This window comes from Paroedura picta, chromosome 16 (genome assembly GCF_049243985.1).
Source record: "Paroedura picta isolate Pp20150507F chromosome 16, Ppicta_v3.0, whole genome shotgun sequence".
Lineage (NCBI taxonomy): Eukaryota > Metazoa > Chordata > Lepidosauria > Squamata > Gekkonidae > Paroedura > Paroedura picta.
This window is the reverse complement of record NC_135384.1, coordinates 25862603-25932977: the sequence shown is the minus strand read 5'-3', so window position 1 is coordinate 25932977 and position 70375 is coordinate 25862603. Positions and strand designations below refer to the sequence as shown.

The 70375-nt window shown below is 49.0% G+C and overlaps 1 protein-coding gene across 2 annotated transcripts; it reads left to right on the top strand.

The window, feature by feature from the left end:
* Positions 1–43653: 43653 nt before the first annotated feature.
* Positions 43654–69971, top strand: LOC143825653 (trafficking kinesin-binding protein 1-like). Of its 2 annotated transcripts, XM_077313848.1 has the most exons (16): positions 43664–43913; positions 52471–52547; positions 53393–53509; positions 53951–54051; positions 54681–54789; positions 56018–56096; positions 57201–57331; positions 57841–57915; positions 58006–58143; positions 59710–59780; positions 60203–60433; positions 61696–61997; positions 62135–62353; positions 63824–63926; positions 64106–64175; positions 67293–67436. In XM_077313848.1, exons 1-16 carry the CDS (start codon positions 43757–43759, stop codon positions 67299–67301), a joined length of 1989 nt encoding a protein of 662 aa, XP_077169963.1. In that variant the 5' UTR covers positions 43664–43756; the 3' UTR covers positions 67302–67436. The 2 variants fall into 2 exon arrangements, with proteins under 2 accessions (XP_077169962.1, XP_077169963.1); XM_077313847.1 differs by lacking the exon at positions 64106–64175 and having other exon boundaries at positions 43654–43913; positions 67293–69971.
* Positions 69972–70375: the final 404 nt, after the last annotated feature.

Sequence of the window (70375 nt, the reverse complement as noted above, 5' to 3'; positions counted from 1 at the left end):
TCCTCCCCTTCTCATGGCAGACATTTTGTAGCTGACTCATACCCTAATCATGGCAGCCATTTTGTAGCTGACTCCTCCCCTTCTCAAGGCAGCCATTTTGTAGCTGACTCATACCCTAATCATGGCAGCCATTTTGTAGGTAACTCCTCCCCTTCTCATGGCAGACATTTTGTAGCTGACTCCTCCCCTTCTCAAGGCAGCCATTTTGTAGCTGACTCCTCCCCTTCTCATGTCAGCCATTTTGAAGCTGACTCCTCCCATTCCTATGGGAGCCATTTTGTAGCTGACTCCTCCCCTTCTCAAGTCAGCCATTTTGAAGCTGACTCCTCCCATTCCTATGGGAGCCATTTTGTAGCTGACTCCTCCCCTTCTCAAGGCAGCCATTTTGTAGCTGACTCATACCCTAATAATGGCAGCCATTTTGTAGCTGACTCCTCCCCTTTTCAAGGCAGCCATTTTGTAGCTGACTCCTAACCTAATCATGGCAGCCATATTGTAGGTAACTCCTCCCCTTCTCATGGCAGCCATTTTGTAGCTGACTCCTACCCTAATCATGGCAGCCATTTTGTAGATAACTCCTCCCCTTCTCATGGCAGCCATTTTGTAGCTGACTCCTCCCCTTATCAAGGCAGCCATTTTGTGGCTGACTCCTCCCCTTCTCAAGTCAGCCATTTTGAAGCTGACTCCTCCCATTCCTATGGGAGCCATTTTGTAGCTGACTCCTCCCCTTCTCAAGTCAGCCATTTTGAAGCTGATTCCACCCATTCCTATGGGAGCCATTTTGTAGCTGACTCGTCCCCTTCTCAAGGCAGCCATTTTGTAGCTGACTCATACCCTAATCATGGCAGCCATTTTGTAGATGACTCCTCCCCTTCTCAAGGCAGCCATTTTGTAGCTGACTCATACCCTAATCATGGCAGCCATTTTGTAGGTAACTCCTCCCCTTCTCATGGCAGACATTTTGTAGCTGACTCCTCACCTTCTCAAGGCAGCCATTTTGTAGCTGACTCCTCCCCTTCTCAAGGCAGCCATTTTGTAGCTGACTCCTCCCCTTCTCAAGTAAGCCATTTTGAAGCTGACACCTCCCATTCCTATGGGAGCCATTTTGTAGCTGACTCCTCCCCTTCTCAAGTCAGCCATTTTGAAGCTGACTCCTCCCATTCCTATGGGAGCCATTTTGTAGCTGACTCCTCCCCTTCTCAAGGCAGCCATTTTGTAGCTGACTCATACCCTAATCATGGCAGCCATTTTGTAGGTAACTCCTCCCCTTCTCATGGCAGCCATTTTGTAGCTGACTCATACCCTAATCATGGCAGCCATTTTGTAGGTAACTCCTCCCCTTCTCATGGCAGCCATTTTGTAGCTGACTCCTCCCCTTCTCATGGCAGCCATTTTGTAGCTGACTCCTCCCCTTCTCAAGGCAGCCATTTTGAAGCTGACTCCTCCCATTCCTATGGGAGCCATTTTGTAGCTGACTCCTCCCCTTCTCAAGGCAGCCATTTTGTAGCTGACTCATACCCTAATCATGGCAGCCATTTTGTAGGTAACTCCTCCCCTTCTCATGGCAGCCATTTTGTAGCTGACTCATATCCTAATTATGGCAGCCATTTTGTAGGTAACTCCTCCCCTTCTCATGGCAGCCATTTTGTAGCTGACTCCTCCCCTTCTCAAGGCAGCCATTTTGTAGCTGACTCCTCCCCTTCTCAAGGCAGCCATTTTGTAGCTGACTCATCCCCTTCTCAAGGCAGCCATTTTGTAGCTGACTCCTCCCCTTCTCATGGCAGCCATTTTGTAGCTGACTCATACCCTAATCATGGCAGCCATTTTGTAGATAACTCCTCCCCTTCTCATGGCAGCCATTTTGTAGGTGACTCCTCCCCTTATCAAGGCAGCCATTTTGTGGCTGACTCCTCCCCTTCCCAAGTCAGCCATTTTGAAGCTGACTCCTCCCATTCCTATGGGAGCCATTTTGTAGCTGACTCCTCCCCTTCTCAAGTCAGCCATTTTGAAGCTGACTCCTCCCATTCCTATGGGAGCCATTTTGTAGCTGACTCCTCCCCTTCTCAAGGCAGCCATTTTGTAGCTGACTCATACCCTAATCATGGCAGCCATTTTGTAGGTAACTCCTCCCCTTCTCATGGCAGCCATTTTGTAGCTGACTCATACCCTAATCATGGCAGCCATTTTGTAGGTAACTCCTCCCCTTCTCATGGCAGCCATTTTGTAGCTGACTCCTCCCCTTCTCAAGGCAGCCATTTTGTAGCTGACTCCTCCCCTTCTCAAGGCAGCCATTTTGAAGCTGACTCCTCCCATTTTCAAGGCAGCCATTTTGTAGCTGACTCCTACCCTAATCATGGCAGCCATTTTGTAGGTATCTCCTCCCCTTCTCATGGCAGCCATTTTGTAGCTGACTCCTCCCCTTCTCAAGGCAGCCATTTTGTAGCTGACTCATACCCTAATCATGGCAGCCATTTTGTAGGTAACTCCTCCCCTTCTCATGGCAGCCATTTTGTAGCTGACTCATACCCTAATCATGGCAGCCATTTTGTAGGTAACTCCTCCCCTTCTCATGGCAGCCATTTTGTAGCTGACTCCTCCCCTTCTCAAGGCAGCCATTTTGTAGCTGACTTCTCCCCTTCTCAAGGCAGCCATTTTGAAGCTGACTCCTCCCATTTTCAAGACAGCCATTTTGTAGCTGAATCCTCCCCTTCTCAAGGCAGCCATTTTGTAGCTGACTCATTCCCTAATCATGGCAGCCATTTTGTAGGTATCTCCTCCCCTTCTCATGGCAGCCATATTGTTGCTGACTCCTCCCCTTCTCAAGGCAGCCATTTTGCAGCTGACTCCTACCCTAATCATGGCAGCCATGTTGTGGCTGACTACTCCCCTTCTCAAGTCAGCCATTTTGAAGCTGATTCCTCCCATTCCTATGGGAGCCATTTTGTAGCTGACTCCTCCCCTTCTCAAGGCAGCCATTTTGTAGCTGACTCATACCCTAACCATGGCAGCCATTTTGTAGCTGACTCCTCCCCTTCTCAAGGCAGCCATTTTGTAGCTGACTCATACCCTAATCATGGCAGCCATTTTGTAGGTAACTCCTCCCCTTCTCATGGCAGACATTTTGTAGCTGACTCCTCCCCTTCTCAAGGCAGCCATTTTGTAGCTGACTCCTCCCCTTCTCTTGTCAGCCATTTTGAAGCTGACTCCTCCCATTCCTATGGGAGCCATTTTGTAGCTGACTCCTCCCCTTCTCAAGTCAGCCATTTTGAAGCTGACTCCTCCCATTCCTATGGGAGCCATTTTGTAGCTGACTCCTCCCCTACTCAAGGCAGCCATTTTGTAGCTGACTCATACCCTAATAATGGCAGCCATTTTGTAGCTGACTCCTCCCCTTTTCAAGGCAGCCATTTTGTAGCTGACTCCTAACCTAATCATGGCAGCCATATTGTAGGTAACTCCTCCCCTTCTCAAGGCAGCCATTTTGTAGCTGACTCCTACCCTAACATGGCAGCCATTTTGTAGGTGACTCCTCCCCTTCTCATGGCAGCCATTTTGTAGCTGACTCCTCCCCTTCTCAAGGCAGCCATTTTGTAGCTGACTCCTCCCCTACTCAAGGCAGCCATTTTGTAGCTGACTCATACCCTAATAATGGCAGCCATTTTGTAGCTGACTCCTCCCCTTTTCAAGGCAGCCATTTTGTAGCTGACTCCTAACCTAATCATGGCAGCCATATTGTAGGTAACTCCTCCCCTTCTCAAGGCAGCCATTTTGTAGCTGACTCCTACCCTAACATGGCAGCCATTTTGTAGGTGACTCCTCCCCTTCTCATGGCAGCCATTTTGTAGCTGACTCCTCCCCTTCTCAAGGCAGCCATTTTGTAGCTGACTCCTACCCTAATCATGGCAGCCATTTTGTAGATAACTCCTCCCCTTCTCATGGCAGCCATTTTGTAGCTGACTCCTCCCCTTATCAAGTCAGCCATTTTGTGGCTGACTCCTCCCCTTCTCAAGTCAGCCATTTTGAAGCTGACTCCTCCCATTCCTATGGGAGCCATTTTGTAGCTGACTCCTCCCCTTCTCAAGTCAGCCATTTTGAAGCTGATTCCTCCCATTCCTATGGGAGCCATTTTGTAGCTGACTCCTCCCCTTCTCAAGGCAGCCATTTTGTAGCTGACTCATACCCTAATCATGGCAGCCATTTTGTAGCTGACTCCTCCCCTTCTCAAGGCAGCCATTTTGTAGCTGACTCATACCCTAATCATGGCAGCCATTTTGTAGGTAACTCCTCCCCTTCTCATGGCAGACATTTTGTAGCTGACTCCTCACCTTCTCAAGGCAGCCATTTTGTAGCTGACTCCTACCCTAATCATGGCAGCTATTTTGTAGATAACTCCTCCCCTTCTCATGGCAGCCATTTTGTAGCTGAGTCCTACCCTAATCATGGCAGCCATTTTGTAGCTGACTCCTCCCCTTCTCAAGGCAGCCATTTTGTAGCTGACTCCTCCCCTTATCAAGGCAGCCATTTTGTAGCTGACTCCTACCCTAATCATGGCAGCCATTTTGTAGCTGACTCCTCCCTTTCTCAAGGCAGCCATTTTGTATCTGACTCCTCCCCTTTTTAAGGCAGCCATTTTGTAGCTGACTCCTAACCTAATCATGGCAGCCATATTGTAGGTAACTCCTCCCCTTCTCAAGGCAGCCATTTTGTAGCTGACTCCTACCCTAACACGGCAGCCATTTTGTAGATAACTCCTCCCCTTCTCATGGCAGCCATTTTGTAGCTGACTCCTCCCCTTATCAAGGCAGCCATTTTGTGGCTGACTCCTTCCCTTCTCAAGTCAGCCATTTTGAAGCTGACTCCTCCCATTCCTATGGGAGCCATTTTGTAGCTGACTACTCCCCTTCTCAAGTCAGCCATTTTGAAGCTGATTCCTCCCATTCCTATGGGAGCCATTTTGTAGCTGACTCCTCCCCTTCTCAAGGCAGCCATTTTGTAGCTGACTCATACCCTAATCATGGCAGCCATTTTGTAGCTGACTCCTCCCCTTCTCAAGGCAGCCATTTTGTAGCTGACTCATACCCTAATCATGGCAGCCATTTTGTAGGTAACTCCTCCCCTTCTCATGGCAGACATTTTGTAGCTGACTCCTCCCCTTCTCAAGGCAGCCATTTTGTAGCTGACTCCTCCCCTTCTCATGTCAGCCATTTTGAAGCTGACTCCTCCCATTCCTATGGGAGCCATTTTGTAGCTGACTCCTCCCCTTCTCAAGTCAGCCATTTTGAAGCTGACTCCTCCCATTCCTATGGGAGCCATTTTGTAGCTGACTCCTCCCCTACTCAAGGCAGCCATTTTGTAGCTGACTCATACCCTAATAATGGCAGCCATTTTGTAGCTGACTCCTCCCCTTTTCAAGGCAGCCATTTTGTAGCTGACTCCTAACCTAATCATGGCAGCCATATTGTAGGTAACTCCTCCCCTTCTCAAGGCAGCCATTTTGTAGCTGACTCCTACCCTAACATGGCAGCCATTTTGTAGGTGACTCCTCCCCTTCTCATGGCAGCCATTTTGTAGCTGACTCCTCCCCTTCTCAAGGCAGCCATTTTTTAGCTGACTCCTCCCCTACTCAAGGCAGCCATTTTGTAGCTGACTCATACCCTAATAATGGCAGCCATTTTGTAGCTGACTCCTCCCCTTTTCAAGGCAGCCATTTTGTAGCTGACTCCTAACCTAATCATGGCAGCCATATTGTAGGTAACTCCTCCCCTTCTCAAGGCAGCCATTTTGTAGCTGACTCCTACCCTAACATGGCAGCCATTTTGTAGGTGACTCTTCCCCTTCTCATGGCAGCCATTTTGTAGCTGACTCCTCCCCTTCTCAAGGCAGCCATTTTGTAGCTGACTCCTACCCTAATCATGGCAGCCATTTTGTAGATAACTCCTCCCCTTCTCATGGCAGCCATTTTGTAGCTGACTCCTCCCCTTATCAAGTCAGCCATTTTGTGGCTGACTCCTCCCCTTCTCAAGTCAGCCATTTTGAAGCTGACTCCTCCCATTCCTATGGGAGCCATTTTGTAGCTGACTCCTCCCCTTCTCAAGTCAGCCATTTTGAAGCTGATTCCTCCCATTCCTATGGGAGCCATTTTGTAGCTGACTCCTCCCCTTCTCAAGGCAGCCATTTTGTAGCTGACTCATACCCTAATCATGGCAGCCATTTTGTAGCTGACTCCTCCCCTTCTCAAGGCAGCCATTTTGTAGCTGACTCATACCCTAATCATGGCAGCCATTTTGTAGGTAACTCCTCCCCTTCTCATGGCAGACATTTTGTAGCTGACTCCTCACCTTCTCAAGGCAGCCATTTTGTAGCTGACTCCTCCCCTTCTCAAGTCAGCCATTTTGAAGCTGACTCCTCCCATTCCTATGGGAGCCATTTTGTAGCTGACTCCTCCCCTTCTCAAGTCAGCCATTTTGAAGCTGACTCCTCCCATTCCTATGGGAGCCATTTTGTAGCTGACTCCTCCCCTTCTCAAGGCAGCCATTTTGTAGCTGACACATACCCTAATCATGGCAGCCATTTTGTAGGTAACTCCTCCCCTTCTCATGGCAGCCATTTTGTAGCTGACTCATACCCTAATCATGGCAGCCATTTTGTAGGTAACTCCTCCCCTTCTCATGGCAGCCATATTGTTGCTGACTCCTCCCCTTCTCAAGGCAGCCATTTTGTAGCTGACTCCTCCCCTTATCAAGGCAGCCATTTTGCAGCTGACTCCTACCCTAATCATGGCAGCCATGTTGTGGCTGACTACTCCCCCTCCCATGTCAGCCATTTTGTAGCCGAGTCCTCCCCTTATCAAGGCAGCCATTTTGTAGCTGACTCCTACCCTAATCATGGCAGCCATTTTGTAGCTGACTCCTCCCCTTCTAAAGGCAGCCATTTTGTAGCTGACTCCTCCCCTTTTTAAGGCAGCCATTTTGTAGCTGACTCCTAACCTAATCATGGCAGCCATTTTGTAGCTGACTCCTCCCCTTTTTAAGGCAGCCATTTTGTAGCTGACTCCTACCCTAACATGGCAGCCATTTTGTAGGTGACTCCTCCCCTTCTCATGGCAGCCATTTTGTAGGTGACTCCTCCCCTTCTCAAGGCAGCCATTTTGTAGCTGACTCCTACCCTAATCATGGCAGCCATTTTGTAGATAACTCCTCCCCTTCTCATGGCAGCCATTTTGTAGCTGACTCCTCCCCTTATCAAGGCAGCCATTTTGTGGCTGACTCCTCCCATTCCTATGGGAGCCATTTTGTAGCTGACTCCTCCCCTTATCAAGGCAGCCATTTTGCAGCTGACTCCTACCCTAATCATGGCAGCCATGTTGTGGCTGACTACTCCCCCTCCCATGTCAGCCATTTTGTAGCTGACTCCTCCCCTTCTCAAGGCAGCCATTTTGTGGCTGACTCCTCCCCTTCTCAAGTCAGCCATTTTGAAGCTGACTCCTCCCATTCCTATGGGAGCCATTTTGTAGCTGACTCCTCCCCTTCTCAAGTCAGCCATTTTGAAGCTGATTCCACCCATTCCTATTGGAGCCATTTTGTAGCTGACTCCTCCCCTTCTCAAGGCAAACATTTTGTAGCTGACTCATACCCTAATCATGGCAGCCATTTTGTAGCTGACTCCTCCCCTTCTCAAGGCAGTCATTTTGTAGCTGACTCATACCCTAATCATGGCAGCCATTTTGTAGGTAACTCCTCCCCTTCTCATGGCAGACATTTTGTAGCTGACTCCTCACCTTCTCAAGGCAGCCATTTTGTAGCTGACTCCTCCCCTTCTCAAGTCAGCCATTTTGAAGCTGACTCCTCCCATTCCTATGGGAGCCATTTTGTAGCTGACTCCTCCCCTTCTCAAGGCAGCCATTTTGTAGCTGACTCATACCCTAATCATGGCAGCCATTTTGTAGGTAACTCCTCCACTTCTCATGGCAGCCATTTTGTAGCTGACTCATACCCTAATTATGGCAGCCATTTTGTAGGTAACTCCTCCCCTTCTCATGGCAGCCATTTTGTAGCTGACTCCTCCCCTTCTCAAGGCAGCCATTTTGTAGCTGACTCCTCCCCTTCTCAAGGCAGCCATTTTGAAGCTGACTCCTCCCATTCCTATGGGAGCCATTTTGTAGCTGACTCCTCCCCTTCTCAAGGCAGCCATTTTGTAGCTGACTCATACCCTAATCATGGCAGCCATTTTGTAGGTAACTCCTCCCCTTCTCATGGCAGCCATTTTGTAGCTGACTCATACCCTAATTATGGCAGCCATTTTGTAGGTAACTCCTCCCCTTCTCATGGCAGCCATTTTGTAGCTGACTCCTCCCCTTCTCAAGGCAGCCATTTTGTAGCTGACTCCTCCCCTTCTCAAGGCAGCCATTTTGTAGCTGACTCATCCCCTTCTCAAGGCAGCCATTTTGTAGCTGACTCCTCCCCTTCTCATGGCAGCCATTTTGTAGCTGACTCATACCCTAATCATGGCAGCCATTTTGTAGATAACTCCTCCCCTTCTCATGGCAGCCATTTTGTAGCTGACTCCTCCCCTTATCAAGGCAGCCATTTTGTGGCTGACTCCTCCCCTTCTCAAGTCAGCCATTTTGAAGCTGACTCCTCCCATTCCTATGGGAGCCATTTTGTAGCTGACTCCTCCCCTTCTCAAGTCAGCCATTTTGAAGCTGATTCCACCCATTCCTATGGGAGCCATTTTGTAGCTGACTCCTCCCCTTCTCAAGGCAAACATTTTGTAGCTGACTCATACCCTAATCATGGCAGCCATTTTGTAGCTGACTCCTCCCCTTCTCAAGGCAGCCATTTTGTAGCTGACTCATACCCTAATCATGGCAGCCATTTTGTAGGTAACTCCTCCCCTTCTCATGGCAGACATTTTGTAGCTGACTCCTCACCTTCTCAAGGCAGCCATTTTGTAGCTGACTCCTCCCCTTCTCAAGTCAGCCATTTTGAAGCTGACTCCTCCCATTCCTATGGGAGCCATTTTGTAGCTGACTCCTCCCCTTCTCAAGGCAGCCATTTTGTAGCTGACTCATACCCTAATCATGGCAGCCATTTTGTAGGTAACTCCTCCACTTCTCATGGCAGCCATTTTGTAGCTGACTCATACCCTAATTATGGCAGCCATTTTGTAGGTAACTCCTCCCCTTCTCATGGCAGCCATTTTGTAGCTGACTCCTCCCCTTCTCAAGGCAGCCATTTTGTAGCTGACTCCTCCCCTTCTCAAGGCAGCCATTTTGAAGCTGACTCCTCCCATTCCTATGGGAGCCATTTTGTAGCTGACTCCTCCCCTTCTCAAGGCAGCCATTTTGTAGCTGACTCATACCCTAATCATGGCAGCCATTTTGTAGGTAACTCCTCCCCTTCTCATGGCAGCCATTTTGTAGCTGACTCATACCCTAATTATGGCAGCCATTTTGTAGGTAACTCCTCCCCTTCTCATGGCAGCCATTTTGTAGCTGACTCCTCCCCTTCTCAAGGCAGCCATTTTGTAGCTGACTCCTCCCCTTCTCAAGGCAGCCATTTTGTAGCTGACTCATCCCCTTCTCAAGGCAGCCATTTTGTAGCTGACTCCTCCCCTTCTCATGGCAGCCATTTTGTAGCTGACTCATACCCTAATCATGGCAGCCATTTTGTAGATAACTCCTCCCCTTCTCATGTCAGCCATTTTGTAGCTGACTCCTCCCCTTATCAAGGCAGCCATTTTGTGGCTGACTCCTCCCCTTCCCAAGTCAGCCATTTTGTAGCTGACTCCTCCCCTTCTCAAGTCAGCCATTTTGAAGCTGACTCCTCCCATTCCTATGGGAGCCATTTTGTAGCTGACTCATACCCTAATCATGGCAGCCATTTTGTAGGTAACTCCTCCCCTTCTCATGGCAGCCATTTTGTAGCTGACTCATACCCTAATCATGGCAGCCATTTTGTAGGTAACTCCTCCCCTTCTCATGGCAGCCATTTTGTAGCTGACTCCTCCCCTTCTCAAGGCAGCCATTTTGTAGCTGACTCCTCCCCTTCTCAAGGCAGCCATTTTGAAGCTGACTCCTCCCATTTTCAAGGCAGCCATTTTGTAGCTGACTCCTACCCTAATCATGGCAGCCATTTTGTAGGTAACTCCTCCCCTTCTCATGGCAGCCATTTTGTAGCTGACTCCTCCCCTTCTCAAGGCAGCCATTTTGTAGCTGACTCCTCCCATTTTCAAGGCAGCCATTTTGTAGCTGACTCCTACCCTAATCATGGCAGCCATTTTGTAGCTGACTCCTCCATTTCTCAAGGCAGCCATTTTGTAGCTGACTCCTCCCCTTTTTAAGGCAGCCATTTTGTAGCTGACTCCTAACCTAATCATGGCAGCCATATTGTAGGTAACTCCTCCCCTTCTCAAGGCAGCCATTTTGTAGCTGACTCCTACCCTAACACGGCAGCCATTTTGTAGGTGACTCCTCCCCTTCTCATGGCAGCCATTTTGTAGCTGACTCCTCCCCTTTTCAAGGCAGCCATTTTGTAGCTGACTCCTACCCTAATCATGGCAGCCATTTTGTAGATAACTCCTCCCCTTCTCATGGCAGCCATTTTGTAGCTGACTCCTCCCCTTATCAAGGCAGCCATTTTGTGGCTGACTCCTCCCCTTCTCAAGTCAGCCATTTTGAAGCTGACTCCTCCCATTCCTATGGGAGCCATTTTGTAGCTGACTACTCCCCTTCTCAAGTCAGCCATTTTGAAGCTGATTCCTCCCATTCCTATGGGAGCCATTTTGTAGCTGACTCCTCCCCTTCTCAAGGCAGCCATTTTGTAGCTGACTCATACCCTAATCATGGCAGCCATTTTGTAGCTGACTCCTCCCCTTCTCAAGGCAGCCATTTTGTAGCTGACTCATACCCTAATCATGGCAGCCATTTTGTAGGTAACTCCTCCCCTTCTCATGGCAGACATTTTGTAGCTGACTCCTCCCCTTCTCAAGGCAGCCATTTTGTAGCTGACTCCTCCCCTTCTCATGTCAGCCATTTTGAAGCTGATTCCTCCCATTCCTATGGGAGCCATTTTGTAGCTGACTCCTCCCCTTCTCAAGTCAGCCATTTTGAAGCTGACTCCTCCCATTCCTATGGGAGCCATTTTGTAGCTGACTCCTCCCCTTCTCAAGGCAGCCATTTTGTAGCTGACTCATACCCTAATAATGGCAGCCATTTTGTAGGTAACTCCTCCCCTTCTCATGGCAGCCATTTTGTAGCTGACTCATACCCTAATCATGGCAGCCATTTTGTAGGTAACTCCTCCCCTTCTCATGGCAGCCATTTTGTAGCTGACTCATACCCTAATTATGGCAGCCATTTTGTAGGTAACTCCTCCCCTTCTCATGGCAGCCATTTTGTAGCTGACTCCTCCCCTTCTCAAGGCAGCCATTTTGTAGCTGACTCCTCCCCTTCTCAAGGCAGCCATTTTGTAGCTGACTCATACCCTAATCATGGCAGCCATTTTGTAGGTAACTCCTCCACTTCTCATGGCAGCCATTTTGTAGCTGACTCATACCCTAATTATGGCAGCCATTTTGTAGGTAACTCCTCCCCTTCTCATGGCAGCCATTTTGTAGCTGACTCCTCCCCTTCTCAAGGCAGCCATTTTGTAGCTGACTCCTCCCCTTCTCAAGGCAGCCATTTTGAAGCTGACTCCTCCCATTCCTATGGGAGCCATTTTGTAGCTGACTCCTCCCCTTCTCAAGGCAGCCATTTTGTAGCTGACTCATACCCTAATCATGGCAGCCATTTTGTAGGTAACTCCTCCCCTTCTCATGGCAGCCATTTTGTAGCTGACTCATACCCTAATTATGGCAGCCATTTTGTAGGTAACTCCTCCCCTTCTCATGGCAGCCATTTTGTAGCTGACTCCTCCCCTTCTCAAGGCAGCCATTTTGTAGCTGACTCCTCCCCTTCTCAAGGCAGCCATTTTGTAGCTGACTCATCCCCTTCTCAAGGCAGCCATTTTGTAGCTGACTCCTCCCCTTCTCATGGCAGCCATTTTGTAGCTGACTCATACCCTAATCATGGCAGCCATTTTGTAGATAACTCCTCCCCTTCTCATGGCAGCCATTTTGTAGCTGACTCCTCCCCTTATCAAGGCAGCCATTTTGTGGCTGACTCCTCCCCTTCCCAAGTCAGCCATTTTGTAGCTGACTCCTCCCCTTCTCAAGTCAGCCATTTTGAAGCTGACTCCTCCCATTCCTATGGGAGCCATTTTGTAGCTGACTCATACCCTAATCATGGCAGCCATTTTGTAGGTAACTCCTCCCCTTCTCATGGCAGCCATTTTGTAGCTGACTCATACCCTAATCATGGCAGCCATTTTGTAGGTAACTCCTCCCCTTCTCATGGCAGCCATTTTGTAGCTGACTCCTCCCCTTCTCAAGGCAGCCATTTTGTAGCTGACTCCTCCCCTTCTCAAGGCAGCCATTTTGAAGCTGACTCCTCCCATTTTCAAGGCAGCCATTTTGTAGCTGACTCCTACCCTAATCATGGCAGCCATTTTGTAGGTAACTCCTCCCCTTCTCATGGCAGCCATTTTGTAGCTGACTCCTCCCCTTCTCAAGGCAGCCATTTTGTAGCTGACTCCTCCCATTTTCAAGGCAGCCATTTTGTAGCTGACTCCTACCCTAATCATGGCAGCCATTTTGTAGCTGACTCCTCCATTTCTCAAGGCAGCCAATTTGTAGCTGACTCCTCCCCTTTTTAAGGCAGCCATTTTGTAGCTGACTCCTAACCTAATCATGGCAGCCATATTGTAGGTAACTCCTCCCCTTCTCAAGGCAGCCATTTTGTAGCTGACTCCTACCCTAACACGGCAGCCATTTTGTAGGTGACTCCTCCCCTTCTCATGGCAGCCATTTTGTAGCTGACTCCTCCCCTTTTCAAGGCAGCCATTTTGTAGCTGACTCCTACCCTAATCATGGCAGCCATTTTGTAGATAACTCCTCCCCTTCTCATGGCAGCCATTTTGTAGCTGACTCCTCCCCTTATCAAGGCAGCCATTTTGTGGCTGACTCCTCCCCTTCTCAAGTCAGCCATTTTGAAGCTGACTCCTCCCATTCCTATGGGAGCCATTTTGTAGCTGACTACTCCCCTTCTCAAGTCAGCCATTTTGAAGCTGATTCCTCCCATTCCTATGTGAGCCATTTTGTAGCTGACTCCTCCCCTTCTCAAGGCAGCCATTTTGTAGCTGACTCATACCCTAATCATGGCAGCCATTTTGTAGCTGACTCCTCCCCTTCTCAAGGCAGCCATTTTGTAGCTGACTCATACCCTAATCATGGCAGCCATTTTGTAGGTAACTCCTCCCCTTCTCATGGCAGACATTTTGTAGCTGACTCCTCCCCTTCTCAAGGCAGCCATTTTGTAGCTGACTCCTCCCCTTCTCATGTCAGCCATTTTGAAGCTGACTCCTCCCATTCCTATGGGAGCCATTTTGTAGCTGACTCCTCCCCTTCTCAAGTCAGCCATTTTGAAGCTGACTCCTCCCATTCCTATGGGAGCCATTTTGTAGCTGACTCCTCCCCTTCTCAAGGCAGCCATTTTGTAGCTGACTCATACCCTAATAATGGCAGCCATTTTGTAGGTAACTCCTCCCCTTCTCATGGCAGCCATTTTGTAGCTGACTCATACCCTAATCATGGCAGCCATTTTGTAGGTAACTCCTCCCCTTCTCATGGCAGCCATTTTGTAGCTGACTCATACCCTAATTATGGCAGCCATTTTGTAGGTAACTCCTCCCCTTCTCATGGCAGCCATTTTGTAGCTGACTCCTCCCCTTCTCAAGGCAGCCATTTTGTAGCTGACTCCTCCCCTTCTCAAGGCAGCCATTTTGTAGCTGACTCCTCCACTTCTCAAGGCAGCCATTTTGTAGCTGACTCCTCCCCTTCTCAAGGCAGCCATTTTGTAGCTGACTCCTCCCCTTTTCAAGGCAGCCATTTTGTAGCTGAATCCTCCCCTTCTCAAGGCAGCCATTTTGTAGCTGACTCATACCCTAATCATGGCAGCCATTTTGTAGGTAACTCCTCCCCTTCTCATGGCAGCCATATTGTTGCTGACTCCTCCCCTTCTCAAGGCAGCCATTTTGTAGCTGACTCCTCCCCATATCAAGGCAGCCATTTTGCAGCTGACTCCTACCCTAATCATGGCAGCCATTTTGTGGCTGACTACTCCCCCTCCCATGGCAGCCATTTTGTAGCTGACTCCTCCCCTTCTCAAGGCAGCCATTTTGTAGCTGACTCCTACCCTAATCATGGCAGCCATTTTGTAGATAACTCCTCCCCTTCTCATGGCAGCCATTTTGTAGCTGACTCCTACTCTAATCATGGCAGCCATTTTGTAGCTGACTCCTCCCCTTCTCAAGGCAGCCATTTTGTAGCTGACTCCTCCCCTTATCAAGGCAGCCATTTTGTAGCTGACTCCTACCCTAATCATGGCAGCCATTTTGTAGCTGACTCCTCCCTTTCTCAAGGCAGCCATTTTGTAGCTGACTCCTCCCCTTCTTAAGGCAGCCATTTTGTAGCTGACTCCTAACCTAATCATGGCAGCCATATTGTAGGTAACTCCTCCCCTTCTCAAGGCAGCCATTTTGTAGCTGACTCCTACCCTAATCATGGCAGCCATATTGTAGGTAACTCCTCCCCTTCTCAAGGCAGCCATTTTGTAGCTGACTCCTCCCTTTCTCAAGGCAGCCATTTTGTAGCTGACTCCTCCCCTTCTCAAGGCAGCCATTTTGTAGCTGACTCCTCCCCTTCTCAAGTCAGCCATTTACAGTTTAGGTTGTTATACTGTGAACTTCACCGTCTGTCCTTTAACCATTAAGACACCTAATCAACCGGCAACGTTTTAAAGCTTGTGCATAGCAGTAAAATTTATTGTCATTGGTCAAAGGCCCTCCAGATTTACACGCGATCGTAAAACAAAAAAAACCCTCATATAAGAAGCAAATATGTCAAAACTTTACCCCTATTTCCCAAGTGCAGACAAGCAAGTATCCAACTTGTCAGAGTGACCATTTTCTGAAGGTGAACTGATCTCTGTTGATAAGCTGTAATCCCAGGTGATCTCCAGGCACCACCTGAAGACTGGCAAAACGAACTGCAGGGACAGGAGGGTGGACCTTCCCCTTTTCTGTTTGCTGCGTGCAAATCCACACGCAGCCGAGCCAACTGCTCTCTGCCTTGCGGTGAAAATGCACACCTGACCTTTGGTCTTGCGTAAATAATCGCTTCTGAGGTTGAGATGACGTGCGCAAGTCCCGTCTTCTGCCGTTTGATTCAGTGAGGCTTACTCTGCTTCTGATTTCACATGTGCCGAATTGTGATAATAGTGCCAGGCTCTCTCATTTCCATCTTTCCAACGTGCCCTGCACTTTTGACCATCCTCTCAGCCCTTGCTCTTGCTGTCTGATGTCTTCAACTCACTTGAAAGCACATTACTATTACTATTACTATTACTATTACTATTACTATTACTATTACTATTACTATTACTATTACTATTACTATTACTATTCTATACTGGCTCAGGGTGGCGTACATCAGTAAAATTACAAGCAACATTCAAACATTTAAAAACCATTTAAAATTACGTCTCAGAAGTAAATTTCCATTCAGCAGTGGAATTGTTGTAGTCACACTTCTTTATAACGTAGAAATATATTTGGTGTTCTCCATGGAGGTTTTCTATGGGGGGTGGGATTTGATTTAGACAAGAAATTCATCTGTGGCCTCTCCAGAGAGCTTGTTCAAGGTGGCTTCCTAAGAATAAAACGAAAATCATAATAAGATAGCATAAAAGCATCAACGTGAAAACCCAGCCAGAGCACAAAAACAACACAAAGCTGCATTTAATAATCTGAAAAGTTTCCCGTACAACAGTCATCAAATTAAAAGCATTCTGTAAAAAAATAATTTGAAAAGATCATCCTACCCCCTTTTGATTCCTGTATTAAAAATGTAAATGTCAATGTTTATTGTATACTTTTAAGGGGTTTTAGGGGATTGGACTGCCTTTTATTGTTTTATTGTAAACCGCCCTGAGTCTGAATGGAGTGCAGCAGTATATAAATACGAAAATAAATTAAATAAGTTTCGGCGTGGCAGGAGGGAAGCCTGGGTGCTGGGTGAGGGGAAAGTGGCAGAATGGCCCACTGATAAGGTCCCACCACTGAAAAGACCCCTGCGGCGGGCAGAAGATTGACCATTTGAGCCTTAAATTGAAGGAATTGCGATTTGAGCCTTCAATTTGAGGGTTTAAACAATATATTTCTATTGAAAGGCATTAGTATAAAATGATGCAGGTACACCTGTGGTGGCAGGTGTGCAGTCATCCAATTCATGTACCCACATTCTCCCTTGATGTTGCTGTGCCCTCGAAGACCATGAATATATGAACCAGCGCAAGTATTTACACACTAATGCCTTCTCCCATGCCCTCTTGCAGAATTAGATTTTTGGGGTGGGGGTGGGAGATGCACTTTAACCTTTCCGTGATCCTGCAACTGTGCAAGGCAACAGCTGTGCACCTCCGCACGCACACCCGTGGCCAGGCCGTCCCTCCACCGCTTGTGTTCCTCTCCGATCTGCCCCTTTGTACTTCCTTTTCCCCACCTGGCTGACAGGCCCCGTCACTATCTGTTCCTCACGCTCTAGCAGCGGCAGGCTGAACTATAGAACTGTTCCCGGAAGGCTGAACGATACGTCTCTCGCCGGAGTCAAGGTGGTAACGGGCCTGAGGCAGAGAGATTAAAATGGCATGCGTGCACGCATGTACAGTGACCTACTCTGTAAGCAGGGAGTCCCTGCGGCCAGATTCTTCTTGGCATCCCTCTTCACAGCCACCTGGGAATGGGCTCGGTGGGAGATGGGTCAGGGCTCCAAGACGCCTCTTCTCCAGTAGGAGAGACGCTGGCACCACCTTTAAAGAAATAATTAGTTAACCTTCATTCTTGTACCCCGTCCTTCCCGTGAGGCTCAGAGCAGGTAACGTAGTCGGTAAAATACAGTCAAGTAGCATTAAGAACGCTATTTCATGGAAACGTTTTAGGATTTCCCCATGATATACGCTAGTTCAGCCTTTCTCAAATATTTCCCCGTTAAGAAACCCCTGGAACATTCTTCTGGTTTCGAGAAACCGCAGAGGTGGCGCGATCGTGCAGAATCGGGTTGGGAAGCAAGCTGTGAGCAGCACCATGATGCATTATTTTGTTTATGAAATTGATTTAGAGACTGCCCCTTTCTAGTCACCATCTCATATAAGAACCTGTACAATATCATTGATACATAGTCAATTTAAAACAAATTCAGTTTAAGTTGGCTTAAAATTGCTCCGGTTCATCCCCGATAGGGGTGTAAACAGCTCAGATCTCCACTGGCATCTTGTTCCGCCAGGCAGGGGCAAGGGTCAAAAAGGCCCTGGCCCAGGTTGAGGCCAAATGTATTTCTTTGGGGCCAGGGGCCACCAATAATTTGGAAGAATGTAGAGCTCTTTGGGGGACATACTCGGAGAAGCAGTCCCCCAGATGTGCAGGGCCCAGAGCGTGCATGGCCTTGAAGGTTAGAACCAACACCGTGTACCTGATCCGGGACTCACCTGGTAACCAATGCAGCTGCTGGAGAGCAGGTCTAATGAGGCATCTGAGCATCCCTATATGAGATTTCCATCCATTCTGAACTTTAAGAATCGTAACGTGGTGAATGTAGAGAGACTTCTTTATTTAGACACCTCAAATTCCTTCCTGGAGCTACAGGTTCCCTCCTTGGGACCTATGAAAGCAGAAACAGATAGAGAATCGGTGGTTGAAAAGTTGTGGTATAAACCACTCAGTTAACACTGGATGAGAGAAGCAACTCTTGCCTTTCTGATGTGATTATATAACAGCCTTTTGGAGTAAAACAAGAGAAATGTTGGGATGGGATTTTCATCCTAGTGTTATGGTAGATTTTCTAGCTTTCTCTCGCCACACGGTGGCGGATGGGGAGCACTGCAGTTAAAATTCTGTATCGAGCCACCAATTTTCCGTTTGAGATTTAGGGGAAATGACAACAGGTTCACTTCCTCTTCTCCTTCCTCCTAGGGTTGCCAGTCTCCAGGTGGGACTTGGAGATCTCTAGGAATCACAACTGGTCTGTAGACTACAGAGATCATGCCTTGGAGGGTGGCATTTCTCTCTCGCTGCTTCTGTCCTTTTTCTCCCCAATGGAGACTCAAAGCTGCTTATAAAACAATATCAAATGCATAAAACGCAACGTAGGCAAGGAGAACAAAAAACACACCACACCAGTGTACGGGCTAGAAACAGATCCAACTGCAAATCAAAGAGGGGAGGTACCTAACCCAAACTCAACTGAATTAAGCACCTGAAGGTTAAGAAGGTCCTGGTGGGTGACAATGAATCAAACACCTGGTTGTCAAGGGGGTTTCATTAGATTAGAGGGAGGGTGAGCAGGGGGTGCCTCAGGGCTCGGTCCTGGGTCAGGTGCTTTTCAAAATTTTTAGCAATGATCTGGACGACCGGGTGGAGGGGCTCCTCGTCCGATTTGCAGATGACACCAAATTTGTGGATGACAAAGGCTTAGACCTTCCGTAAATCTCTGTTGGTCTTAAAAGTGCCACCGGCCTCAATTTTGGTTTCGTTGATCCAAAACGTTCGCTCCGTTCCTCCTGGTGGTATTATACCTCTACCCAGTCCCCTCCCCTCCCCTCCCTAAACCCCATTTTTCTAGGCTTCCCCCTCAAATCTCCAGGTCTTTTGAAACCCAGAGCTGGCAACCTTACTATACCCTGTGAGATCCCTCCCCAAAGCCCATCCTCCCAAATTTCCACCTTCCAAATTTCTTTGCAGTAGTCGAGAGCTCTTGGGGCTGTGTACAGGCCTAAATTTCTGTAAGGAGGGAAGAAGCATAAGGTCGGCCCATATCTTGCTCTATTGGCAGAGGTAGTCCTAAGATTCTCCTCTGCAAATCTGTTTTCTGATCCTGTGCTGTGATCGCATCATGTCACGCTCTGTGATCTGTTTCGCATGTCCTGTTTTGCTTGATGCTTCAGCTAAACCTGTGCTTTGTCTTTAACCCGGGTGTAATTAAGCATCTGCAAGGGAGTCATAAATATATGCTTGAAGTTTGATGTTTCGAATCTGGCAAGGAATCTATGAACTTTCCTTTGGTTTAGGGAAAAGACAGCTAAAAAGGGGACATGTTTTTTGTTAGAACTAGATCAAAGCCTGTCCCTAAGGACAGGCTTTGAAGGACCCCCCGCACCCTCACCCCCCCCACACCCTCGTCCGATTTGCAGGGACCCCTGCCGCCCCCTTCCGTCACCTGACTGGCCAGAACTGCTGTCCATCCGGGTGAGGGACGGACCACCGGCCCCCCTCACCCAGACTGGCCCCGCCCACTCTCCGCCCACTTACCCCTTAGCAAATTATGAAGAGGAACAGATATGCAAGCTCTGTAGTGGGCATAGAAGAAGATCTCTTACAGGGACTACTTGGCTAAAGAATGAACAGAACGTCATCTCCCCGTTCCATACACACCAGAACAGAATGGGATAATAGAAAGGAAGAATCGTGCCCTGAGAGAGGCAGATGCATGCTCCTAGAAGCACAGTTACTTAGTAGCACAGTTACTAGAGAAAAGCGATTATTCAGAACGGGTTACCCACCAAAGGGGCCAGACCCTATGGACTATGGCAGGGGTAGTCAAACTGCGGCCCTCCAGATGTCCATGGACTACAATTCCCAGGAGCCCCCTGCCAGCGAATGCTGGCAGGGGGCTCCTGGGAATTGTAGTCCATGGACATCTGGAGGGCCGCAGTTTGACTACCCCTGGACTATGGCATGGGCACAAACTTAGCATGAAGCATCTGAAGGTGTTGGGGTCAAAAGTCTATGCCTACATTCCCACAGAGAAACGAAGCCTGAGAAATGAGTCAGGCATTTTGCTTGTAGATGTAAAGGATACACTATCCTCAATCCAAGAACTGAAGCTATACAGATCTGTAGCATAATTTACATGGACGAGAAGGACAATCCTGCAAGTACAGAAAAGATAAACCGCAAAGAATCCACATGGGTGAAAGAGCAGCCAGAAGCACTAAGCACCTGGACCTTTGCAGAAACGTTTACAGAAGGCAACGAAACTAAATGCCTATGCACACTGGAGCTTGCGAAGAGTTGTTGGAGTATGCAAGATCTGCAGCGCGCATGATTCAACTGCATAGGAATGTCCTGCAGGGGGCAACAGAGGACATGTGTATTTTGCATAGTTAGCGTAGTATCTTCCTGAAGGAACTTCCTGATGGGCTCTTTGGAGACTTTCTGCTCCTCCGAGCACGCTGCCTCCCTGCTTGCCTCCAGAACAGACCAAGGAACAGTTAGTTAGTCCTCTCTCCTCTCTCTTTCTATACGCAGTTGTTTCTCTTCTTAAAAAAACAACAACGATGTTTATTCTTTTAAGCAGTCTGGTGCTCAGCTCCTTTGCGTAGTCAAACTCTGCCAACATGTTATGCAACGATGCAAGGGTGAGCAGAAAGCGAATAAAAGGAGATTTTCCCTCCCTGTTCAGGAGCACCCAGTAGTTGACGGGCAATAGGTACAAGACTGATAACAGGAAATACTTCTTTCCTCAGTCAGATTTTGGAATTCACTGCCAGTGGATGCAGCGATGACGTAGACGGCTTTGAAAGGCGGTTTGAAAGATTCCTGGGGCTGTCTGTGGCCACTAGCCATGGTGAATTAGGAGAACCTCCACATTCAGCAGCACTGAACCTCTGAAACCCAGTGGGGAAAGCAATACCAGAGGAGAGCTTTGGTCTCTGTGCCCTCTTTGCTGGTGTTCCAGAGGTACTGGTTGGCCACTGCATGAAACAGGATGCTGAACTGGATGGACTCTTGGTCTGATCCAGCAGGGCTCTTCTGATGTTTTTAATGAACGCACCCTGGTGATAGTTCCACAGATCCCAGAGTCAGCAAATCTTGGTTGCTTTCTTCTGGACTTTCTTCCAGCTCTGTGAGTTAGGAAAGTTAAACTGAGTTGTACAAAACATACCCAGATCACAAAAAACAACAACAACAAAGGTCAGAAATTAACAGGGTTTTTTGAGCATAAACTTTGAAATATTTCTGGGGGGAACGGGGTAGGGACACACGCAGATAACTTAGGGAAAAGATTTCAGGGACACATTTCAGCTAAGGGGGATGAGAAGGATCTTGGCTCCAGCTTGGACTACAACTCCCAGCAAGCCGTGTGGCCAGCCCTCTTTGCCTTTGCACCTGCTGGAGGGAGAGGCATTGTTCTTCTGTGTGGGAAAACCAGAAATGCGTAAGGAAAGTTTTCAGCAGTTCATTCTATGCGGTAGCTGCCTGTCGGTGCTGGAAGGAGGCGGAGACCAGTGTGCTAAGGAAGAAGTCACAGTAAGTCAAGTTTTGTCTTTTCGGAGTTGCTTGCACGAGTGGCCAGATATTAAAAGCAAGTCAATGAATGATCTTTTTTTTCCAGAATGGAATAAGAAAAAGGAGGCTTTTCAGGGTAGCGAGAAGCGGCACGCTTGTTCGTTGTCCAAAGGGGGGTTACAAAGATTTGTGCGGTTTGTGCAAAAGTTTCAATTGGAATGTGGGCATTTATGTGCTTGACCTTTTCAGCGCTGCTGAGGGTTCTTGTAAGTAACTTTCTTGTAAGTTTCTTGTAAGTCAGAACTGAAAAAGTGGTTTTCTGCCGTCCCCACCACTTTGTCCCCTGGGTCCTGGGACGTGGGCAGCTGCATCGGGGGCGGAAATTCAACAAGGCCACACAGCACCTGTTGGATTCCTGTCTGGCTGTGAGAGACACGGGATGCCTACCTGACGGAAGGTCCTTTCACTTATTTAATCAGGCACAGTAATCCTACGATTCTCATCTTGAGCAAAAGTTCCTTGCTTGGTTAACTTTTAACTCACACACTGCTGAGGCACAGGCTGGAAGCCAGAACAAAACCCAGAATGCGTCCCCCTGGAGGTATCTTTGGCTCAGAAAATGCTAAATCCCCCCCCACCCCCCCCAGATCCCAAAGAGATCTTACATCCCCTTTATCCAAAGCTGCAGCAGGAGAGCCGACAAAGGAACCGAGCCCCTGGTTATCTTCGTCCAGAAAACCAAACCCCAAATGCTCCTTTTCTTAGTCTGACTTTTCGGAAGGAGAAAGAGGGACGCTGCTCTCTCTTCTCTTTCTAGGCGAAAAATTATTAGCGGGGACAGAGTTAATGGGTTTTCATGGTTCATTAGTGGCATTCATAATCAGGCCCCGGGCGAAATCTGAAGAGGCTTGTCCGGCTTGCGTGCCAGAGGTTCTTTCTCCAATGGCGGGCAGGGGAGGGCGAGATTTCACAGTGGATTACTTCTGAGAGCCCCCGAGTCTTGGCCGGCAAGCGTTTCGGATTGTGCACTAGGCAACGCAGAATCCTGCCCTTAGGACTGTGTGCTTAGCATCTGCAGCGTATCACTCGGCATGCTGACGATCTCTGCTTTGGGGGGTTATTTATTCAGGGTAGTTGTGTGCCATTTCTTGGGGGGGGTGCTTTAAAAAGAGAAGATGTCTCAGTCTAGACACGGGTGGGCAGAACGCCAGAGGCGGTCTCTGAAATCAGAGCGGGGCTATGAAGGATTTCAAAAGGGTTAGCAGTAGGGCAGCCGAGTCCTCCCAGGCCCCTAGTGAGGGGTAGGGGGAGCAGAGTTGCCAAATTCAGGTCGGGAAAATACCCAGGATGGATTTGGGGATGGAGCTGGGGAGGACGGGGGCCTCAGTGGTGTACTGTTGTCTCTGCAGATCTAGCCGAGGGCCGAGCTTGAGGGAGGCAGAATCGTAGCTTACAATGTAATTGACCAATGCATGCTAGATCCCGCTGGATCTGAAACTGACCAATAGCGTACACCGACAGGAAGATTCATTTGATTGTGTGTATAAATTAGGGGTTTTCAGTGGGGTGTTGGTTCAGTTTAGTTCAGTACTGCTTGTACCGTGCTGGGGGTCTGTGTCCACTTCTGAACTCATGGATTTCACAGGTACAATGCCACGGAGTCCTCCCTGCCCAGCAGCCCTTTTCTCCAGGGGAACAGATCTCTGCAGCCTGGAGAGGAATTGTCATTCCAGGGGATTCCCCAGGCCCCACCTGGAGGCTGGCATCCACAGCATCCGTATCGACCCAACTCTTTGTTCTTGTTTTCCTGCCGCATTGAACAACCAAGCCAACCTGCTCTTCTGGACCAAACTGGACCCGACTGCTCTTTTTGCTTGCTTGCTTGCTTGCTTTCTCTCCCCCTTCCTGTCTTTTCGCCAATGGTTCCTGTTCAGGCAGCAGCCAGATGTTTGGATCTGGGTGCGGTCACTTAATCGCTACCCGTTAGCAACCGGGATCTGGCTTGTGGGCAACAAGAACGGTGCCAGCTAACTCAGGCAACCATTGTTGCCAAGGGGTTGTCCTATCTCGACAAAGGGAAGACAAAATAGAGACCTTATGTTGACCAGCTATTGCAGGGGGAAGGACGGGCAAGCTTCAGGGTTGTACAATATGCTTCGACCGGCCGGGATAGAAAGGCAGCTCATGTTGGCGGTTGTGGTAACAGAACTGGCGCCATGAAGAAGAAGAATCCTAGAATAACAGAGTTGGAAGGGACCTCCTGGGTCATCTAGTCCAACCCCCTGCACTATGCAGGACACTCACAACCCTCTCGCTCATCCACTGTACCCTGTCACTCCCTTGAGCCTTCACAGAATCAGCCTCACCGTCAGATGGCTATCCAGCCTCTGTTTAAACATTTTCAAAGATGGAGAATCCACTACCTCCCGAGGAAGCCTGTTCCCCGTTCTTCCCAAGGAAGGAAAAGAATTGGTTTTTGCACCCCGCTTTTCACTATTTGGAGTCTCAGAGAGGCTGGCAATCACCTTCCCTTCCTCTTCCTGCAACAGACCCCCCTGTAACGTGGGTGAGGTTGAGAGAGCTCTGAGAAAACTGTGACGGCCCCAAGGCCACCCAGCTGGTTGCATGCAGAGGAAGAGTGGAGAATCAAATCCAACTTTTCAGATTAGAGGTCAGTGCTGTCAACCACGCTGGCTCTACATGAGTGGATATTTCAGCCGCTTCAGTTATATAATGGTCTGGGGTAGTCAAACTGTGGCCCTCCAGATGTCCATGGACAACAATTCCCATGAGCCCCTGCCAGCATTCGCTGGCAGGGGCTCATGGGAATTGTTGTCCATGGACATCTGGAGGGCCGCAGTTTGACTACCCCTGGAAGGAAACAAAATTGAAGGGCACTCAAAAATGCCAGAAGGTTTCAGAGGACGAAAGTCGCTTCTCAATTACAAGATTAAAACGTAGCAGCAGAATCCACTGACCTCTCGGCCTCAGGAATCAAAGAGCGGATTGCTAGCTCTAGGTTGGGAAATTTGGAGGGTGGAACCTGAAGAGCATGGGGTTTGGGGAGGGGAGGGTCTTGAACAGGGTGCAGGGCCATGGAGTATCTTCCAAAGGAGCCATTTCCTCCAGGGGAACTGGTCTCTTGCTGCCTGGGGATCAGTTGTAATCTTAGGCGTTCTCCAGGCACCACCTTGACGCTGGCGGCCTCAGTCTCGGGCCTCAGGCAAAACCACCCACAATCACTTATTGGAATGAAAGTGCTTCCTTATTGGTTTGGTGGCTTCCTTTCCTTTGGCCTGACTTAATGGGTGGCACGCAAACTGCATTGCCGGCTGACATCCTTGAGACACCTGTGCCGGGACTCCCTGTGGCCTGGAGATTGAAGGCAAACCTATTCTTCCTTCCTTCCTTCCTTCCTTCCTTCCTTCCTTCCTTCCTTCCTTCCTTCCTTCCTTCCTTCCTTCCTTCCTTCCTTCCTTCCTTCCTTCCTTCCTTCCTCTCTCTCTCTCTCTCCCTCCCTCTTTCTCCCTTTCTTTCCTCTTTCTCCCTTTCTTTCTCCCTTTCCTCTTTCTCCCTCCCTCTCTCTGCCTGTCTGCCTCTGTCTCACCAGAGCCACAACGGAGAAAGGATGTGGACAAACGATCATTGATTTTGCCCTTTTGCAGGATGGCACCCGCAGAGGCCCCTCCTGACTTGAGCAAAGTGCTTGTGGTGGGGTGTAGCGAGGGAGGTGGCCTTAGGCCATGAAGGGTTTGGTCTGTGATAGCCCAGGCCTTAAACTGAGCCCAGCCACGGATGAGCAGCCAGTGGAGCGTCTGAGGAATGGGAATGAGGTGCCTGCTCCATCTAGCTCCCATTGAATGCTGGGCTGAGGCCTTCTGGACCGGCTGGCGTTTCCTGTTTTTTCTTGTTGCCTTAGAACCTTCTCTCCAAGTGTGGCAGAGACAGGCCATCTTGATTCCAGAGGCAGAAAGCTCCTTCTGATCAGCATGGAGCAAAACAAAACAAAACAACCCATCCCAGAATTCTCCACAGATTTCATGAGAGATGGAGGAGGGCAGGGAGCGGTTCCTGTTGGCAACAGTGGAGAGGACCCGCAGTGTAGGCTGGTATTGGCTAGATATCAGGGAAGAATTTCTCAGAGTAGTTCAGTAGTGGAACTGGCTGCCTAAGGAGGTGAGGAGCTTCCCTTCACTGGCTGTTTTCAAGCAGCAGCTGGACAGATCCTTCTCCTGGATGCTTGAGGCTGATCCTGCACTGAGCAGAAGGCTGGACTTGATGGCCTGAAAGTTCCTTGCTTTGAAAACCAAGGATCCAGCTGCGGCATAATGATGACAGATCCGCAGAATCATAAAGTGGGAAGGGGCCCTGCAGGCCATTGAGTCCAACCCTCTGCTCAATGCAGGATCAGCCTAAAGCAGGGGGAGTCAACCTGTGGTCCTCCAGATGTCCATGGACTACAATTCCCATGAGCCCCTGCCAGCAATGGGAATTGTAGTCCATGGACATCTGGAGGACCACAGGTTGTCTACCCCTGGCCTAAAGCATCCAGGGTAAGTGTTGTGTCCGTAGACTGACCTATAGCACATGCCAGCTGGAAGATCCATTGTTTGCTTACATATATAAATTTTCTGGAGTTTTCTGGAGGGGGAGAGATTTTGGTTCAGTCTTGCTTTCTTCTTCTTGTTGGGGCCCCATAAAGAGTTCAAATCACTACCTGTGTCCCATGAATCCCCGAACCCATGAATTTAATAATAAGTATCTGTCCAGCTGCTGCTTGAAGACCACCAGTGAGGGGGAGCTCCCCACCTCCTTAGGCAGCCCATTCCACGGCTGAACTACTCCGACTGTGAAATTTCCCCTCTGATGTCTAGCCAGCACCGTTCTACATATAGTTTAACCCGTTACTCTGGGTCCTACCCTCTGCTGCCAACAGGAACTGCTCCCTACCCTCCTCCAAGTGACATCCTTTACTTAAAGAAAGCAATCAGGTCCCCTCTCAGCCTCCTCTTCTCCAGGCTGGACAATCCCCTCAGTCTTTCCTCACAGGGCTTGGTCCCCAGGATCATAAGAATAACAAAGAAATGACTAATGGCACCGATCGTCTTCTTCCTTACTTGACTTCATGCTGAGACCGGCTCTGTCCCCAGACAGAGTTTTAATCTGCCGACTGGGCCAACAGAAGCTGCAGAGATGCATGACTCCGGGAGCCAAAATAATCTGCCAGCTGACTCACCGAAATGCAGCTGCATTCCCCGGGGAGGAAGCCGGAGAACCTTGGGGAGGCAGCGAGAGGAACGGTCTGTGTCTTTCTTTCTTGAATGAAAGAGATGGGGGGAAAAGGGAGACAGCAGGGGGAGGATGGAAGAAGGAATGGGCATGGGGGGGACAAGAAAAGCAGACACAGGGAGGAGGGAGAAAGAGCTTTCCCTTCTCTCCCCCTGCACTGCATATGGCAGCAAAACTGACCCCTCAAGGTGGCAGGGATTGCAACCCAGAGAGAAATTTGCGTTCTGGTTTGTCAGGGAGGGCTGTTTATAGTTTGGTGCCTCTTCTGGGGAGGTCTGCCTTGTCCTGTATGGCAGCAAATACGTCTGCAACTAAGGAGGAGTTCGGCTGGCAGGTCGTCTGTGCTGGTTCCATTGGCTAAGTTTCAAGATGGCTGCCCTGCCGTGCCTCTCCGAGGCCATGTTGGAAGCACAGCAATGCTGCTGTTGACTTGCTCTGTTGTGGGGGAGTGTTGTTGTGGAGGGTACATGGTTCCTCTCTGTTCTGGAATGGCAGTGGGAAGGGATGGGCCAGAGAGCCGGTCTGGGTAGGGAAGAGGTTGGACTTCAGACGTTTTGTCAATCTCTGTGTGTATAATCCGTTGCATGCAAATGGGGCGTGCGCTTCGGCTCGGTTTGGCCGCCTCGCCAATCACTGCAGCCCGAGGTGGCCAGTGCCGCAGCACAGAGAGGAGGGGTGGTGGGGGTGCGCCAGCCGCTGGCCGCACGCAGGCGCAGAGCTCTGTGCTTGCGTGCGGCTGCCAGCTGGTGCGCCACTGGCCTCCCATGCGCCGCTTTGGGATCCGGTGACTGCCAAAGCGGCCGAACCAAGCCGAAGCTCACAACCCTAATCTCGAGCAGAATTTGGATCCATGTTTGTTTTGGTATTCACTTTAAAACAAAAACAAGCTGCTAGCCCTTATGGAGGCAGGCAGATCTTGAAAAAACATGCAGACGGGATTGAGATTGTTGACTGTATAACTAATAATGGTGCGCAACCAGATTAAAGAGTAGATCAGTGATCCTCAACCTGGGTAACTAGTATTCCAGAGTCCTGGAGGGGTTTGCTCCAATTCTGGGGAAGGGGATTTATTTATTTATTTAATAAGGGAGGAGTCAGGAGGACAGGGTGTCTTTCTGCTCATCTCTCTGGTCTGTGGTGCCCTTGTTGAATTCACACACAGTGGAAAAGGCAGGAGGGAAGTGCTGAATCTGCTGTACCCCCCTATTAACTCTTCCCATTTTCCCCCTCAGAATTTCTTGTCAGAGCCCCTTTGGCAGAAAATGGCTGGATAAGGCTGTTACAAGCAAAGGGATTCAGATATTCTGCATGGAGATCTCCCAAAGTTATGTGTTCTCCAAATCACACAGATTATTTCCCCCCCGAGGAGAAGTGCTGCTTTGCATCGTAGGCTTTAACGCAGCTTCCTTGTTTGCTCAGGCAAGGTCCTGCACACGCAAAAATGAAACTAGCTTCTTATTTAGCCAGCATTTCATTTTATGAGTGATGTCATGCATACTGTAAACATGTGACTTCAGGGGCATGACAGGGAAGTGTGACCAGCTGGCTTCACTTCCAGGGTTACTCAAACAAAACCTGAAGAAAATGTAGGGGCCACCCCATGGTCAAAAGACTGAGAAAGGTTTATTTAGAAATTAAGATACTTGACATGAAAGAAGAGAGGTCGAAGTTGGTTCCTAACTATATCTCTAGCTGAGAGAGAGGATGAGACTGTGAGTGTGGCATTTTCAAGAAGAAGGCTCAAGGGGGTGGCAGGTTACAGTGGATGAGCAATAGAGTTGTGAGTGTCCTGCATAGTGCAGGGGGTTGGACTAGATGACCCAGGAGGTCCCTTCCATGATTCTATGATTCTAAGTGGGACATTGCCCTAAGATAGCAGTCTGGAGTCTTAACGTGAGCGAAAGTGGCTAACATCACTATCCTATCCTGCCTCCTGCAGGATCTTCTGTCTTCTCCTTTGTACACCAGATGGCCCTTCCCAAAAGAAATAAGGCCTGTATATTTTGGGGTATAATTCCTCCTGGTCTTCTGTACTTCATTGCCCACCCTGCAGCCATGTGCAGGCAATCCCTCATTTTCCCCATCTCACAGACTGCCTCTCAATGTCTCCTTTTCTCCCCATTTGCTACCAAATTAGTGCTACAAAGATCTCCAGTTTGTGGGGAGGGAGGGGGGAATCGATACCAGGGTCTTTGTAAAACACGCAACCCAAGCAGGTTCTTCTCCTGGGAAAGGTGCTGAAAATGTCAACTCTTCCAAAAGGCAAAAGGTGTTTAGGAGTCTTGGATTTCACTTGTCTCTAGCGCAGCTTCTGTTCGTTTCAGTGTGGCTTACACACGAGAGCTTCCCCGGAGATTCCCCTCTTGCTTCGCTCCCTGCAGCCTCTCCCTTATCTAGAGATGTGCTTCTGGGACATCAGCGAGAGAAATGCCCAGGAGGAAAGTAAGAGGAAGCTGTGGGAAAGAGACCAGTTCCCTCCCTCAGCCCCCAACGGTGGCTCGGGGAGTCCCAGAAACCTTAGGGTCTATTTAAAAAAGAAGTTGAGAGAACCAGATTGCTGCATAAAAAATACGTGAAAACATCAAATCACTAGCTATTTCCCAACCCAGAGTTGGGCCCATTCCGCACAGGTTGGATAATGCACTTTGGAAGTAGATTATCCTGTTCCGCACAGGAAAACCCAGCTGCCAAAGCACACTGAAAGTGCATTATCCAACATGTGCGGAATGGGCCCAGGCCACCTTGCAGTCCTCGGCTTGTTTTATGAGTAGGCAGCCTCTTCAACTGCATGGAAATCTAAATAAAAAAACTTCAGGTCTGATGTACTAAGAAAACCGCCGGCCTGGGCGAAGATCCCTCCTGCCTCTGAACAGCCCGGGCGAGGCAGAGGGGGAAGGAGGACGGTTTTCCGGTTAGGCCACGAATAAAACACAATGGGCCATGTCATCCACGATGCCAGGTGTATGCATCTCCGTCCTTCTGGCATACGTGCCTGAGGAGAATGTATCGTTTAGGGAGTAGCCCCGTCGTAAATGGCTCCTTTATGGCGCTTTCTCACGTGGGTGAAGATTAGAGCAGCTCATGTGAGTTGTGACCGGAGACGTTTCATGCCCTTTGCCTTTCTGAGTGGCTCGTCAATGCATCTCCAGGCCAGAAGCCCAAACCTTCCTGGAGATTACCTCTTCTTGGCCTGGAAGCCCACCATCCCTTAATCTCACAGGATTCCACAGCCTTTCCAGATTACGGCAGCTTGTTTTCTTGATAGGTCCTCTCCTCATAGCTTGGTGTGGTGGTTAAGAGTGGCAGCCTCTGATCTGGAGAGCCGGGTTTGATTCCCCACTCCTCCTAGAATCATCGAGTTGGAAGGGACCTCCTGGGTCATCTAGTCCAACCCCTTGCACTATGCCGGACACTCACAATGCTATTGCTCATCCACTGTTACCTGCCACCCCCTTGAACCTTCACAGAGAGCTCCTCTTCCACATGCATCCAGCTGGTGACTTCAGGCCATTCCCTGTTCTCTCAGAGCTCTCTCAGCCCCACTTACCTCACAGGTTGTGGGGAGAGGAAAGGAAGGCCATTGAAAGCTGCTTTGAGACTCCTTCAGGTAGTAAAAAAAAGGGGGGGGTACAAAAACACCAGTTCTTCTACTTCAATCTGGGGATGGACCCTGTTTTCAGTAGCCCATGTTCTGTTACGTTCTTGCATCCTGGCTCTGGATTGCCAACCTCATCTGGTAATTCCCTTTTTTTTTAACCAGCATCTAGCTAAATCATGGGTGGCCAAAACTGGGGCTGTCCAGATGTCCATGGACTACAATGACCATGAGCCCCTGCATTGGCAGGGGCTCATGGTCATTGTAGTCCATGGACATCTGGACAGCCGCAGTTTGGCCACCCCTGAGCTAGAGATCGGCAGCCCTTCTAATGCCTCAATCCCACCCACTGTAAGGATTCAGATCATGGTATTCCTCCCCCGCACCCTAAATTGCAAACTTTAAAAATAGGTTGGGAATAAAGCCCGTCGCCATCTAGCTTGGCTTCCTTGGCTGAGCCAGCCTGCACCCGACCCTTTTCACAATCCCCGTCAACCTTCACCTCCAGATCACCACACAGCTGCGGAGGCCATAAATCCAGCACAAGACCAGTAATAAACTTTGGACATGGTGCCAGCCCTCCCCTCTCGCGTAGGCACTCCCAGACTGGAAAAACCCAAAGCTGGTCAATTGTTTTTATTTCTAACATGGGTACGGCTGGCAGAAGCCCCAAGGGAGGAAAACGTCCCCTTTTGTTGTGGGGGGCTCAGAGTGGCCGGCCGACCAGCCACATTTTGTTGGAGCAGTTTCAAAGCCCCCAGTACGTAAGCCTAAAATCCTTCTCAGCTCTCTGACCTGATTTCATCGCAGGGCATTGAGCTGATCCAGGGATAGCCAGGGGTCGGCTCTCAGGACATTTATTTTAGAAGAAGACCACTTGGTTCTTATACCCCGCTTTTCCTTACCCGAATAAGTCTCAAAGCGGCTTACATTCGCCTTCCCTCCCTCTCCCCACAACAGGAGGGAGGTGGTGCTGAGAGAGCTCTGACAGGACTGCTGTGTGGGAACAGCTTTATCAGTGCTGTGACTCGCCCAAGGTCACCCAGCTGGCTGCATGTGGTGGAGGAGGTTAGAAACCGCCACTTTTAACCACTGCACTAAGCTGGCTCTTCATTTATGTCCTGTTTTCTTCCCAGTGGGAGCTCAAGGCGGCTTACTCCAGTCTCCTCTCCTCCCTTTTAACTAACCCTAACCCTGTGAGGTAGGTCCGGCTGAGAATGTGTGACTGGCCCAAGCAAGCTTCCATGGCAGAGTGGGGAATCTGAACCTCTCTCCCAGATCCCAGTCACTAGATCACAGGGGAGGTGTTTTAAAAATATCAAGAGTCTCTGAATATTCCTGACACCACTGACTAATTCTGTCCCCTTCTTTGGCCCTGATAGGGCTTCAGAGCCAGAGGTACAAATTCAAAGCGAAGAAAGGAAAGGAGGAAAGCGACCCTGGGATCTAGAATTGCCCCTTTCCCTTGGGAAATTTAAAAAAGGGAAGGGAAAAGAAACAAACCCCACCTGTAAAACCAATGAGGAACCAAAGAAGGTGGAAAGTCTGAAAATTATTATCATCGAAATATAACAAATGCACATTGTATGGCGCAGTGCTAAGGGTCAATGACTAAACAATGCATTGAAATTTCAGTAGTCCATCTGCAAGGATGCTATGAGAAATGCATCTTCTGCTTGACGCATGAGAACGCGCCACTGGGTGATGGATTTTGAACAGTATTTCACAATTTGGGCTCCATATTAGACATTTTTATACACGATATATATCAGTTGAAGCTGCACTTTCTAGATTTTTTTACCATCTAGGAAGTGCTAAAATTATATCTTTCTATATACTGTACAAATGCATTTAAACTTCGAGTCAAAATGGGTCTGGTTTTTGGTCCTTACTTTTTCTCTATGTGAATGTTGATTCTGTACTTGCTGTACCACACAGTATGTACAACTGAGACTCGATCCATGTTTTTTACCTTTTAGTATGTGCCTGTAATTATAATAAATATTTGGATTTTAAACTCAGAACAATGTTTGCGTGAGGTTCTTAACACAAAGTATGCCCAAGTAACAAAACAACCTGTAACAAAATGACCTGATGTGTTTTGAACCAAATAGAGATTCTTCAGAGGTCAATTACAGATCCTCAGAAGTCAATTACAGATCTTGTTCAAAGGTCAGTTACAGAGCCACACATACATAAATATCCATAAAAATAAACTTTTGACAGCCCCAAAGTCTTGTTAACCTCTCTGTAGTACAATAAGGAATTACATGGACTCTATGGGCCTTTCTGCTCGCCATAAATATAGTGAAATGCTTACCTGGTGAAGATGCGACATTTGTTGGCGTTTCGCATGGCGTCGCCAACATCCAGCGTCCAAGCAGCAACAAATGGCTAGCTACATCCTCCATGTTAAAGCGCTAGCTCGGGAATCGCATAAAGTGAATCCCCCAACCTATGTAGCGCGAGCTACAGGAGAGCAACCAGTGTAAAGCACATTGCTCTCTTCAGCCATTTCAAGCAGGCATGCGGAGTGTAAGGAGCGTGAAAAGGCAGCAGACGGAAGCGAGACATGCGGAAGGTGAGGAATGGCCGGAGGTGCGATTAGTTTTAGTGCTGCGCCATTATGCTGGCATAACGCTATTTTTTTGATGTGCGGAAGTATGACTCTACTGCTTTGGCTAATATTATTTCTATGGTTTGCAGGACTTTTATTCAACCTTCCTGGCTGTAAAAAGGGTTTTTTGTTGGTTTATGGATATGTATGTATGTGTAGCTCTGTAACTGACCTCTGAAGATCTATTTGGATAGAAACATGTCAGGTCATTTTGGTTATAGGTCATTGTGTTATCTGGGTAACTTTTGCATTACTTGTCACATTCTTACCTTGGGAAATGCCTGGAGATTTGAGGTGGGTGGAGTCTATGGAGGAACTTTAGCGGAGTATAATGCCCAATAGTGAGGCTGGCCAAACTGTGGCTCTCCAGATGTCCATGGACTACAGTTCCCATGAACCTCTAGTTTCCCCCCGCTAAATCTTTTCTTGATTTGTTATTTGGATCTCCGTGTTTTATGTCTGGGGTTTTAGGGGGAGTTTTATTGCGGATTTTATTCAGATTGGTGTTATTTATTATTATTATTGGTGTCATTTATTACCTGCCATGAGCCACTTGGGAGTGGCAGGTAATAAATGTAAGGTATCCCCTGTGCAAGCACCGAGTCATGTCTGACCCTTGGGGTGACGCCCTCTGGCATTTTCATGGCAGACTCAATACGGGGTGGTTTGCCAGTGCCTTCCCCAGTCATTACCGTTTACCCCCCAGCAGCAAGCTGGGTACTCATTTGACCGACCTTGGAAGGATGGAAGGCTGAGTCGACCTTGAGCCGGCTGCTGGGATTGAACTCCCAGCCTCATGGGCAAAGCTTTCAGACGGCTGCCTTTCCACTCTGCGCCACAAGAGGCTCTTAATAAATGTAAACAAACAAACAAACAAAGTCTCCAAAGCAGTTATTGTCCCCAGGGGAACTGATCTGGGTCTTCTAGAGCAGGAGTAGTCAAGCTGTGGTCCTCCAGATGTTCATGGACTACAATTCCCATGAGCCCCTGCCAGCAAATGCTTGACTACCCCTGTTCTAGAGATTAGTTGTAATTCTGGGAGTTCTCCAAGCTCCACATGGAGGTTGGCAACGCCATCTGGAACCCCTATGCAGCTCAAAGGCATCAGCACATGAAGCTGCCATATACTGAGTCAGTGCAAACTTAAATGGACTCCGGGGAATGGTAGAGGACAGGAAGGCCTGGAGGATCATTGTTCATGGGGTTGCGATGGGTCGGACACGACTTCGCACATAACAACAACAACAACTGAGTCAGACCGCAGCTCTATCAAGGCCTGTATTACCTACTCTGTGTGGCAGCCGCTCGTGGTCTTCCCTGTCACCGGCACCCTGATCCATTTAACTGGAGAAGATGGGAACAGGATTTAGGGCCATTGGCGTGTCTAGCAAATGCTCTTCCACAGAGTCACAGTCCCTGAGGAGTTTTCAGTTTAGAGCAGAGAGGCAAGTGGAAATCTAGACGCCTCAGTCCCATTCTCAGCTTCTGAAGAAATTTTGCAGCAGAACTGAATCGCCTGAGCTCTCGCTCTGCTCCCCGCCCTGATTCCTTTCTTTCTTTCTTTCCTCAGGCTCGGAGCAGAATTTGGGCCCTGGACCATCCTGCATGACTGCCGCATAATCCCCTGTGCCACCAGCCAAACTGGACACATCCGCATCGGAGGGGACACACCCAGGCCGGAGCCTTTCCAAGAACCAGCCCCTTTTCCTTCTCAGCCAGGAGCCCACAACTTCTGCCTCCACAGAGCGGCAAAAACACCATGATGCAACCACCCTCACAGGTGGGTACAGCTGGGAAAGCATGCTCAAATGTATATGCAGGGTGCAAGCCTCCGTTGAGCCCAGAGGCAAGATGGCTTTACACATTCCCTCTTTCTGGGGAGCCTGAGAACTGTAGTTCTGGGAAGGAAGATTATAGATCTGTGCCAAAGGAGGCCAGTCTCCAAGGGGCGGGCCTGGGGATCCCGTGGAATTCCAGCTTATCTCCAGACTACAGGGATCAGAGTAGCCTTTTCCAACCTTTTGACTGTGGAGGAACCTCTGAAATAATTTTCAGGCTTCAGGGAACCCCGGAAGGAGTGAAATGCCCCTTCCTAAAAGTGGGTGCTGACGTAAGATATGAGAGCCAGCCAATTAACTGAGCAACCGTTGACCGTTTCTGTTGTGGAGAAAGAGTCCACAACTGTAGAGTGATGGGGGAAGTGGACTCAAGTGGCATCTAGTGATGTCAGTGGCCATCTGAACTTCTAGGAAAGGTTGTGTAAACCCTGAGGAACTCTTACATAACCTCAGGGTGCCCTAGAACCTTGGTTGGGAATCCTTGCCCTAGAGAAAGTGTAAGTTTTAGAGATTCGACTCTATGGGATTCTGTTTTTGGGGGTAATCTCCATCCCCAAATCTCCAGGAGATTTGCAACTCTGGGTCCTACCAGCGGTCAAGGGGACTGGGAACCCCATAAGTATCACTACTCATACAATTACTCAAAGAGGCAAACAGTGGCACCCCCAGGAGTGTTTCAGGTCAGGAAACCAGTGTGGGTGCTGGGGAGCGGCGCCTGTACCAGGCTGGGAAATACTTGGAGGTTTTGGGGTGGAGCTTTGGGAGAATGGAGTTTCAGAAGGGGAGGGTCCTCTGCAGTGGGATATAACCCCACAGAATGCCATCCAACCCCTTAGAATACACCCCACCTCCTCAGTGGGGTATAATCCTATAGAATCCTGCAACGGGCATTTTCTCCTGGGAAACTGATCTCTGTAGCCTGGAGCTCAGTTGTCATCCCAAGAGATTTCCAGGCCTCACCTGGAGGTTCGCAGACGAAAAGAAAGTGGACAAAACGGTTATGCACAAACCGAGAATCTTCTTTATTCTTAAAGATGCAAGTCAAAGCCAAAACAAGGTCCAGTAATGAACTCACTTCCAAGGAGAAGTCTCTTCCTTTCTAAATGAGCAAATTATAAAAATATCACCCTTTGTTGTCCATATGAATGCCCCTTACAAAACATCAAGAACTGAAAATTCTATACAAAAAAGTTTACATACTCAGTTGGGCCTTCAAAACAAATGGACCACAAGCCTTGATCTTTCTATAATTTGTTTATTTAGAAAGGAAGAGACTTCTTCTTCAAAACGAGCTAATTCCCGGGTCTTGTTTGGGCTTTGACAGGCATCTCTAAGAATAGCGAAGATTCTCTGTTTGCATGTAGCCATTTTGTCAGCTTCCTTTTCATCTGCGAGCCTCATCAATTGGCAGGCCTTCGTTTTTTGCTATCCCCAGGAGGTTGGCGGCTCAGGTGTAGGGAGAGGCTTAAGAACCAGCTCCTAATGCACTGGGGCCCAATCCGAACCAAGCCTGCGCAGGCCTGAGAATTACGTTCTGAGCACGGCAGTCCCTGAAAATCTCTAATTGAATATCCTTTGGGCTGCAGCAGGTATTCAGTAATAGGTGAATTGGCCCTTGGAAACCTACCCCACTACCTGTCTTCAGGTGGATTCTAAATAAATAAATGAATGCAATTAAATTCAAGATAACAATCACATTTGTCTGCACTCGTTTATTGCCTTGTTCCGACCTGGGTGGCCCAGGCTGGTCTGATCTTGTGACATCTCGGGAGCTAAGCAAGTTTGACCCTGATTAGGACTTGGATGCTGTTTGGGGTTACCGGCAAACCGCCTCGGCTCGACTCTTGCCTTGAACGCCCCATGAGGGGGTTGCCCCTTTGGCTGTGATTGCCAGCTCTTTTCGCCCCCCAGTTTATTGCCTTGGCTTTAAAATACCTTGAACACCGAATGGAACTGTCAAACAGCTTCAGAGCATGCGCAATGTATTTCTGTCCTATTCTTAATATCTTGATGGTGATCCTGAAAACGATTGCATAGCGTGGAATAACTCAGTGTTTGTGAGCCTAGATCCCGTCTCTCTCTTACAGTCTGCAGGCACAACTGGCTTTTTGTAGAAAGGTGCTGGCTGGAGAACTGAGATTTATATGACAAAGGGCAGATGGCCGCTGCAAAGGAACCTTGGAAAAGAGAACATTTTGAGTGTAGATTCCAAAATATTTGTGTCTGCACCTTCTCACCTCAAAGTCCGACCCTCTCCCGCTCTCAGCTTTAGACGTGCTAATCCTTTCTCCCCTAGGAGGCAGAAATTCAACAGGTGGGGCTTTCCGTGACACAGGAACGCAACGGAGGTCAAAGATTTCATCAGCTGAATTTGCACTTTTTGGGTCGTTGTTAGAAACGCTGGCTTGCCGAAAAAGTCTGTTCGCCAGCATGGAGTCAACCAGGAATCTGACTTCCCCCTGGGTCAGTTCAAAGCCTTGACTGCCTAAACCGGTTTGCAAGGAAAGCAAGCAGGGAGTCTCTTCACAAGTATAGGCCTGCAATTCTCCCCAGGATTGTAATGTGCAGCTCTTGGCAATGGTCGGCAGCTTGACTCCGATCATATCTGAGCTTGCCAGCTTGTGATCTCAAAAGTTCTTGTATCTGGGTGGAGCTTTCAGGCTGCTGGTCCTGGCAGGTACGGGAGGCAGGGCCTGCATCTCGGCTTCCTGTACTTTCCAGCGTGGTGTTATGGTTAAGAGTGGTGGCTTCTAATCTGGGGAGCCGGGTTTGATTCCCTGCTCCTCCACATGCAGCCAGCTGGGTGACTTTGGGCTAGTCACAATCCTGTTAGAGCTGTTTTACAGAGCAGTTCTCCCAGAGCTCTCTCAGCCCTACCAACCTCACAGGGTGGCTGTTGCAGGGAGAGGAAGGGAAAGCAGTCGTCAGCCTCCTCAACCTCCTCTTCTCCAAGCCCCACAGCCCTTCCTCATTGGACTTGGTCCCCAGGCCCCCGATTGACCTCGTCGCTCTCCTCTGCACCCTCTTCATTTTGACCAAGTCCTCTTTGACATGAGGCCTCCAGAACTGCACCCAGGACGCCAGGAGGGGTCTGACCAATGCGGTATACGGTGGGACTATGACATCTTGCATTTTTGGTGTGATGCCTCTGTTGATACAGCCCAAGACTGCATTCGCCTTTTAATCATTGCTTCACCCTGTCTGCTCATACATTCAAATGAGTAGCTGTGTCGGTCTGAAGTAGCACAATAAAATCAGAGTCCAGGAGCACCTTTAAGACTCACAAAGATTTATTCAGGGTGTGAGATTTCAAGTGCAAGGAGTCCTTGTACTCGGAAGCTCACGCCTTGAATAAATCTTTGTGGGTCTTAAAGGTGCTACTGGACTCTGATTTTATTCTGCTCATACCGTACGGCTGGCCTCTCTTCCCTTCTAATTCAGCAAATGTCCATTTCGGCCTTCATACAACTGCCTAGCTCTGTCCACAAGGGGGCAGTAGATTTCTTTTATTGACAGAATGCTGGTTGGAAATATCATTCCTTTTGTCTGATGTAAAAAATGTACCCATTCTCTTCCTTCCCCCCTCCAAGACACCCCATCCCCTGCATTCGAGTCTCATGAGCCCTGAAAGAAAGACTGTAAAGACCCATGGGCTTGCAGACTCAGATCTGGCAAGGTGGATCTATTTTCCCCTGCCCCATACAGACACCCTCTGCTTGATAGGCTAATCATAAGACTGCTAATTGAAGAGAACGGAGAACAGAGAAATAACAGTTTTCTTTGCAGGTTCTTTTACAAGCCATTGTAGAGATAAAATGATTCCCCCTCATGCACACAGGTGTGCAAAATTTACTGCTTACAAGCTTAGTGAACGGTAATTAGCATTTTGGGGAGCGATTTAAATGGTTTAGCGATTATACCATTATTATTATTATCATTATTAGACTCATAGATTATATCATTAATGCACAACCTGCATCTCACATGGTGGAAAGCTGTCTGCAGTGCAAATGTTTCCAGGTGACTCGAGCAAGTCAGCCAGGCTGCGTGCCGACCCAAGGAAGGCAATTTCCCACCCCTCACTTCAAGAGGCTTTGTTGCGCATATCCCACAAATGTGCATTTTGTGTCTTTCCTTATGTTTTGTTCCCAAATGCAGATACCTTGAATCATACAGGATTGGGATATATCTGGCGATTTTGGGGGTGGAGCCTGAGGAGGGTGGGCTTTAGGAAGAGGTGGGACTTCAGTGGGGTGTAAAGCCAGTGAGGCCATCTTCTAAAGTGGCCGGTTTCTCCAGGTGGACTGACTTCTGTCACCTAGAGCTCAGGTGTAATCCATGGAGATTTCCAGTCACTGCCTGGGAGTTCAGAAGAATCCAGCCGATGGCGACCAAGGAAGAGAAAAAAAGCTGATGAAATGGCTATGATCAAAAAGAGAATCTTGTTTATTCTTGAAAATAAAAGCCAAAACGAGGTCTGGTACTTAACTCTCTTCTGCAATGGTTCCTGTTTCTTAAGGTTCAAGTCATATGTTTCTAATCAATCGCAACAAATATCCAGCTCAAGGGTACCCAACAGACCCAGGGTTCCAATGTTTTCGAAGGGGTATCTTTCATTATCAAGAATATAGACGGTTCTCTGTTTGAGCATAGCTGTTTCATCGGCTTTCTCCTCTTGACTCCCTGTGCCCTGCACTGACCCCTCCTTCTGTCTTGCTCTCCCCATCTCCTGCCCCCAAAGAGCTCTGTACCAGCACCAACGTCCCTGAGGTGGAAATCATCAGCCTCCTTGGAGAACAGCTCCCGCTCTACCAGCTTCGGGCAGACGCCGTGTTTGGCTACGACCACGGCGACTGGATTCACACCCCTCTTGTGGCGCCCGATGCTGCCAGCCGCCTGACCCCACAACAGACTGAAGAGACCCTGGAGTATTTCTGTAAGTAACCAATGAACAGGGTGGGAGGGTGGAGGCAAGGGCCTTCCGTGTATGGGATGGGTGGATAATAACAATATGGGTTTGTTCTTTCTGTAATTGTCACAACAAGCCTGCAGGGAAGGCCCACGTGACTTTTAGCACCTTGTTATAAAAGGATGGAGCACAGTCTAGGGCAGCTTTTCTCAATTTTTTTTCCGTTGAGAAACCCCTGAAACATTCTTCAGGCTTTGAGAAACCCCAAAAATGGTGCAATCATGCAGAATATGTTGGGAAGCAGAGCTATGGACATGCCCACCTGAAGCCCCTCCCATCCCCACCCCCTCCAGGCCCATCATTGGTCATATGGGGGGGGGGGTTGACATGACCATATATGTTCATACCATCCAATAAATGTCTAACATGTTTAAAATATATAAAAAATCAATTGGCTTCCCACCCATTTGGGAAACCTTTAGAGGGCTGTCAATAAACGCCAGGGTTTCACAAAACCTCATTTGAGAAAGCCTCCTGTAGGGAATTCTGGGTAAATTAAAGCCACCTAGCGGATGATCATAATTGAACTTAGATTTGAACATGGGGCTTTCCGGCTTCTAATTCCTGCTCTTGATTATTAAACAGTACCGGCCTCCAAAATTCTGTTTATCCTTTGTACAGCATTTGATTTTCTATCATGTTCTCAAGCACAGCTTGCTAAAGAAAGAAAGACAGACAGACAGACAGACAGACAGACAGACAGACAGACAGACAGACAGACAGACAGACAGACAGAAAGAAAGAGAAAGAAAGAAAGAAAGAGAGAGAGAAAGAGAGAGAGAGAGAGAGAGAGAGAGAGAGAGAGAAAGAAAGAAAGAAAGAAAGAAAGAAAGAAAGAAAGAAAGAAAGAAAGAAAGAAAGAAAGAAAGAAAGAAAGAAAGAAAGAAAGTTGACATTCTCAGGATGCTGAATCCCACGCGTTTTCAAATATGGTTATATGGGCCAAGCATTTGTTTTTCTTCTCCCCCATTCTCTACTTTGGAGGTTATTTTACAGCTTAGCAGGGTGGGGGATATGGAAGTCTTGCGTGAGGAGCAAGGCGTGCTGTGGGTCACGATGATCAAGTTGAATCTTCCGGCTAATCTGACAGACTAATCAGATTGCCTTGGCTCACGTGGCCCAGGCAGGAGGGCTAATTCTGGGTTGGGGATTACGTGAGGGGCATGCCACGTTGGAGACGGGGTGGTGGTTCGGTGGGAGAGCCGTCTTCCTTGCACGCAGGAGGTCCCCGTTGAGTTCCCTGGAAATTCCAGTTTAAAGAAGGATCAGGTAGTCACTGGCGTGAAAGATCTCCACTTGAGAGTATGAAGAACTGCAGTCAGACAGAGTAGGCAATACTGATCCTGCTGGAAAAAGGATCTGACTCAGTTTTGTGCTTAGCCATGAGCATCCCTGTGTTCTGCCAATGGAAAGATGCAACCAAGTCTTGGCCATCCGTCAGTATATCATTTAGAGTTTTTGCCTCAAAGAAGGCTGTACCTGTGAGGACAAAGTGAAGTGTTGGTTTTATTTTTTCCCATTCCTCTTTCCTTGTGTGTTTTCAAAACTGTGCCTCTTTTCCCTTACAGACAACCATCCGGGCAGTTCAAGCAGTTCTAACTTTAGAAGAGCATGCCTCTGTCTAGGCTTGCACTACAAAGCAGGGGTAGTCAACCTGTGGTCCTCCAGATGTTCATGGACTACAATTCCCATGATCCCCTAACCAACCAAAACCTTGAACCTGATCCGGAAGCTAAATGGTAGCTAATGCAGCTACCACAGCACAGGCTGGATGTGGGCCCTCCAAGACGACCTTGAGAGGACCCTAGCAGCCACATTTTGCACCAACTGCTATTTCCAGGTCAGAGACAAGGGAAGGCTCATGTAGAGCGAGTTACAGAAGTATAGTCGGGAAGTGACCATTGCATGGATCACTGTGGCCAGGTGTCCTGAGGACAGGTAGGATGCTAGTAGCCTAGCTTGGCTCAGATAGGGGAATTTATGGCTCTCTCAAAATCCAGGTCACTCTGAAGAGTCAGGCTGTTGTCTTTCCTGCTGCCCTGAAATTGTTCAGTCTCCCTGGGAAAAGCTCTTCCTTGCCCATGAAAACGTATTCAATTATTCAAGCTCCAGGCTAAATTATGCATGGCTCCCTGGCCGTGTTGACTGAAAGCCTGCTGTTGCTACAGCCTTGAGCTGTAGCGATCCTACCCCATTGCTCTTTCGATTCTTAGCCCAATCTCTTTGGAATCAAAGTCAAAGCTGAAACACCTTTATTGGCATAACCATAACAAAGCATTTGTGTAAAAGGTAGGGTATTTCCATTCTCAATTCCTTTGGAGAAAATCTCATAGGCTCGTTGGAATCAACTGCCGTCAGGGATAACCAGCCCTAAGAGATATCACTGGAAAGAGAAGCCATGACAGAGTATTATAAAATTCTTCATGGGGTGGAGAGTGTGGACAAAGAGAACTTTTTCTGCTTCTCCCAAGAGACTAGAAGTTGAGGGCATCCAAATGAAGTGCGTGGCCAGCAGGTTCACGATGGGCAAAAGGGAATACTGCTTGACACAGAGCGTGATTAGAATGCGGAATCCGCTGCCAGAGGATGCAGTGATGGCCACGCTTGCAAGGGGGATGGGGAGGAGGTTTGAGATGGGAGGAGGTGTGCAGGCCCTGGCCCCTCCCAGGCACAGAAGGAGAGAGTGAATTCATGCTCCGGATGGGGAGGGGGAGAGGGAGCAATGCAAGTGGCCAGTTCCCTAGCTTGTGGCCGAGTCCATTAAGGCAGGAGGGGAAAGCTGTGGACCGCCCTCTGAAGCTCCCTTGGATTGCTGGGGGTCTTTGGACCCTGCTTGGGAATCCCTGTTGTACTGTAAAAAAATATATATGAGAGAGGCTGGATGAGTTGGACCTCTGGTCTGCCCCAGCAGGGCTCTTTGTATGTTCTTAAAAGCCCACTGGAGCTGCCTTTCCAACAAACCATCAAGGGAAAATCTGATCTTGCTCTTTTGAGACATTCTGCCTGCTGACATTTAGAAGCCCAGGGTCTTTTTTTTGTTTTTGTTTTGGGGTTGTTGTTTTTTTTTTGTTTGCCTCATTCATCTCACACAGGCAACCACCATCGGATTACCAAACTGGAGGGTTTATTTTATTTTAATCCTAGGTCTGCATCTTGTGTTTTCAGTCGCCGCTTGATCTGCCGATATGATCTGATCAGGCGGAGTTATTGCTTTTCATATTGCCTCCTGATCTCGGCTGGACCTTTGGTCAGCCTAACCGGCTCCCAACACCAGCGGCACTTGACAAAAACACAGGCCGAACACCCGCCTGGAAGGCTTTAAAACAAGATGCAAAGGCCATGTTACCTCTGCCCATCCTTCATGCCTTTGGCCAAACGTGGGATCTTAAAAAGCGGAGAGGCCATTCTAAGGCACAGTAGTCAATGTGGGAGCAGCAGGTCTACTCAGAAGTCAGCCCCATTTCCTCCCCTGGGGCTCCTGCCCAGGAAGCTGTCTTCAGGATGACAGCTCAGAAGGGTGGCTCTTATTCCGGATCAGTGAAGCCGCAGGCAGCCAGCGCCTGGGAACCCCCTCCAGAAAACCACTCCACCTTGCCCATTCAAAAAGACTGCAGAAAGATGGAGCTGGGAGGCTCCATTCTGCGACAGAACCGGGGGGGGGGGAATGGGAGTAAGCTCTCCCTCTCCCCCCCTCCTGCAGCCCCCGGCTCTCTGCCTGCCCCCCCCCCCCTGCAAGCCCTGCAGGCTCCGTGGCTACCTCCCCCCTCCTCCCCGGCTGCTGCGTCCGAGGGGCTGCTTGGAGGGGTGCGGCTGCATTTCGCCCCCCCCCTTTGCATCTGGGAGTGGTCCGTTCCCCGCAGGTGCGCCGCCGACTCTATAAATAGGGGTGGGCGAGGTGGCGGCTGCATTGCGAGCGAGCGTCTTTGGCGAGCCTCGACGGGCGGCGCTTCGCTTGGCTCCTTGCGCGTCGACGGTGGCGGTGGCGGGTCGGTGGCCGCTCGGTCCGCTTGCATGCTGCCCCCCGGGGTGGAGGGCCTGCTGGGCTCGGCCGGCGTGGAGTTCTGGAGCAGCCCCGCCGCTTACGACGAGGTCAACGGCAATGCCGGGCTGGACGGCGACGACGGGGACCTTGACAGCGCCGACCTCGTCTCCGCGGACCTGGAGGAGGGTGAGGCGGGGGGCTTTTCGGGTTTGCCTGCCTGGGTGAGCTGCAACCGGGGCGGAGGGCGTGGGTGGCTCGCACTGACCTTCAGCTGTCTGTCTCCTCTTCCTCCTCCCGAGGAGCCTCATAGGCTTACCCGGGTATCGGCGATGGGGCCAGATCCGGGTGCCCCACCCCTCTATCCCTTTTGCAAAGCAAAACAGAGGACCTGTTTCTCTGCCGACCGGGGATCCCTTGGCCAAATCTGCTTTTACATCCTCCTCTTTAAGTGTTGCTACTTACCAGAAGATGGTGATGACCAAAGGGTGGTATTGACACCCTGCTTTTCATGACCTGAAGGCCATCTCAAGGTGGTTCACCATCACCTTCCCTTCCTCTCCCCGGAGAGGTAGGTGGATCTGAGAGAGAGCTCTGAGAGAACGGCTCTGGGAGCCTTAAGAGAACTGTGATCGGCCCAAGGTCACCCGGCAGGCTGAACAAGGAGGAGCCCAGCTCTCCTGGTTAGATGCTGCTGCCCTAAGCCGATACATCAAGGTGGGAATATTCCTAATCTTCCACTCAAGCAGATGATGTTGGCATCAGTTTGTTTTTTAAAGCGCCCCAAAGAGGACACCGAAAGAGAGGACGTGGCCCTTAACAAGAGGCTATCTGGTTACCCCACTTGCTTTCTCCTTGAGATGCCCCTTAAATTAGGCGGAAGGTCATTTGGGATCCGGCTCTGCAGCTGCAGGAAGCTCTAGGTGGATCCAGAGAATGTGTGTCTTTCTCTCCCAGGAGGAGAGAGGGATGCTTCGCTGCTTTGACCTCATTTTCTCCATCTTGCGTTTGCTGCCTCCCGTCTGCCGATTCGGCGGCTGCTCGACACCTGGGAAATCCTCATTCCCCTGTCGTTTTGTTCCTGTGCCCTTAACCTGTTGTATTTCTGCCTGCCGTTAAGCCCTTTGCCCGTTTAAAGTGCAGGATCTGTCTTTGACGTGTAAGAATATGGCTGTCACCTGTGGAAGGCTTGGGTTTGCTTTTATATATACCTTGCTTTTCTCGCTTCTGGAATATTTGGTCTGTAGGGTTTTGAGAAACCTGGGGTCTCTATTACTTTGAAATAAAGCGAGCTTCATAGCAGATGCAGTATCCCTATGAAAGGTAGAGGATGATGAAGAGTAGGGGAGATTTTATATCCTGCTTTTCTCTACTCTAAGGAGTCTCAAAGCTGCTTAGAATCAACTCCCTTTCCCCACTGTCCTCTCCATGACTGTTGAGGTAGGTGGTGCTGAGAGAGTTCAGGGAGAACTGTGACTGGCCCAAAGCAGCCCAGCTGGCTTCATGTGGAGGAGGAGTCGGGAATCCAACGTGGTTCTCCAAACTGGAGCCTGTGGCTCTTAATCACTACACCACACTGGCATCCTGGTTCAAATGCCTGGTCTGCTCCGAAAGCTTGCTGGATGACCATGGGCCAGTCGCACAACTTGGACAACTTTGCAGGGTTGTTGTGGAGCTAAATTGGAGGAGGAGGAGGCCAATGACATGAGCCACTTTGGGGTCACTCTTGGGGAGAAAAGTGAGTTAAAGATAAAGTAAATATAGGCTGTGAAGGGAACAAAGGAGTCAGATTTGGGGGAAATTGATGGGGGGATGGATTGGAAGGCTTGGATTGCTTTTCAGTAAGTGGGTTTCGCAGGGGTGGCCAAACGGTGGCTCTCCAGATGTCCATGGACTACAATGCCCATGAGCCCCTTCAGGCCACCCCTGGATTGAGGGACCTTTGTGGCTGATTCCAGCTTCCTAATTTTGTGACTGTTTCCCACTCATGTCCTAGTGCTTCAGAAAGACCTTGTACCCCCTTTTCTTTCACTTCCTCCCCCCCCACACCTTCCAGAAAAACAAAACTCCAGATTAGTTCCTGTTTCCCGAATTTGTACACAAAAATGATTCTTGACTTGGGGAGGGGTAGCTTCCTTCGCACTTGGTATGCTTAGAGAGGAATAAGTTAAAACCCGAGAATTCAGGGCGTGCAATGCTTTTGGAGGGTTTGAACTTGAAGCCTCTTTTGGGAAGACTGAAGTTGCTGTTTCCTCTCTGCCCCAAAATAGTGAGAAAGACTCAGCCATTTAGATAATTAGTGACCATCAATACTGGATGGGGGAAAAGAGAGGTTGGCTGCCTTGTGTGGTTAAAGACTAAGGAATGGTTGAGCCAGGAAATAGAAAGAGTCATCCAACGGCCAGTAAAGAAAAATATACTTGAAATAAAGTCTTAATCCTAGTATGACCTGTTTAATATGCTTATCTCAGTGGGCGTTCTTGGAAAACCTACAATTGCCTTTCCCTTCCTGTCCCCACAACAGACACTCCGTGAGGTAGGTGAGGCTGAGAGAATTCCAAGGTCACCCACAAGCTCCTTCTGGAGGAGTCGGGAATTAAATCTGGATCTCCAGGGCAGAGTTCAATGCTCTTAACCACTATCCCACCCAATCAGTCCACCAGTCTTTTAATGCATATAAAACAGGTCAAGATTTCCAGGAAAATATAGCTATTATAAATATAACTAAGACAGATATCAGTTAACAGGATAGTTTGGGAATGAAAATCTTCTGAAACGTTCTGTTTTTGTTGGCACAGTCTTAGGGCGCCTTGTGAAAAATTGGCCACACGATCAATACTTATTTATTTTATTTGTAATTAGACTTTATAGGTCCACCCCTCTCAGCCCAGCCTTCTTGGGGGCAGAGTGCATCATCATATTAAAATAACGCTTTAATGTGTCAGGAACACATTTATTCAGAGGGAACACAATCTTAAAGAGGTGTCAGAAAGTCCGCTTGAAGCAAATACAGATGTAACAAATACGGTAGAAGAAGATGTGAGATTTGGTTTTGGCACGCTTCACTCCACAAGGGCAATGCCTTTCCGAGTGGGGCATTTTTGGGAGCCCCTCCCTGGCAGAACTGCCGATGGCAAGCCCATTAAGCCTAGCAGGAGAATCAACTCTGAGTAGATGTGTTGTACTCAAATAGTTCCGCTTCTGTAAAACATGCCGACCCTGATCAACTCAAAGATGGCGCCTGCTGTCCATCCAATGGCCAGGTAAATCAGGTGTAGTCAACCTGTGGTCCTCCAGATGTCCGTGGACATCTGGAGGACCACAGGTTGGCTACCCCTGAGGTAAACAATTGTGTATGAGTCTTGGGTTAAGGGGGAGAGGTCTGCAGGAGCTTCTCTGCTGGCAGGGTCCCACCAAGAGTTTCTGAATAGCCAGGATATGGAAACCAACGAGGTGGCCAAACTGCCCCTGAGTTAATGGCTCCACTTGCCTGCCCAGGTTCTCGTTTTCCGGGCATGGCTCTAGAACAAGAAGATGTGGTTGGATCAGTTGTTTGCTGACAATTGTTTCGAGCATCCTTTTTGTAGTCTCTGTCAGCAGCATGGTTTTGGAGGTGCATGTCAACCTCCAATTAGATTTCTGTCTTCCCTGCTTGTTTTTCTGTGTCTTCAGTCTTTTGTGTCTGAGCGGGCTACTTAAATGGACTGTCTGCCAAGGGGATCAGGGCTTCTGTACCTGCTTACCATCTGTCTCTACAAGTTGGGGTTTTATTTTGTGCATAATTTAAGAGCTTACGTTAAGAGCCTGGATCTGTTGGGGGTTCCTTCCCAGGCTTTGAGGGATGGCTGGAATGGAATTTGAATTCCCTTTCGTCAGGTCCGTGGTAGTGCTTGGCACGCAGAAGGTTCCAGGTTCAATCCCCAGCATGTCCAATAAAAAATTAAATGTCCTGAATTGTGAGGGGGGTTGGACTAGATGACCCAGTAGGTCCCTTCCCACTCTATGATTCTGTGATTCTATGGCAGCTGATGCAAAAGACCTGAAGCTCTGGAGAACTACTGCTAGTCTGATCACTTTGCATGCTTGGGGTCAGGGGACATGAAATGCCATCTCCCGCACTGTGCTGTCCAGCCCATGGGCTGTGATACACTGTAAATTGTTTTCAGCCTGTGAAATGTTTGACCCATTTTCGGCTGTTACATTCCATTCACTGGCTGTGTTCTTGTACATCGGGTTTCAGCCCTTTTAATGAGTTTTGTTTTGTTTTTAGGATGTTTTACCTTGTAGATTACCATGGCCAGTTTTCCTGAAGGGGTGGTATCATTTTTTGCTGTTGCAAATAATAATTTCATACCATATGTTGATTCAGAAAGTGGGTAAGCGGCATCTACAGAAAGCTGTTCGCGGTTATTGGCAAGGTTTTTTAAACAAGTAAAACAAAACTGTAAAAACAACCGGCGTAACTGATTCATATTAAAACAAGCCAAGAAATGGCCTTCAGTCTAGTAGGAGGCCATCAGAATAGCCTTCAATGGTGGAACTATTCAGGTAAAACCCTGGGTAGAGAGAAAGGTGTTTGGCCCGGCACTTCAGGGGCAGGAAAAGAGGTCACAGGTGAGCCCCTGTTAGGAAAGCTTTCCCCAGGTGAGGTGCCCTGACTCTGGTTGCCCCCTGCTTCATCTCTTGAGCTGGGTACAGAGCAAGCAGTTCCGGGGAGTAAAGTCTGATCTGGTAGATGGAACAGGGCAGGAAATGGATGGTCCTTCGCATACCCAACTCCTCCTGTTGGGGTGAGGTGGATTTCTGTTTTTGATATTCTTTTCGTTGTTTTGCTTGGCGTGTCGCCTTGCAATCCTTGTTTGCCTGAACATCGGTGGAGGTCTCCATTCTTCTGTAGCGTGGATTACTTGGAGTTGTCTGGCTGGTTGGTTCTCTTGGAGAGAAACACACAGAAGCTTCTGCCTTGAAACGTGTAGGTGGGTTTGTAGGGTGTCAGCCACTGGGTTGGGAAAGCCCTGGGGATTTGGGTGAGGGGAAGCTCTGGAAGGCAGGTTTTGAAGAGGGGAGGGAGAGACCTAAGGCGGGGTATAAGGCAATATTGTCCACCCTCCAAGGCAGCCCTTTTCTCTAGAGTTGCTGACCTCCAGGTCAAAGGAAGGAAATGGCTGCTTTGGTGGAGAGGCTCTATGGTGTTGTATCCTGCTTCCCAAGCTCCACCTCCCCCAAATCTCCAAGTATTTCTCAGTGCAGAGCATGTAGAATTGATCTTGGTTGCTTGGAGGTCCGTCATAGTCGCCAGGCCATCTCCTAGTGTCACCATGGAGTGTGGTAGCTCTACTTCCTAGACCAGTGGTGGCCAAGCTGTGGCTCTCCAGATGTCCATGGACTACAATGCCCATGAGCACCTGCCAGCATGCTGGCAGGGGCTCATGGGAATTGTAGTCCATGGACATCTGGAGAGCCACAGTTTGGTCACACTTGCTGTGGGGGAAAGGGCATTCTCCGCTGCTTATGCTCCTTAATGCCTCCATAGTTGTCCTTTGCAAAGGAGCCATATTGCAAAGGACCCAGTTATGTGACTTGCCTGCTGAGGAGGACCAGTATGTATCTAAAAAAAATACGTAGCTCGTCTGCAATTTTTTTAAAAAAATGCTGGCTGGCTTGCAGTGCCACAGTGAAAAATTACTTGCAGGGTGTGGCAAACTGCGAGTCACCTGTGAAGAGCTGATCCCTGGAGAAATGTAACCTTCCAACAATCCTTTGGAACGGCTTGCACGTTTATTTCCAACCCGAGCATAATTCTCTGAGTATTTAGGGTAGAAATGTTCCACCAAATCTTTGTTTTGTGGTTATTGTGAAAGGCGGTATCTTTCTGAAGTCCTTAAAAACAAACAAACAACAATTCCATGGAGGACTGTTACTTTAATAAATACCTGCAGTAGAAAGATCCCCAAGGAGGTATTTTCCGAGAGACAAAAAATATTATTTGTGGTTTATTTTCTTCCCCAGTGCTTTATTTGCTTCGTTTTGTTTACTGCTAACCATGTCCTAAGAGGAAATAAATCCTAGAATCAATTTTCTCTGGAGTAGCTAATTCATCACAACATTAACAAAAAAATGTTTTTTTTACCTTTATCTCCTCCTTGGGAATCCAAAGAGCCTTACCACGTTCTCTCCTCTCCTCCATGTTATCCTTAGAACAATCTTGTGGGGTCAATGAGGCAGAGTGCGGGTAATGGGCCCAGGGAGCTTCCAGAGGATTCGAACTTGGCTCTCCCAGATCCTAGTAGTACGACGCTCTAACAACTACACCACACTGAAAAGAATAGCATTTGGGGGTAAAATTGGTCTCTGTGTTGGCAGTAAGATGCACACTACCCTTTCCAGTAAAATGTCTAAGATGAGAAGGGTACCGTGTAGATGACCTCTCCCTAAATATTGTTCCTATTTTATAAATACTACTGAATTTCAGTGCAGTAGATTTTCAAAATAGCAGTAGTGTATTTCCTAAGCTTTTAGGGCAGGCTTTTCTCAATCAGGGTTTCGTGAAGCCCTGGGGCTTTGCAATAGACCAGGGCAGGCTTCACGGTTCTGGTGGGCACTAATTATATATATATATTATTAATTTAAAAAAAAAACGATTGAGTGATACAGCCCTATATTCCTGTGATGTGATTTCTGGTTGGTGGCATGGCTTCCGGGGGCGTGGCAGGAAGATGGGGCCTCCTGACATCACTTTGGGGGCTTCTCAAAGCCTCAAGGATGTGCCAGGGGCTTCTCTACCGTAAAAAGGCTGAGAAAGGCTCTGCTTCTTGTGCTCCTTATTTTCATCAGCAGCTAAACAGAGACCCAGATCACTGACTCCCTTGCCATTGCTTTAAGAACCAGTGTTCTCTCTGTGTTGATATCTCTTTTTCCTGAGGTTCTCTTGAAGCACCAGGACTGAATAGCTGATTTTTGTGGCTGCTTTTGGCCTTAAACGCCGCGCTTCCAAGCCAGATTGATTTGGGGGTTTGTTTTGAGCTGTTGGCATGCAGGGCAGAAGGAGCGACTGGAAGCCAGCCCTCATTAGGCATTGGCTGTGCTCAGAACAGCCATGGACGTCGCCCTCCCATCGCTGCCCACCTCTCAGTGCTTTATCCCCGCTGTGCTGGAATTCATGCTCTAATTATTTCTAATTATGATTCTGTTGGATGATGAGGTCCCAAAGGCGCCCCCTGAGGACGCAGGGCGGGGGGGGGGAAAGAGGGCGAGCCAATTGGAAGAACATCATGGCATCCGTCTGCAGCATCGATGTGCCAGTCGGCACGGAGGCTAGGAAGGAAGCAGGCTTGTTAGAGAGGCCACTGGATGGAGGCAGACAGCGTGTGCTCTTGGGCTGGCAGAAGCAGAGATCGTAATTCTGCTTTGGCACAGCCTAACTTCGGTATACTCTGATTGCATAACGTAGAATAACGTCATGGGATTTTGATGTTTTCTTTGACGCTGTCTTGCGGACGTGCTTCTTGCCCGTGGCAGGGAACCTCAGAGTCGGTAGATCTGTCCTTGCAAGGTGTAAACAAGGCGTGCGATCGGGATAAACAAATTCTGGCCTTGATCTCCAGGGAGAGGATGAGAAAGGAAGGCAAGTGGAAGGTCTTACCTGGGAATAGAATCCAGGTGTCTTAATGCCACAGTGTCCTTGGTGAACCCTGCCTCCTTGTTTGCAAAGGTTTCGAGTGACCAGTGGTGTAAAATTTGTCAGTAGTCTGCATCGGACAGTTATAGGACCAAATGTCCAATTGTGATTCGAAGCAAAGCTATTTGTTGAATGGTCTCTCATTTCGGCTCAGTGCTAATAGAAATACTCTTATTTTTTTTTCCTTTTTGATATCTTTTATGCTTGAATAGAACAGAAAATAAGATCTTTTAATGCCTGCCTCCTGTAGGATCATTGTCAATGGGGTCGCGATGGGTCCGACACGACTTCGCACATAACAAACACCTGCCTTGGTGATCTATATAATTTGGTTTAGAGGTAGCTGTGCGATAAACCCCTTAATCTACCTAGCACCCAACTACAATGCACGTGACTCTAGACTACGGGTTTAGGGGGTGGGCGGGGCAGTAGGGAGATGGTGAGGAATTTTGGGGCAGTAGGGGAACCACCGCTCTGGACATTCAATTAATTAATTAAATCTCCATACCACCCTCCCACAATGGCTCAAGGCAGCTTATGTACAATTAAAGTTAACAACAGACTAAAACTCACATAACAATAACAACATGAAAAAATGTTAAACCATTTTGTAACTGGCTCCGCCTTCTGTGGCAGCCATTGTGTGGTGGATCTCTGTGGGAAAATTCCAGAGTTGTCCACAAGCTCAGAAGGTTTGGGAAACCCAGTTGTGGTCCACAGTAACTACAAGCATGGGCTTTAAACTGCACAAGCAGAGCCTGTTGAGATTTCTGAAGCTTAGGTGTGTTTCTGTACACTCTCCAGGCACATTAACTGAAGCAGAGTAAATTAAGCTGTTGGGGAATATAACCTCTGCAAATGCAAACACATAATTGGCGTCGTTTGTGTAGCTCACAGAAGACTTTGTTTTGTTTCTTTCATTTGGTTTTTGTTCCAGGAGTTAGGTTCCCTTTCATTAAAGAAAAGAAATAGCTTTTTAAAGAAATACAAGGTTCCACACCCTGTCACATTCTTTACCTCTTTGACTGAACTTTATTAATGGTGCCAACTCTCTCTGTTTTCCCACAGTGCTTTGCTCCGAGCGGGTTGGCAGGATCACCAAGACCTACCAGGATATAGATGCGGTCACCAACCTGCTGGAAGAGGTATAGAGCGTGGAAATGTTTTAAATAAAATGCATCCGTTGCTAACGTTTTGCAGGATAACTGAGATCAAACTGTGTCCTTGAGGCTGCTGGCTGTTCATTGAGCAGGAAAAATCCATGCCGAGAGATCTTGGGAAAGGGCAGCAAGGAGATGAATGAGAACGCAGGCCGTGGCTTGGAGGTAGAGCATCTGCTTGGCATGCAGAAGGTCCCCAGTTCAATCCCTGGCATCTCCAATTGAAGAATCAGGTGGCAGGTGATAAGAAAGGCCTCCACCTGAGACCTTGGAGAACCACTGCCAGTCTGAGCAGACCAGGGATTCCCAACTAGGGTCCATGGACCCCTGAGGGTTTGCAGGAGCTACAGAGGGGGGTCCTTGGCCTTTCCCCTCCTTCCACTTGGAGGGCTCAGTGAGTAGGCCATGGGTGAAAAAATGAAAGAAGGAGAGACAGTTGTATCATGGTAGGGGGGTCCAGGCTATCTTCTTAGCTTCCGCCCTTCTTTCCAGCCTACGTGAAGTGGAGCCATTGTAGTAGTAGTAAAGGCAGGAGGCTGGGCTGCAAGGAAGTCAAAGGGTGCAGGTGGTTATGTCACTTCTGCGGGTATGGCAGGGAGGTGTGACCAGCTGACATCACTTCCGGGGGTCCTCGAAGCCTCCTCTGTGGTCAAAAGGCTGGAGTAGACAAAGCTGACTCTGATGAATCTGATGGGCTGATTCAGGGTAAGGCAACTTTGTCTGTGTGTTCAAGTATGCAAGTGGTGGAGGAACGGAGCCAGGAGAGGGTTTGTGGGAAAGGGGGTGAATTAATCTCACGGCAGCCCCTCTGTCTCTCCCTGTCCCCACAGAAGGAGCATGACCTGGAGTTAGCGGCCCGCATTGGGCAGTCGTTGCTGAAGCAGAATCGGAGTCTGTCGGAACACAATGAAATCCTGGAAGAACAACTTGAATTAGCCAAGGAAGAGGTGAGGGGTGTCTGTGTGTGTCTTGGCGGAAAACATCATCTGCAGCGCTTGGAGAAATGATCTTACGGAAGTGAGGGAGTCCCCCTTAGGAAGAGGGCAAGCAGAAACCGATTTTTAGAGGTTGGAAAGAATTTGAATTTTGGACACTGTGGATAATCTTGGAGTGGTGTCATCTAAAGGGGTTTTCTGAATGGGTGGGACTTAATTATTTTTTAATTAAAAAACATTTATTGGGCGAATGGTCAATGATGGGCTTGGAGGGGTGGGAAGGGGAGGGGCCCCGGGTTGATGTGGACACAGCTGTGCTTCTCAAAGATATTCTGCATGACTGTGCCACTTCTGGGGTTTCTCAAAGCCTGAAGAACGTTTCAGGGGTTTCTCAACAGTAAAAAAGTTGAGAAAGATTGCTCTAAACTGTTCCTTTTCTCGTCTCCCCCAAAGATAGCTCAGCTGCGCCATGAAATTTCCATGCGGGATGACCTTCTGCATCTCTACACCAACAGTACAGAAGAGAGCGAGCCAAATACCGCCACTTCTACCCCGTGAGTATCTAGCTGGGGCAGAAAGGACCTTTCCACCTGAGTCAACAGTGTGGTATGTCTAGACCAGGATTCTGAGAACTCTCTAACACCTAGAACTGGCCCAGCAACCATGGCCAGATCCCATGCAGAAGAATGACAAACTGGGGAGAGTTGGAGGTTGAGAACGCCCTCTTGGCCACTTTCTGCTGTGTAGACTTTGCGGTGGGCAACGAGGAGCTGCCATGTCAAAGAGGCTGAAAAAGGCTGGTCTAGTGTGATGTGTAGTTTGGGAATTCCGTTGAGTATTTTCAAAGGTTGTAGAGCAAAATTGGAGTCAAGTGGCATCCTGGTGACCAACCAAGTTTTATTCAAGGTAGAAGGTTTCATGTGCGCATGAAAGCGCATAGCTTGAATAAAACTTGGTTGGTCCTAATTGTGCCTCTGGACCTCACCTTCACTCTTCTGCTTCAGACCAACATGGTGACCTGCCTGAATCTATCTTCATCGATGGTTGGAGAAAGACTTGCAGGTGAAATTAAGTCTGATGCCTTTGCTGCTTCCAACGCAGCACTAATACTGAGGCACAAAGAGTTAAACGAAATTCTGTTCCGCTGCTGTTCCCATCATGGCTTCCTCTCTCCCCTTCGCAGCTTGCGAAGGAATGAATCGGCCCTCTGCCTGCAGCAGTGCTTCCAATACGATGTCCTGCAACAGAAGCTGAAAGGCCTAGAGGAGGAGAACCAGAAGCTGCGCACAGAGGTGAGATTTGTGCAAGTCACACTCACTTTGACGCTGTTTTCCTTGCCCTAGCCATAGTCCTCCTTCCATCATCAGAGGGTTTTAAAAAAAATCAGTAATTGACATACTCTTGTAGCTGAACCCTAGTAGCGTGTCAATTACCAGTTTAAATAAAGCCCTCTGGTGGTGAGGGGAGGAATAGCAACTTCAGGGGACCCGACAGGGGTTAGACAAGGAAAATGCAGCTCAAAACTGCCATGTAGATTCTCCGGTAAAGATGCCTATGCACTTAATGGTGAAAGAAACATGGAAAATAATTGCCATGTGGGATTCAGCCCTTGTGTAACACTCTGAACAGTGCTCCTTCCTTCCTTCCTTCCTTCCTTCCTTCCTTCCTTCCTTCCTTCCTTCCTTCCTCCCTCCCTCCCTCCCTCCCTCCCTCCCTAACTCCTACCCTCCCTTCCTTCCTTCCTTCCTTCCTTCCTTCCTTCCTTCCTTCCTTCCTTCCTTCCTTCCTTCCTCCCTCCCTCCCTCCCTCCCTCCCTCCCTCCCTCCCTCCCTTCCTTCCTTCCTTCCTTCCTCCCTCCCTCCCTCCCTAACTCCTACCCTCCCTTCCTTCCTTCCTTCCTTCCTTCCTTCCTCCCTCCCTCCCTCCCTCCCTCCCTCCCTCCCTCCCTCCCTTCCTTCCTTCCTTCCTTCCTTCCTTCCTTCCCTCCCTCCCCTTAGCCCTCAGTCTTATTCTCCTTCCTTCCTTCCTTCCTCCCTCCCTCCCTCCCTCCCTCCCTCCCTCCCTCCCTCCCTTCCTTCCTTCCTTCCTTCCTTCCTTCCTTCCTTCCTTCCTTCCCTCTCTTGTGTTCTGTCTTTCTTGTATGCTCTGTCGCTCTCATGTTCTCTTTTTCTTTCGCTCTCTCTCTCTTTCTTTCCAAAATTTCACTGCTAATATATATGTATATTTAAAGCAAGGGTTCCAACATATCCCACCTTCAGCGACGTTGCTACCTGTGTTGGGTGCTCTGTAATTGTCAAACAGTTGTAACCTGTCTATCACCTTTCTTGGAGGGGTTCCATCATAGGATCCGTTTGTCTGGCAAAATCCATTTTTGGCCCCTCTAGCTGATTTCTGGAGGTGAAGGTGCCAGGCCTTGGTCCAGAAGCTAGGCTTCCGATTCTATCCAGAGCCCCTCTGCTTTCCAGAAACTCACCCAATGCACAAATAACACCCTTAATGGGTTGTGTCTGTCTGTCCCAGGTCACCAACATCTCCTCTGAAACGTGTCAGTATGAAGAACAGGAGCAGAAGTTGATGATCGACTGTGTGGAGCAATTCTGTGAGTATCTCACCGCCTCCGCTTTTTCCAACAAGTGATAAAAACATCATGCCGCTGTATGTGATAAAAGCAGCTTTCTGCTCATCAGGGGGCGGAAGGTGTGATGTCTTTATCCCCCTGCATTCTTCTGGATCAAGGCTCAATCAGAGCATTGTTGAACGGAAGAGATTTCATGTCCCCCTTAACCAGGCCTTGGAAGCTCATCTCTGTTGATGAGTTTTAGGGCAGAAGTGAGGGGCTAGATATTCTGTGACGGCAGAGTTAGCTTCTCCATTTCCCCCTGTGTCAGCTAGACTGTTTTTTGGGTTTGATTTCTTGCTTGGACCTCTCCGGAGCTGGGAAGAATCAGGGTTGGAATCCCATTCAGTCCCCTGCATAGCAAGAGGATTAATGCAATTTCCCCAATATCTACAATATGGTTTCACTCAAAACTTTTCTATGCCACCTTTCCATTTAATTCAGGGTATCCAAACATGGTGAATATTAGAACATTAAAACAGTAGATGAGTGATAGGGATGTGAGTGTCCTGCATAGTGCAGGGGGTTGGACTAGATGACCCAGGAGGTCCCTTCCAACTCTGTTATTCTATGATTCTGTGAAAACATTTCAGGTGTTAAAAAGCATTTATATATATATATATAATTTTTGAAACCATCTCTGTGAAATCTGGTTCAGGAAGTTTGAACTCAGGCAAAGCGTGCCAAGGGGTCTTCAGGGTCTCCAAAAGAGAGGCCTGGACCCCAACATCCTTTACCTATAACCCTTCATGGAAGGGGCTTAGAATTGGACTTGGGACCACCTCTAGCAAAGCCCTTGCTCTTGACGACTGAGCTGCAGCCCCTTCCATGCTCGTTTCCACTTGCAGCTGCTTCTTACTGAGTCAGTCGAGTTTGGTCAGTCAGCTGACTGGCAGCTGCCCCACGGGGTGTTTTTGGCACTTTTCGCATTGCCTCTTGCCTGATGCAGCTGGAGTTGGCAGGGACTGAACCGGGGAACTTCCGCATTCAGAATCAGTGCTCTACCCCTGGACTGCAGCGTGGCGGTGCCATCCTCAAAGCCGTCTGTTCTGGCCGGCAACCCCCTGATGTCTCCCTTCCCCCTAGCTGAAGCCAGCCGGGAGGTGGTGCTGCTCTCCGAAGAGCTCGCCCGCAAGACTGAGGACGCGGCCCGTCAGCAGGAGGAGATCAGCCAGCTGCTGGCCCAGGTGGTGGATCTGCAGCAAAGATGCCGCGCGGTGAGCAGCGGGGCAGGCCTGGCAGGGCGCCGTGGCTGGCTGCCTGTCTCAAAACATAGATTTCTCCAGGGGCAAGAGGTGCTGCCCTGGTTGGGTGGCATCAAGGTTTCGGGGCTGGGCGGGAATTTCACAGGACATCTGTTGGGCCCCGGCAACACTCTTTCGCTTAGAGCTATCTGGGGACCTCTTTGCACATGGGGGGGGGGAGGGAGAAGGTGCAAGTTGCCCTCCAGTTTGCCTTTCCTTGTAAGGCTTTCTAGGAGTCCTAGCTGGTTTTCGTGACTACATGGGCCCCTATTTAGCACCACAGTAACTAAGGTGTGCTGGCCTTCCTTCCTTCCTGCCTTCCTGCCTTCCTGCCTTCCTGCCTTCCTGCCTTCCTGCCTTCCTGCCTTCCTGCCTTCCTGCCTTCCTTCCTTCCTTCCTTCCTTCCTTCCTTCCTTCCTTCCTTCCTTCCTTCCTTCCTTCCTTCCTTCCTTCCTTCCTTCCTTCCTTCCTTCTCTCTCCAGTGCGGCTCAGAGGTGGAGGAGCTGCAGCAACACCTGGCTGCTGCCAAGGAGGTCCAGCAGCAGCTTCGGACAGAGGTGAGTCCCCTCAGAGAGGCACAGGAGGGAGGGAAGAGCTACCGAGCCTTCATTCCAACCTTTCCCCCCTATTGTGTGGTGTCGCTCCAGCTCCAGGACCTGCAGGAGAAATACGTGGAATGCGAGGCAATGTTGCACGAAGCCCAGGAGGAGATCAAGACCCTCCGGAGCCGCAGCCTCCCCAACAGCACCATTAATCGCCACAGCTCCCCCACCTTCCTGCCCCTGGTAAGGGCAAACGAATGGCCCTGGGCGTGTTTAGCACTCGGTTTGTGTCAAAATAAGTCCTGAATCATTGCTGGGTGGGGCAGACAATTGTGGCGGTTGGATATTTGCGAGTTAACAAAATAGTTTCTTATGGTTCTCCTGTTTCTCCCATCTTTCGGCGTTTCTATAACCTCTTTTTCTGCAATTGTAAGTTCTTGTTGCCGTAGGGTGTCCCCCTCCCCCCCGTTCTGCATGTATTTTGTATATATATTTTTTTCTGTGTGGCACATCTCCTTGCAAATTTAAAATCCCTGCCAAAAGCAACCACCCCGCCCCCCACAAATAAAAGCAACAGGAACTTACAAGTGGGAAAAATGAGAATGGGGAGAAAACCTTGATTTGGTAGACGGCTTCTATTATTTTCCTCTGCCGCCTGAATTGCATATCAAGCTTCTAGCTCGTATTGGGGGAGGTGTGTGAAAGAATGGAGAGAAAAGGGCTTTTCTTTAAGCCAGCGATCTCAAGGACTGAAACCAGGAATGAATTTACGGGGTATAATTTATTAAGGGGGCCAAATATATGGGCTAAATATCAAAGGGGGAGGAGGGGCTTTGCATGTCAGGGATGACTGTTCTTGTGCGGCGGTCCATGATTTTGATCTTGGAGATCAGGTTGAAAGCTTATGGGCGAAAATTAAAGGTGGGAAAGCCAGTAGAGATATCTTGTTAGGAGCCTAATAAAATCAGAGTCCAGTGGCACCTTTAAGACCAACAAAGATTTATTCAAGGTGTGAGCTTTCGAGTGCAAGCACTCTCAGTCAGATGAAGAGTGCTTGCACCCGAAAGCTCACGCCCTGAATCAATCTTTGTTGGTCTTAAAGGTGCTATTGGACTCTGATTTTATTGTGCTACTTCAGACCAACACTGCTACCCATTTGGATCTTGTGCTAGGAGCGTGTTATAGACCACCATGTCAGTCTGAAGATTTGGATGATGCTTTTTCTGCTATGGGGGGGGGGGGATTTTGATTATCCTGATATTTGCCAGAGGTCGGACTCTGCAAAGCCTGCTAGATCTAAACAAAATTCCTTACCTGCCTTGCAGACAGTTTTGTGGTTCAAGTCAAGAGAGAGAAGATGCCACAAGGGGTTCAGTTATATTAGATCTAATTTTAACACAGAGAAGGTTTGCTAAATGGGGTGAAGGAAGTGGGTTATCTGGTTCGGAGTGACCTTATTCTCCTGGAGTTTGATATTCTGAGGAAAGGGGGAGTTTAGTCAGACAAATATTTTAGGCTTAGTAAATTAAGGTTAGTAATGGGGGCCATTCCTTGGTCAGATAGACTCAAAGACAAGAGAGTGAATGAGGGATGGGAATCAAAAATTAGATTCTGAAGGCATAATACTAAACGGTTCCAATGAAGTGGAGGAATGGAAGATGCAAAAAGAAGCTAAGACCAAACTTCTGAATGAGATAAGGATTAAAAGGGAAATGGAAAAAGAAGGAAATCACACCAAGGAACAATTTTTTAATAATAGCTGGGTTTCCCAAGCACTGATCCTGGCTCTGCATTTTTCTGCCGTTGCAGGATTCCTTGGCTGCGGAGATCAAGGGCACAAGGAGGAAAGGGACCGAAAGTTCTGGTTCTTCGGAGTACAAGTGAGTTGAGAGAGAGAGAGCCAGACCAGGTGTGGGCGTGGCGCTGGGGACCTGAGGGGCCCAGAAGAAGCAGCATCAGTGGAACCTCCATGGTGGGAACCAGTTAGCCTCTGAGTTCCAGTGTTTTGGGGGGAGTCCAGATTGAAGCTACCATTGATGCCTTTTTGTAGGCCCTCTGGGGTCCCCTGTTGGTCCACCATGTGGAGAAGTGTACTGGTTTAGATGGGGAGGGTGGCCCCAGCACCCAGGTGACACCTAGAGATGCCCCGCTAGGCAAATGATCTTCAGGCAACCAAGACCAGCCCCCCTGGAGAAAGTGGCAGCTTTGAAAAGTGGGTTCTCTGGCATTATACCAGCCTCTTTTTCAACCTTTTGACCATTCCTTGACCTTGGCGCTCCCCTTCCGCATTTCTTATTCTCAGAAGCTTCCGGAGGGTTTTTGAGACCGTGAAGGCTGTGAACCAGGCGGTGAAAGCCAGATCCCGCGCAGAGTCGCCCCTGAGTTTCCCTTGGAGCTCTCCGAAAGCTTCCTCGCTGGGCTGCAGCCGCTTGAGCACCCCCCGCACCAGTTACCATGGTTCGGACAGCCCTGTTGCAGGAGCCGTGATGGACGGGCAGGAGGGGCAGAGTCCCGGAGGTACTCTTGGTGCCCGGTGAGTATAGCTTGGGTTAGATGGGATCTGATGGCATGGTCCGGAAACGTCATTCATTCATTCATTCATTCATTCATTCATTCATTCATTCATTCATTCATTCATTCATTCATTCACTCACTCACTCACTCACTCACTCACTCACTCACTCACTCACTCACTCACTCACTCACTCACTCACTCACTCACTCACTCACTCACTCACTCACTCACTCACTCACTCACTCACTCACTCATTCATTCATTCATTCACCTCCCTCCCTCCCTCCCTCCCTTCCTGGAGGGTCAGGGCGGTTCACATACAACAGAAACAACATAGATAACTTAGTTTAACAATAATCAAGCGATAGCAACAAGCAACATAGAGCAATAGACAAATATGGAGAACGTTAAGTTAACACATACCAATAGCCCAGTGGGTTGGGCGGAATTATAGTGGGTGCCTAAGGAGGGAGTCTCAGGAGGAGGGCACGTGGGAAGTGGTGGTTCAGGTCGACCTTGTTTCAAAAAGGAGGTGGAGAAAATGGGGAGGGGGCAGAGGAGAGCGACGAGGATGATCCAGGGCCAGTGAAGACCAAGCCGTGTGAGGAAAGGCTGAGGGACTTGGGAAGGTTCAGCCTGGAATAGGGGATATGATAGCTCTCGTTAAGTATATGAGTGATTTATTTTATTTTTCGACTGTCCTCCTGGCAAGGCAATGTGCAAAATTATATAAAATACAAAGTTAAAGGAAATAGAATTGAGGGTTCAAATTAATTTGAATAAATGATGGCAGGTTTTAAAAAGCAGCGATGTTTCCACAGGGGCACCTATAGGTAGATAGGTCGGTCGGTGTTAACTTTGGCCCCGATCAAAAGCCTGGTGGGAGAGCTCCATTTTACAGGCCCTGTGAGATTTCGCTAACTCCAGCAGGGCCCTGATGCTCCAGGAGCTCAATCCAACAGGTAGGGGCCAGGACAGAAAATGCCCTATTCCTGGTTGAGGCCAGACATACCTCCTTGAGTCCAGGGACTACCTACGAATTGGTATTCGAAGATCAGAACAGGCAGCAGCTGGGCAGATCCTTCTCCTGGATGCTTGAGGCCGATCCTGCTCTGAACAGGGAGTGGCACTAGATGTCCTGTAGGGACCCTTCTAACTCTGTGGTTCTGTCTTGGGTCCGCCATCAGCCCTTCCTTTATCACCAGTGTTGGTTTAAATAGCAGTAAATGATGTAAGCGGTAGATCCTGGCCGGTGATGAGACCTTTCTGCTTTGCTTCAGCCGAGACGGGCTTGGGGCATCCTTGGGCGTCCCCGGCCAGCATGACCTGGAAGCGGCCCTCCGTTGCCTGTCCGCCCGCCAGGAGAGTCACAGGACGGAGCGCTCGTTCTTCGAGGTGGAGCGCGAGAGCAAGCTCAAGCGCCTGGCCCGGGACCTGGAGGACTCCAGCGGCTTCCTCACCCCCAACGAGAGCATGGCGTCTACCGGCACCAACTATTCGGGCAGCTCCGGTGGCTCGGGTTTCTCCCTGGGCTCCTTCTCCTACTACCCTGATAAGCTTCAGATCGTCAAACCTCTGGAAGGTAAGGAGGAGGTGGGAACCTGGAATTGGGGAGGGGAGGGGTCTGCGGCTCTGGTATAATGGAGAAGGAGGGGGACGATAATTATGTTGCTGGATTTTAAAAAATGTGAATTCACTTTCCTTCTTCTCCGCTCTCAGGCTCCATGACCCTCCACCACTGGCAGCAGCTGGCCCGGCCCAATTTGGCCGGAGTCCTGGACCCTCGGCCTGGCGTGCTTACCAAAGACTTCCGGCAGCTTGACGTCGATCTGGAGGAGGTCTACAACCTGAACGACCTGGAGGAAGACGATGTGGACATGAGCTCCTTCCCTGCCCTGGCTACCTCGACTCCTGCCAAAGCCAAGGAAAGACCCAGTGGTAAGTGGGGCTACCTGGATCTCTCAAATGACCTGATCAGTACGAGAAGCCCTAGACCAGGGGTGGCCACACTGTGGCCCTCCAGATGTCCATGGACTACAACTCCCATGAGCTGCTGGAAGGGGCTCATGGGAGTTGTAGCCCATGGTCATCTGGAGAGCCACAGTTTGACCACCCTTGACGCTTCCCGAGAACTGTGTTCCCTGGTTTGAGGGAATGCCCACGTCTGCTTCCTTGAGTTGCCTTGGCTTAAATTCTGAGGGCAGCCATTTTGTCAACCAGCTCCATTTGAACGTTCTGTGTGTCCTCCATTTCTCTTTGTCATCTCTTCGATGAGTTGGCAAATGTGCAATCCTTTGTGTCTTTCCTTGCCCTTCTCCCGCTAGATCATGAGATTGGGCTGGGGACCCAAATCTCTGCCCGCCCATCCCACCCCCGCAGCCTAGGTTTAGTTCCAGGGTAGCAGGAAATGAAACTTTGGGGCTCTTTTCACTCAGCATGAGGAGTGCAACGTGGCCTTAAATAGTCAGCCCTTTCCAATGAATTCTGGGAATTATAGCTGAATGGGCCCGGAATCTTTCATGAAGAATCGTGTAGGAACCTTGAAGGAACAGCATTGTTTACGAGTCATTAATAGCCTGCATGCTATGATCTGTTGCCAGGAAAAGAACCTTAGCCATGTATCCTTGTCTTTGAAGTAAGCTCCCCAAGCATCTGAAGTCTGTGAATTGTTGTCTCATTCCTGAGAGAACCAAACCTGTCTAGACTTGGGTTGGACGTTGCTCAGTTCACACCTGAATTTCTTGAGTCGTGAGTTTCAGTGGGCCAATGATTGAGGGGGAGGGCAGTCTAAGCTTGTCGAGGTCCCAAAGTTGTTCCTTCCATGAATACAGAAGCGGTCAAAACTGCATCAGGGTCTACACACATATGCCCCGCCTCCCCTCCCCCCACACACAATACTTGTTATACACTGTCCTAGCCGGTGGCTTTGGAAAACAGAGCAAGATGGGGAGTCCTGATTGTCTGTAGCAGGAGAAGAGAGCAAGAACCTCATAGCCCATTAAAGACCAACTCAGTATGTGTCAGGTTAGGACCCTTCATGGGTCACTATTTGGTGTGAGAGGCAGCTTGGTGTGGTGTTTGAGGGGCGGCCTCTAGTTCAGGGAACTGGGCTTGATTAACTGCTCCTTCTCCACATGCAGCCAGCAAAACTGCTCTCCGCAAAACTGCTCTCTCCAAATTGTACGTGCTTAAATGGCTGGGCCCACCGGAGTCTAGCGGGTAGGGCTCTCAAAGTAAAGTTCTTCCCAAGCATCCCCTTGAGAAGAATTGAGGCTGTTGAGGATGGGAGAAAGAGGCTTCCCTCCCCCTCCCCACCCTTTCCCATCCACACCCAGGCATCCTTCTGTCCGTCCATCTGTCCCGCTCCCCGCCCCCCCCATTAACCCTTCGTTTTCGTGTCCGTTTCAGTCTTCCACTCCGTTAACAATCTGCCCCAGACCCCACCTACTATCACCATTACCACCTGTTGCATCTTGCACCCTAGCAAGGAGGTCACCATGGTGACGCCCAGGTAAGCACGCTGTGGTCTCTTCTGCTCGCTTTTCCATCCTGGCTTCTCCCACCCCGTCAGCCCCCCCCCCCCCAGGGGAGGATTTCCTTCCTGTGCGGGAGAGAGAATTTTGGTGTTTTTAACCTGTCTCCTTGCATCTTTCTCCCCGCCCCACCCCTGCCCCCAAACTTTGGATCCAGACTTCTCAGCGCTGTTGCTCCCTGGATGGGTCTGCCCCACCACACTTGGCATACTGATGGGGGCTCAGAAGTAAGAACCCCCCACCCTCTCTGTGTCCTGGGCAGAATAGTATCTCTTCCTCCTCTGCTTCACTCTGTCCAGAGCTATGCTGGCTGGTGGAAAACAGCCTCTACGGCGCTCACGGGAGGGTGGTAGGGTTGTCCTGCTCTTGGAAAGTTTATGCCCTTGATCCAGCCTCTGATCTACAGCCATGAGGGCAATTCAGTCTTAAAGGACTCGGCACATGCTCAGAGGCACTCTTCTTGCTTCCCATGTTCCCATGAGCAGCAGCTGGGGCCAAGGCCAGTTCAAATTAAACTCTGACTAGCTCCTGGAAATCAAGGGGAGGGTAGAGAAAGCTCTGCCCACCTGGAACGGGCCCCTCCCAAATGACGTGGTTCCACCTTAAATGATGGGCCTGATGAATGAATTTATCACGAGCCTTTAAGCGGGCCTGTCTTCTCCTCTTCCTCGGCCTCTTTGTCCTCCAGCCAGCATGCTCTTTTGGGGGATGGTGGGGAAATGAGAAATAACCCACCCGGGGGCCAAAATCCGAGGCTGAATGAGCTGTGCTCCCCCTCCCCCCCCGGTGAATTTGGCGCATGCATTTCCTGTTTCGTTTCCCCAGTGAGATGCAAAAGCATTGGACTGTCCTGAGCGTTCATAGCAGCTGACTCTGATTTTAAGATTAGCAGGTGGAGTCTTGTCTATGAAGAACTTTTCAGATGAGAATAAGGGAGATCGCTTTTATTACTCTGTTTTCATGTTCCCCAAGTCTCACGTCACCAAAGCCAGTCTGGGAGTTCTGTATTCAGAATTATAATTCCTGGCCATGCATGGCTCAATCTTGGATCAGGCCAAAGGGGGTTAGGCTTCCGCCCCCTCCGGCATTGTGTTCACATCCAGAGATTGTCATGGAGAGGAGGTTTAAGCCTCATTTTTCCCAATCTGAATCAGGTCCACGTATATGTAACTTGCTTGTAAATTTTAAACACTGAAGTGAGTGTGTGTTTTGGGAGGATCTATCAATGTGTCCAATTTTGAGACCTCCTGCCCCATGTGTAGTACATTTGTATAGTTCCCTTAATTAGCAGCAGGCGAACCCTGGAAGTAACAGCCTGCAGTTATTTTAATATTTAACCTGCTGAATCCAAAGAGGGTTTTTACAGCTGGCAGAATCACCCTGGCTGGTTTTTCAAGCATAGGGGAATCTCTCGCTGGAGCTGTTTTTTTAGTACGTTACGTGAAACTTTTCGTAGTATGCCATGGGAGAAGAGAGATTTTACATAAATGGGGTTATGTCAAACCCATAATAAAACAAGGCATAAGTACATGAACTACTGAAAGCTTTAAATTTCAGTGTTTACATCTCAACATACTATACCAGTGCTTCTAATTTGTCTAACCTTTTATCACTTTATTATTGGTGGGAGATCTGGGGTGATGCTCTAAGCATTGTTATAGCCTCTAATTCATAATCTGCAAGACTCCCTTTTGGGGAGTACAATAGCCCAAAACACCCCTTCACACTCAGTAACTTCAGGGATCTTATCAGCGAATAGAATTTTAACACATTGCTCAGGTGATTCATTAGATTCCTGCAAAACTGGGCAGATCAAATAAGCGCGTTGCTTAGAGAACAGTAGACAGTATAAAAGCAAATGCATAATCGATTCCGGTTTACCAAGGTGGCAGTTGCAAAATATTTGTTCCAAAGGAATATTCCTTTATTATTTTCATAGTATTGAAGTGTCGATTTGCAAGCCGCCACAGCATACAGGGCCCGGAGGGGCAGGTACACGCAGCCTCTGGGGAGCCCCGCATTTAACCCATTAACCTCTTCCGAAACCAGACATTACTGCTAACCCATTTGCTTTCTCCACTGCTAACATGGTAGAGTTTGGCTACTAAAAGTGTTCGGTCCTTTTGGTCCTTGAGGGTTTGGTGTCTCCTCTCTTTGCTCCTTTGAGCTCGCAGAGGCAGGATGGGGAACACAACTAGAGAACTAACAAGCGCTCGGAATGCACAACTGACGTACTAAGGGTGTTTGGCTGGAGAAGGGGAATAATTGAGGGGTGACAAGAGGGGAGATTCTGAGATGTTGCTGAAGTTTGCAGGTGAGCCAGCCCCTGCCCAGTGGATCATTTGGACACAGTATTGTGCAGCGGTCTCAATGTTCAGTTAGACGGGCAAACCAAGCAGGCTGTAGGCGGCTGAACCGTGGCCTTCCAGATGACCATGGACTACAGTGGGCTCATGGGATTGTAGTCCATGACATCTGGAGAGCTACAGTTTGGCCACCTCGCTCTGGGACTTCCACATCCAGAGCTTCCTGAAATTAAAAAAATTAAGCTGCCTGGTTTGATCCTGAACACAAATTCAAAAGCTGAGGAAAATGGGAGCTGTTGCCCATTTCCCTCAGGGCTGAAGGTGTGGCTTTATTCTCCAATATTTTGGTCTGGTGCCAATTTGTTAGCTGACACGTCCCTCTTGTGGACCAGAATTTTGAGTCCAGGAGCACCTTGAAGACCAACCAAGTTCTATTCAAGGTGTGAGCTTTCGTGGGCATGCCCACTTGGGCAGACAATGCAAGAGGAATCATCAGAGTGCATAGAGAAGGAGAGAGTAAATTTAGCAAACTGCCTCATGATGATTGGTTTTAGGATTTTCGGGGATTGTTTTTAGGATTATTGTTAATTATGTGACTTTGCTGTATACTGTTTTTATTCTTTTGTGAACTGCCGCGAGCCAGCTTGCTGGGAGCAGCGGTATACAAGTGTAAACACAAATAAAAATAAATAAATAAATAAATAAAATAATATAAATAATATATCCAACAAATGCAGCAGAATGAAGATCCCTGGCACCATCAGGTGCCTTGCTAGAATAACCATCTGAGTCTGTCAGTCTTTGGGGTCACAAAAACATAAGGGGAATAAAAAAGTTAAGGTTACTGATTAGTGGCAGATGCTTTCCCAGTTGTGAAAGAGATCTTCACGATGCTGTTTACTACTTCCCTGCTCATTTACGCTCCCCTTATATCTTGCACTCTTGACGATTGCTACGGAAAATGCAACTTCTTTGTCTCTCCAGTTCTTTGTACTGAATGTGTGGTTGTTGTTGTTTTTCCCCTCCTGCCCTCTTCAGTCTTTATAATACAGTTGTGCCCTCTTGTGGGCCCAGTGCGGGGCTGAGCCTTCCCCCCCAGCTCCCTCCCCACCAACAGCCCAGCCACAAACTGCCACGGGACCCTCCTCTTGGACTGGCGACTCTGCTGGCAGAGAGAGGCATTTCGGCCTGGAGCAGAGCTGGGTCGCCGGACTTGGAAGAAGCCTCTGGCTCCCTGCGTTGGTTGTCCCCTTCCTTGGCTTTGTTGCGGTGCCGCCGCTGGGACGGTCTGGCCGAGCAGGCCCTGGGATCCAGCTTGCTGCGGCGGAGGGAAGCCAGGAAGAGCCAAAACAGTATCTTCAGCATGAACCTGGTGGAGAAGCTGCAGCGGCTGGGCCTGGACAAGGTGGTGGCCAGAGGAGAAGCTTCGTATACAACCTCTTGCCTGCAGGGGGCTCCACCGGAGGGAGAGGTGTGAGTTGCGATGCTGTAGTGATTGTGCCTCCCTCTAGGCGGCGCCAGAAGCCAAAAGGAAGAGGGGGCACCTGAACTGGCTCGTGAGCCGTTGGATGGTTTGTGGTTGGCATTTGGGGCAAACATTTGGGGGGAGATGCGGGGAGGGCGGGCTCAGTGTCCCCTCATATGCTCCACCTTCCTGTGGATCAGGAAGCCCGGGGGAAATCTTTCTTCACTTGGATGTTTTGCATGCCCACCTTCCCAATAAACTGCACCACTTCCTTCCTTCCATCCTCACTCCTGGAGCCTTGAGGGAACCCCTCTGCAGGACGAGGGTCAAGAGGATGCAGAGGACCCCCCTCCCCTTGCAGAACAACCATTCCTAATCTTCCAGGGGAAATATGTAAGCGGCGATTCGCCCATGGTAGCATTTAGACGTCTCCCCAAATGTCGTGTCTCTGTGTGATCCTCCCTCCACCCCACGTGTCCTCAAGGGGCCCCAATCCATTCGGGGCAGGCGCTGAGGGGCTGCGAAAGAAGAGGAAGGAGGAGCTACCTGGAGCACTGCCTGGGGCAGCGGATAGATTCCTGGATCTTTGGGATCCTTTTTAGGGGTGGGTTGACGAAGGACCAAGACGCACTGGTTTATTTTTAGGGCCGCACAAGCTCATGTGCTGCCCCTCGGCCAATGAATTCCCTGCACTTGTTAATTCCCCCGGGAATGCACCTTGTTCCCTGAAGACCATTTTCTCACAGGCCACAGGACCCCTCACCTGTTGAGACTATTAAGAGAGCAAAGCAGGGATGGGGATGGGCGTGTCATTTGTTCTTCCGCCACCGTCTTCGATGCTCTCCGATGTCCATGCATGCTGTCCTCTCTGCGTCGCTGTACTTTGCTCAGGTGTATTGAGATGTTATCTCCCTTCTCCTCCCTATTTTTGTCCGGAGATGTTTGGTCCCCATTTTCTTGAAGCAAGAGGGTGAAGAATGTCCACCAAGATGCCGTAGGGTGCATAATCCGCTCTCATCTCTCTCTCTCTCTCCCCCCACCCTGGTTCTTCCGGCCTCTTTTATGGTTGCTTTCCCCCCCAATTATTTCCAGTGCAGTCCTAAGCAGCGTTGACACCCTTCTCAGTCCATTGCAATAACTCTGCATAGGACGGAGCTGGGAATTAACTCAGCACTGGTTGCACCCTCTTTTGCCTTCCATCCTCTGTATGAACAGAGAAATTTTAAACATTGACTGGCCTTCGTGCCTGTTGAATCGCTGCCTGACGGGGCTGGGGCGAAATCGTGTCCCCTCTTCTCCCAGTGGCTTTAGTGCTCTTGGGCCAAAGCTGTTGCTTTTTGGACTGCCCTCTTTTTAAAGGAAAAGGATTCCTGGCCCTTCCCGTTTGCAAATGCTCATTTAATGCACACACCTCCCTGGGAAGGGCTTCCAGAAATCTCCACGCCTTTCATGCACCTGTGCATCTTTTGCACAAAAGCTCTTCGTACAGCTCTCCTAAAGCCAAGATTCCCTTCTCCTGCTGCTCACCTGTGCTGAAGCGTTGGCATTACCTGCTCTTTCTCTGTGTCCCTCTCAGTGAAATAAACACGGTGGTTGCTGTGGCCCTGGCCTCCGTCTCCTGCCCTCTCATTTTTGCCTCTCGGTTCTGTCGCTTGGCTGTTGAACCCGCTCACACCTCATGCTTGCCTGTGCCAACTGGGCCAGTCCTTGCTAGTGATGGAGTCGCTTGGGAAGACTGTACCACTTTGGTGGACTGTGCCACGACAGGTTGCAGGAATATATAGCACCATGTTTGTTTGTTTGTTTGTTTGTGTGTGTGTGGGGAGAGAGAGAGAGAGAGAGCTTATAGCCTGATAGAAACCATTGCAAGATTTCCTGGATGTATGGCTGCGATAGCCAAACTGTGGCTCTCCAGAGGTCCATGGACTTCAATTCCCATAAGCATACCAGCAGGGACTTGTGGGAATTGTAGTCCACTGGAGAGCCACCATTTGGCCACCCCCCCACCCAATGTATGATGTCCCAATACAAAGGAAAAAGAACCGGACGACACAGATCGCCAGCCTGCAGAGATTTCCCCTTGCAAATTGGCTGTGTTTATGGCAGATGGGTCTTCCAGGAGTCCCCGCCCCCTTTTTCATAACAATGGGAAGAATTAAGTATAAAATTTTAGGTTGGCAGGTATGGAAACGACTGTGAGTCAACTGCTAACCTACAGGAAAAGGATACAAAAAATTAAAAGTCTTTGAAAAGATGTCCCTGCTTTTTTCTTAAGTTGGAATGTTTTAAAAGTTGCAAATGGCGGAAGAACCGTTCCTCTTTTCTTGTGCCCGGCTAGGAATGCTGCTTCTATGATGTTGTCTGGTGAGACAGTTCTGGACACCCAAAAAGAGGGAAGTGCAGGTTCTCTCACACTGCTTTATGGATTCACACCAAATCTGTCAGAAAGCCGACCAGGTGGGAGATGACCCTTCTTAGCAGAGAACGGAACATTGGAACTTCCCTGAAAGTTTCTTCTCTTCGGTGCACCAAGGTCATCCAGCCTGGTTAGGTCATGCCCCCTCTCGCTCCAGGCAGGGCTATGAACATTTGTGTGGACTTTATTGCCTAACAAATTTTGCATCTCACTAGATTTTATGATGTTGGGATGTGGATG

Bases quoted from the DNA above. Each gene is read 5' to 3' on its own strand.
- LOC143825653 (XM_077313847.1), top strand. From the start codon at position 43,757: ATGCTGCCCCCCGGGGTGGAGGGCCTGCTGGGCTCGGCCGGCGTGGAG. The intron at 53,510-53,950 runs GTGAGGGGTGTC...TCTCCCCCAAAG, and splicing joins TTGAATTAGCCAAGGAAGAG to ATAGCTCAGCTGCGCCATGA. The intron at 57,916-58,005 runs GTGAGTCCCCTC...GTGTCGCTCCAG, and splicing joins AGCAGCAGCTTCGGACAGAG to CTCCAGGACCTGCAGGAGAA.